A 72,089-nucleotide genomic window follows, 5' to 3' on the forward strand; every position below is an offset into this window, starting at 1 on the left:
GCCCCTCCCCTGCTTGCATGCTCTCAAAAATGAGTAAACATTAAGAACTATGTCTTCCCGGGGCACCTGGGTGGCTCGGTCGGTTAAGCATCCGACTTTGGCTCAGGTCACGATCTCGCGGTCCATGGGTTCGAGCCCCGTGTCGGGCTCTGTGCTGACAGCTCAGAGCCTGGAGCCTGTTTCAGATTCTGTGTCTCCCTCTCTCTCTGCCACTCCCCTGCTCACTTGCTCTCTTCTCTCTCAAAAATAAATAAACATTAAAAAAAAATACATCTTCCCCCATCACCCCCCCATCTACCCCAATCCAAGCCTCTCGTCACTCTAGAGTTACAGTAATAGTTTCCACATCAGTGGCCTTCCTGTCCCTGGTGTCTGTGAATACATCCTTTATAATACCTCAGGATTAATCTAATTAAAACACCGCATCTATCTGTCCCTCTACCATTTGAGGATTTTTTTTATATAATAAAAAAAGAACGGAAGAACGAAAGAAATAAAGAACAAAAGAGAAAGAAAGAAAGAAAGAAAGAAAGAAAGAAAGAAAGAAAGAAAGAAAGATAGAAAAAAGAAAACAGCAGGGGGAGGGGCAGGAAGGAGAGAGAATCCTTTTATTTTTTTAAAGTTTATTTATCTATTTTGAGAGAGAGTGAGAGGGCATGTGAGCAAGCACATGGGAGGGGCAAGAGAGAGAGAGAATCCCAAGCACGCTCTGCCCTGTCAGTGTAGAGCCCTATGCGGAGCTTGAACCCATGAATCTCGAGATTATGACCTAAGCCCAAGTCAGACACTTAACCAACTGAGCCACCCAGGAGCCCCAGGGATAGAGAGAATTGCAAGAGAACTCCCCGATTAGGGCAGAGCTTGATGTGGGGCGCAATCCCACGACCCGAACCAAAGTCAAGAGTCAGACATTCAATGGACTGAGCCACCCAGACTCCCTCAAGGAGTTTTAATAATACTAACTGCTCCTCTAAGAAACACTTTATATCGTTTGGACTAACTTTCAAATTCCTGCTTCCATTCAGTCAACATATTTTAATTGAATGGTCACTAGGTTCCAGATGCAGTTTTAGGCGCCGGAGACTCCGTGAGGAAAAGGGACAACGTACCGTCCCATTTCGTGGAGTTTTAGATACGTTAGCCACATCATCACGGAGGTGGAAACCGACAATAAACCCATAACTACTTTTGAGCTTTTGTTCATTTTTTTTTCTTCCCACCTCCCTTTTAATACTTTCAAATCCATCGATATCCTGGGAGCCCCGGGACATTGCAGACATTTTAGCAGGGCGTGGGAAAGCGAGCGACGTGGTCTCTGCCCCCACAGAGCGAGCGGCCGCTCACAGGGACTCCTTGCCCCCAACAGGACTCGCCTGCCAGGACCAAAACAAGTGTGAATCTTCTGGCTTATGCACTTCGTTCCTTTTTCTTACTGGGTTTACTGCTCATTTTAGTAAGCAGGGTCACCTCTCAGTGTCATCGCTTCACTAGAGGAGAGAAGCCTTGGCCCACAACAGTATATGGACACAGCCAGGCTTATTTCCAGCTCCCTCCAGCACCTAAACCAGCGTCGTCTGGCATATGGTGTGTGGTCAACAGATATTTGTGGAACAGAGGGGGAAATGGATGAATGCACTGCCATTCTCAAATGGTACCACTCTAAATGTGTAACTATGGGGGGAAAAAATACAATCATGTAATTAGGTATGGGAAACCATCCTAACACTAGATATCATGAATAAATACCAGATACAGTGGAAGACAAATTTTATACTGTTTCTGTTCCCAGGAACTTTGGGGCTTTATTTGATAATGCCTATACGTCATGATGACAGCTCATATTTAAGGCATTCTTACTAAACACTAGCTATTGTTCTAAGCATATTACCTGCATGATCTGATCCTTACGACTGTCCCGATGTAGGTATTGTTGTACCCATTTTACAGAAGAGAATGCGGAGGCGCAGAGCAATGTGCTGAATCCCAGATCAGTTACTAATTAGAACCGCCTGTATTGAAGCTGCTTCAATGGCAGGGGACCACGGCCATAACCATCGGTCCCTCCTTTAGCCCCAAATCACTTCTCAAACGTAGGATATGTTAGCACTTGATAGGCTGAATGAATCAGACTGCCTGCTTTAAAGGATATCCCTTCCTCGTGAGGAAGACAAGATTTTTGTTCAATGAAAAGTAGGCTAATGAAGTCATGACTGCAGAGGTCTGAGAGCCCGGGCTACAAGACACATCAGCCACCACCTGAGAGGTCAGAAGGCTCTGGAAGAAAAGCCACATTTAGGGGCGCCTGGGTGGCTCACTCAGGTGGTAGTCCAACTCTTGATTTTGTTAATTCAAGCCCCACATAGGGCTCCGCACTAACAGTGTGGAGCCTGCTTGGAATTCTCTCTCCCTCTCTCTGTGCCCCTCTACTCACGCTGTTTCGGCCTCTCTCAAAAAAAACAAGTGTTTTTTGTTTTTTTTTTCTAATGTTGGTTTATTTTTGGAAGAGCTAGACCGAGTGCGAGCAGGGGAGGGGCAGAGAGAGAAAGAGACAGAGAATCCAAAGCAGGATCCGAGCTCAGAGCTTTGAGCTGTCAGCCCAGAGCCTGATGCGGGGCTCGAATTCATGAACCATGAGATCGTGACCCGAGCCAAAGTCAGATGCTTAACCAACTGAGCCACTCAGGCACCCCCCAAAAAAAAAAAAAAAGAAAGAAAGAAAGAAAGAAAGAAAGAAAGAAAGAAAGAAAAAGAAAACTTAAAAAAATTTTTTGAAAAGCCGTATTTAGGCTGCATTGGGGGAGGCAGAGAGAGTATAGCACATCGCGTAGTTGACCGGGGGTTAGACCTCCTAGGCCACGGGGACAGCATTTGCAAAGGCCAGCAGCCACAGGAGCATGGACGTTTTAGAAATTTTAGAAGATGTGCTACTTGTTTCGTATGGCTTGAGCAGAGACATCCATGTGCAGGGATTAACCTATAACGAAAGCCAATGTTTACCACACGGACATCTTTGTAGGTCATGGGAAGGATGGGGACTTTGTCTTGATGGGCTTTACACAGGAGAGGGATGTTGCCAGAGATGCCTGGTGGGAGGTGAATGGGAAGAATGGAACTCCCGAAGCCAGCGAGCACCGAGAAGGACGCCCAGGTGAACAGGGCACACCAGACGTAGGCTTGGGAAGACAGGCTATGAATAAACTCATTAAGGAGGATGAATCCTCCGACCCACGGACCCAATTAAATGCCCGGCCAAAAAGGCAGGCAGAAGAGCCCTGAAACCTTGTTTGAATTCTGAGTGTTTGAACGAGCGAGCATTCTTTCCGTCATCGGAAAATACCTTCTTGGGGGTGCCGAAAGGAATTCAAGGCCATTTTTGAAGGGTTATTGTCTACATGCTGATGGCCTTTAGACAGGTATGCAGACTCCATCTGGAGTTTTTACAGGCGACTCTTGAAATCGAGATCCAGATTTGACGTCATCAGCATCTAGGCGGTCGTTTGTGGGTCCAGCATTGGCCCCTGTGCAGAGAATACGAAGAACTTCAAAGCAGTGGCAGAGCATCAGGAGAAGCTCAGAGTGCTTCTGAGACCGGGGCCCCACGTGATGGGACAGATCGTATCCTCACAAAGCCAACCCCGGCGGGGACAGAGGTGGACACAACACAGAGATGTGGAGAACGCTCAAGGAGTGGGACACGGCATGGTACATGAGAGGGAACGGCAGTGAACTTGAGTGCAGACAATCAAGAAGCATGAAGTCACGTGTTGGCAGACATCTTTCGGGTCTTAAATAGGAGGCTTTTCTCCCTTGAGATTTAGTCAGAACCTGCATTCGATTATGAAGTTTATTGAATTCCAAGTCAGAACAGGTATCAGACCCGTTATCCGAGCCTCCCAAGAGAGTTAAGTCATTTGTCCTAGAACGAAAGCTAGTCTATGTGGCAAACCGGATGCGGATTCTCACCATGCGGTCACGTCTGCTCACTGCCAGTGAGGACCCAGGCCAGCAGACTGGTTCCCAAAGGCCCCAGGCAAGGCATTAAGGATTTGGAGGATTTAACCACTGTCCAAGGTCTGGCCCTCAGCTTTACAAGCATCTACTCGGGGGCAGAAGCACATTTTCCAAGCTCATTAAACTAATATAAAGCAAGAATGCCAATTTAATAATTTCAGAGAAATAAAAGTACCACACACACTCAACATGCCCAGCACATTCTGCCCCTACGGTGAAGCTATAGGAAAAACCAAGTCATGATTGGGGACCCCTTCTTTGAGATCCCGAGACTTGCTGCACGGGGACCTGAGAGTATTGCATGGAGCTTGTTCTAGGTCATAAGTCAACTCACTCATTAGCTGGAAGAATTTACCACCGCAGAAACCAGAATCCTGGCAGACCCACCAAGAGGAAGCCAGACTCCAGTCAGAATGTTCTTTGGGAGCAGACTCAGAACCAAGGGGTTAAGAGAATTGGGGATTTTAACAGCATCTGGCAAGGAGGCACCAAGATGCCCACTCACAGAAGAGAGCGTTTCTGGCATCGGGCCCACAACATGGGAGGCCACTTGGCTAATAAATTCACTTTTATCAGCAGGACCCCTCCCCGTGGAAGGGTCTCTTCCCTAGAGGGAGGCTATCAATACATGCTTGTGAGACTGTCAGAGTCCGTCACAGACCTCTGTCGTCCATCAGTCAGAGCTGGCTGTCTAACAAACACTTTCCTCCAGTTATGGAAAGGAGTCTAACTGGGGTTAGAGGGGTCCAGGCCCAGAAGCCATGTGGGTTCTTTGGACGGTCATTCTGCACATCCACACTGGGCTTTATCTGAATGTTCGACTATAAGGCCACCACTGAAGTGTATTTCCTTCCCTTTTAAGGGAAGGTGGTGGGGGGGGGGGGTATCCTTACTGTATCCTTTGGGACTTAAGGAACTCTGTGCAGGAATTGAGACTCAGCCTCCCGGGCTGAATCCCAGCCTGTGTTCTTCCCTCTGCCGTCGCTCATTTGCTCCACCAACTGGCTCAAAGGTTTTACACAATTGGATCTTCCACCTCTCCCGGTCTCTGGCTCTGGAGGGTTCTCTGAGCAGGGGGGGCTGTAGGATTACGGGGAAGGAAACTAAAAGGAGATTCTACTCCTAAGGACTTAGTTTTAGATCTGCATCCTTAAGTTCTGATTTAGATTTGAACCCAGCTGCTGGCGTTTGTGAATCTTAAGTTGCATTAAAAGTAGACATGACATTCAAAGAGTGAGGAGTAGCTAGTCTTTCTGTCTCTCTTCCTGCCCGCCCCCAACCCCAGTGATTTTTGGAGTGGGATCTCTGGACCAGCAGCAGGATCACCCAGGAACTCGCTAGAAATGCAGAGTCTCCCCCCTCTCCCCCTCAATCAGACGCCAGCGCCGGCTTTAACAAGGCAAGAAGCCCTCCGCGGCATTCTGTGCACCCTTGCATTTGAAAACCGGTGCTCTGGCCTTTGCACACTTTACTAACCATTAACATTTTAATAAGACTAAAATGAGGGCAGTTATAGTAAATTGGCTCGGAGATGAAGTTGTGGTTATCTTTGTATCAATTAGGTCATAGTTGGTTAAGAATTTAACCAAGATAATCTGCTTGTTTTCACTTAGCTAAGGAATCCCTGACCCACAGTATCTTAGAATAGCCTAGAGAAGAAGTCAGCTGACACTATTTGGAAAGGCTCAGAACCTTTTGACAGGCAGAGGAGGTCAATGGGTTTAAAAGAAACCTGGCTAGATTGATCAAAAGAGATCATTTAATGTCCTCTGGTGCCACTTTTCAACATCCTTTCTCTCAAACCCTTAAGTAAATACATTGATCTCCATAGCTTTATGTAAAAGTCAAGCTCCAAGTAAATGCTACAAGGTTTCCTTTTCTCAGTGACAATTGCACACTTCACAGATAGGAAGACAAAAGGTCCTCAGAAAGTAAAAAAATGTGAATGACATAAAAAGGAGTAATTTAATATCATGTTAACTCATTCTATATGATACAAGGTAATGCTGCCTCATGGCAAAGACACGGTGCAAAGTACTCCCATATGATTTCAGAACCATTAATAGGAGAATTCCATATTTTATAACATCAACAAACCAGATGAACCTCATCCACTTAAAGTAGAGAACAGTGAAAAGAACAAATGTCTTGTGAAGAGTGGAAATGAGAACAACGTGTGTGAGGTTAAACAGTGGAAATAAGTTGCGGATGCGATGCATGAAATAATTCTTTCTGCGATGCCATTTCTGCATTGAGTTTATAAGCATGTCAGGGTGTGCAATCCAGGCATATTTCAAAAAAAGAAATACCAATCCATACGACGGGTGGAGAAAGTTGCCGCATATAAAGCGCCATAAAAGACTCATTAAAACGAACTTTGAAACGCCTCTCTGACCAGAGTATCGGTATGGAAGATGCGCCTGGAACGTATTTAGACCTGCTCGAGCTTTTATCATTTTTCCCAACTGTCTGACCTAAAGAGGTGGAGAAAGGAGCTTAAAAACAAAAGAAAGCTAATAACAAAATTTTAAATTGCTACCACAAACAGTAAATGTGCTTTGGTTTACCTAGGCTGGTTTCTCATGTTCTGGATGTTTATCATCTAGATAGGTATTGCATTAGATGCTGTGTTAAAGAGACCACCCTGATTTGCACATGTGCATACACACACACACACACACACACACACACAGAGAGTTTCTGAAACAAGGAGCAATGGTGTAGAGCATTCTTAGGTACTCCATCATACAGAGAAAATGTAAGAACTTCATAAAAGTGCAACAAGTCTAAGATCTGTCTGATAGCATGACAAATTAAGGAACTGTTGGCTCAGGAAGGTAAAGGGACTTCTTCAAGGTCACAGAGCCAGGGATGGTTAGATCCAGGACTTGGCACTCAACCTAGTGAACTTAATTTTTTTTTTAATGTTTATTTATTTTTGAGAGAGAGATAGAGACAGAGCACAAGCAGGGGAGAGGCAGAGAGAGAGGGAGACACAGAATCCGAAGCGGGCTCCAGGCTCCGAGCCGTCAGCACAGAGCCTGACACAGGGCTTGAACTCACAACCTGTGAGATCGTGACATGAGCTGAAGCCGGACGCTCAACCGACTGAGCCACCCAGGCGCCCCTCAACCTAGTGAATTTATGGAGAAGCCCGTGCTATCCCCTTCAAAGTGGCCACTTAGGACAGCACTAATGGGACAGCTGGGGATGGGTTCCCTGCAGGCTGGCCTCCTGGAGAGCCCCAGGCAGGTCAATCGAGACCAGCACTAGGCATTCAGTCAGGTCCAGGGCTGAGCCAGCAGCTCAAACCAGGTTCTGCCACAAACCCTACACTCAGGTCCTCTGGTTGTACCAGTGGAAGGACTGGAACATCCCCCATTATCTCCTATAACATTGGGGTCTCTCTTCCAGCATCCCTGTGCCAAGGTCTCATGTTGGCCATGCTAGGTGCCTGGGCACTGGCCTAGAATGCACTGGAGTCCCACCCCGTCCGTTACCCCAGTCTCACTCCCTGAGTGTTGAGAAAGGAAAAAAAAAAAAAAAAAAAAACCCTCCCCAGATCCCACCCCCCAGTAGGTCTGGCAAGTGGGACGCATGCACATTCACACATGGGGCTTCATGACTCGATCATCCCTGTCCTACTGCCATTACTAAAAGCTCTACCATATTTGAATTTCCCTTTTGAGTCATCACCTAAGCCTTTCTTTGGAATACTATCAGTAATGGACAATCTTCACGCTTTGGGTTTTATTTCTGGAAGGGGGGAAAAAAAAGACCACGGTTGTTCAGAGCCAAGTTTTGTGAATAAAGGGGAGTAACGGAGCTGTGTGATGCTAGTTGGTTGAACTAAGTGATGTACTCTGGAAGAACTACGTGGATTATGTTGTTTGGTTCATAAATGGACTCTGAAAGCTATTCTAAGACCAGATCTGAGTAACAGCCGGCATCAAATTCTAAATCTTCTAAAGAAGGGTATTTGAAGGACAGTCTTCATCTGCATGGGGAAGTTTTGAAAATGCTTAGGACTCAATAGATTCTATCCACATTGCAGAGACGGAACACCTATTAACTATTTCCTACCTAGGAGAAGCTCCACACACCCATCTGCTTCACAGAAAAATGTGGCCCCTTGAAACATTAAACTAGTACTCCCTATGGAATCGTATGATATCTCCATGCACAATGAGATACAGCAGAAATATCGCTTTTATCAAGAGTTAGATACCCAAGTTTTGGGACAAGTCTAAGTAACGCTTTCTGAATCGGTGCTTCCATAGATCCAAGCACGAACACGTGACAACCCAGTCATTGTTTAAGAATTTCCCATTCTCTATTTAAGCTACACCTCACACAGAGGTTGGTAGAGCCAGCTGGGCAACCCGTTGCCTCCCAATTGCTAAGAGAACATGCCAACCTGCTGTCTCACACAGATCCCTAAGTCCCTAAGTCCGAGCCCCAGAAAGCAGATGAGGCAGCTTCACCCCCAGCTGCCACCAAGTTCTCCGTTGCATTTTCCCTTCTCTGGTTTTCCAGGAATCTGAACCCGGAGGAGCTGGTGAGAAGAGAATCAAAGGGTACAAAGGTCAATTAAAATCGAGTTTAAAATATTAAAAGTCACATGAACCGGAAATGGTACCAACAGAAGTGGCTAAGTATCAGACCTCGACCACTCAATATTAACTCAATATTAACATCCCCTTTCTGAGGAAAAGGATTCCAGTGGAGAAAACTCTATGGACTCCGCCTCCATATCCTCCGAGGCCCTAAACTATTCGATAGGCAATGTTGCCTTCCTCAGGCTGGTCTTCTAGTCTCTTCGCTTCTGTTTACTTCAGCCTTCCAGCTTTATTGTGCAGATTTCAAAACCACTTATCATTTAGCTTGCAGTGGAAGGCCTTCTCCTTGGTCTTTAATGATACCCCTTTATTCGTATAGATTACATAGGACTTATCTGGTTATAAACTTAATAGTTTTAGTCCAACACTAATGTTACTGCTACTTCTTATACTCACCCAGCAAATGATAGGCATCTATGTGGATCCAGAAGGGAAGCCAAAATACAATTCTGACATTATTGTCGAAGTAGAAAGGAAATTTACATTTAGAACAAGCAACTACCACTCTCCACTCCCAAAGAAGTAATATAAATCCTAGAATAGGCTTTACTCTTCTATGCACAGACTTCAAAGAATTTACACTCAAATACCCTTTTTAACTAAAAGAATCAACTTTTGACCAAACCAACCTTAGAGCAAAGGATTTTTCTTTGTTGGTTTTCTGCATATAAAAGGGTCTATTTTTTCATAAGCTTTTAATTTCGTGCAGGATTCATCTTAAAGATTCACTCAGGCGTCATTGTGATATTGAAGACTGGGTGCTCTCCATCTTTATTTCTACTTGGTCATCCTTCAAGTTTATTATTATTTTTTTTAATGTTTATTTTTGAGACAGAGAGAGACAGAGAGAATGAATGGGGGAGGGTCAGAGAGAGAGGGAGACACAGAATCCGAAGCAGGTTCCAGGCTCCGAGCTGTCAGCACAGAGCCCGACGCGGGGCTCGAACTCACGGGCCGTGAGATCACGACCTGAGCTGAAGTCGGACGCTCAACCGACGGAGCCACCCAGGCGCCCCATCCTTCAAGTTTATAATAACCATTTCCAAAGGGATTCCTGTTTTAAACCCGTACACTCCTAGGATTATTTAGGAAACCCAAGAATTTACATTTTTAAAGATTATCCTGAGGCTGACTGAAATTAGATCTGCAGTTAAGACAAAAATGCTTCAAAGATCTTAAAACTATCTGGACAGGCAAACCTGAATGATCTGCGCGGGTTTAACTTCAACATAATTTGGTAGTCCGTGTAGTTCTAAGAAGTGGAGTGCCGTTCGCGTGTCAAATTCTGATGTGCACACCCTCCACGTTCTAGTCTGGAGACCTCAATTCTACCTTAATGATTAATGTGGACTAAAAAAAACTTTGACAGCCTCAACTTTTTGTGTGCCTACAAGAAAAAGGACTTTAGTGAAAAGAGAGCAGTCAAGAGTATATTAAGAAAGGGAAAAACATGGAGGACAGAGTGAATTGGGAGGCTCAGGTTAGTCTGTGGGATGGACCTAGAGGAACAGAGTCATGGGACTGACACCGTAGTTCTTGCCCCATGTGACAAAGAGATACAAAGCCCCCCGTGAAGAGTTTTCCTTAGGGTCAGATGGAATCGGGGATCTAACTCTCTAGGACCGTGTCAGCCTGAATGAATTTCAGGTTTAAGTGATGCTCTTAGGAAGCAGAAGCTTAAGGGGACGGTACACAGGACAGGCACCTTTTTGATGGGCAGGCAAAACAGGAAATCTTTGGATCTTAGGTCCAGTGGGGAGAGGGAAAGCAATTAGGTGAGGAGGGACAGTTGCTCAGAGGGTCAAATACAAGTTTCATGTGATGGCCCTCAGTCCTAAGACCGACCAAAGACAGGATTCAGCGGAGGGAATGAGCCTGGAAAAGATCTACAGAAAGTGGGAATCTCCCTCAGGTGCCTATTCCAGTACGTTGGTTTCTTCGGCCACGCTTTCCATTTGTTGTTTGCCTGTGCCTTCCTTTTCTTCCCTTAACGTACTTCTAGGACAAACCAAAACAGGGAATTGGTTCAGTCAAATCAGTGTTCGAAGAGGGAAAGTATGAAGAAACTCATTCTGGGAAATAGCGGAGATCCTTTTGAAATTCTTCAGGGTTGGCCCAAACATGTCAACTGAAAGGTTTCTCTGGAAGAAGCCAGTTACCACGTGGGCAGCAGACTTACTTACCCAGCTCCTTCAATTGATAACCAATTCCTAGCTACAGCCACTGAAAGCCACCATTCCTGCCCACCTGTTCCTAGTTCTACACATTAGAAAGACCCGGGGCTGGGGGAGGAATTGAAAGCCAGCAGGAAAAAGGAAGCAGAGAAAAGGTCAGCTGAGTGGGTGTGCCAGGGGAGCAGTCTACACCTGCTCAAAAAAAAAGATGGTAGACGTCACCAAACACGCGTCTGGAAGGCCGCCTTTATTTCTCCCCTTCCTTCTAAATGCCAAAGCCACGCAGAGAACACAGACCCAAAGTATTTCCATTTTCCCTCCCCGCCAGGGAATTTTTCAAAAATAGAACTCTCTGCTGTCATAATCCAAGTGAGCAGCAATCATTTTATCCGGTGACTAAAGTCTTAAACGGTCTTAAGGAGAGAACCCCCTCTCCTGTCTTGGATCAGGGGAAAAGCAACGAGGCTCTCGGCTCCAGAAAAATGGAGAGGAGGAAGGGGTTTCCGCTCTCTTCAGCTTCTCTTCTGTGTTTCCAGGAACGGTTGCTGGGACAAGACGTTTGAAAGGGTAAGATGGACCATCCCAACCTTTTCTCGAGCAGATGTCTGCTGCATGCACCAATACTCATTTGCAATGCGTCAAGCGCTCCAATAATATTTACAAAGTCTCAGTGAGAGAAGCCAAAGAGACTACGGGTTTTCGGCAACTGGTTTTTGCTGTTGTTGTCTTTAAACGGAGCAGTTATTTAGATCTCTATAGCCCATCTCCCTCACAACTCTTTAAACCATATCCAAGCCACATAAAAGAATAGATTCCACCAGGCTTTACTTCCTTCCTTCAACACCTTCACTAAATTACAGTCAGAAACTGAAGAATCCCAGATTTCTTTTCTGTATCCTAGGCAAAATTCCAGTTTTGACTCATACATGTAGGATGCTTAGCATCGTGAGTCTTCAGATGATTTTCTGACCTAACTTCCTTGAAAATTAGAGGCGGAAGAAACATACTGTCCATTCACCCTACGTGAAATGCCTTCCAGACATCTAAAGGGGAGGCTCTATCTGCTGTTGGCGGGGAGGAATCCTCCTTAATTGTGCTCATTTGCCTCTAGACTCATGGCTTCATAAACTGAATCCTATATTTGTTTGCACGTCCGATAAATGCTTTTCTCATTTGTTCGAGCCTTGGAATGGTGAATGTCGAGAACGGTTCAAACCGGTTTGTAAAACAGGAGCAGGATCCTGATATACAAGACTGCCTACAAAAAATTGGTCAAAACACTTTTAGATGACCTCTTTTTAGGAGGAGGATACAAAGATGAATTTTAATAGAGAACGGAACTGGGAAACACAGGAGAAGCTTTAGGAGAAAAGTAGGACAAATGAGTATACAGAGCTGAATGCAGAATCGGATGGTTTGTGTCATGAAAACAAGCTACTGAAGGTGCTTATTCCGCCCCCCACCCCCCCCCACACACACACACATTTGCTCAGAAGGATATGCTCTCCCATTCCCCCCTCCAACTGCTAAAACAGAATGTGTAGGACCTCAGGAAAATGCTTTTATAGTCAGAATAAGCCTACAATGGACAGTCTCCTAGCTTTAAGCCTCTCACTTGTGCCTTGTTTTCAGGCAGAAAGCACATAATAGCTATCAACCTTTGAAGGAAATAGGAGATTTGGGACGACATGGGCATTTGAATCTCAATTTCTACATCGCTGGACTTGGATCCAGTTAAATAATGCCTCCCACTGTAGTCCCCCCCAAGCCCGGTGCAAAGTCAAGCCCCAAATGGCTGAATGAAGATCTGAAGGCTTGGAGCAAATAAATGAACTGCCTGCTTTTCATTACGCTCCAGTCTCAAGACGGGGATACATCTGGTTTTCTGATTACACTTTCCCGTAGTAAAGAAAATTCTAGCCTAGCAGGTCAAACCAGCTGATGACTAGCCAGCTCCAATTACTGACCTGACCTGCTTCTAACCTCAAAGGGGAAAAAAGAAAACCCTTTTTACTCATTCTTAGAAACCGAAATATGGGTGTAGAGGGTTGTTGGGTTTTTTCCTTGATTAATTAAAGTTGCTTATTCAAATTGTGCTTTAGTACAGAGTCTTTAATTATAAACAAAATAATGCCTGACTTCCTCTATAAACCTCCACTCAAAGGCAAAGAGAAAGAAAGACCAGACTCTTTTATTCTTATAATAAACAACAAAAGCACACTAATTTCAATATGGCATTTGGAACTTGATTTGTTCTATTTAATGAATAAAAGAATAGTTCTCAAAAGAGACTGTCTACTAAGATAAGGGTTGGTTGGTTTTTTTAATGGACACTCTAAAAGCCATTCCTAACTTTCAAATAAACTTCAGCATGGGTTTACTCTGCTGAACAATGCCCATGGCTTTGCTTGTGTATTCTAAAGTGTTAACCTGATCCAACTTTAGTCTACTCAAAAAAAAAAAAAAAAAAATATATATATATATATAGACCCATCGCTCCCCAATTTGTAGAGGGATTACACAATTTAAATTTCTGCCAAGGATTTTATAGCAGTAAAAAAAAAAAATTCTGCATGTTGAAAGGATGCTTTTTGGCCAGTGGCTTACAGGAGAACACACACATCCCCACCATTTCTGTTAGCATATTACAATTCAAAATGCCAGTTGCTTACGGGACTGTAGCTTCTGTGTCCGATGGAACAAGATGAAATTGTTAATCCTCGGCTTTGGACCTAGAAGCAGCATTCAAAAGGTTCGATTTGAGTTGTAAAAAGCTATTGAATGCAATGGATTCATTAAGTTCAACAGATCTAGTTCTTTTTAGTCTATGACCATAGGTGGCTTTTGAATTATTCTCCATCTGAAGAGGAGGAGTTACCATGTTTCTCCACTATCCATCTGCAAAAAACCATGGTCTCCGTGGTCTTCCAAAAACACTTTGGAAAATAAAGCTAAATCCTTCCCCCAAAGGAAGCCCATGAATGCTCACTTTGATTTACATTTTGTATCATCCCTGTCAACCAGATCGTGTTTGGACACTATCTTTCTAGATCTAGATCTTTCTAGATCTCCATTCTAGAGAGGAACCAGTTAAGGAGAAGTTCTAAATCAAACAAGAGAGTTACTCTTTGAATCTGGCCTGGAGTCCACACCTACAGTCTGAACTTACGATCTCCTTTGGAGAATTTAAATCATGCCCAATAAATGAATGCTGAAGCTTGTAATGACAATAGATCTGAAAAAGTACATAGATGCTTGCTTACTCACTGGCAGGAGTTCAATCATACCAGTAAAAATACCAGATGTGTACTTTTTTTTTTAAATCGTACCTGGATTGCTTCTCCCCTTTTGTAGTCTGCATTTTGGTGAGTATATTTCAGTTCAATTTCAAATGTCTGTTGCCTGCCTACAGGTATCCAGCACCTCACTGAATGAGGCTAGGTATGAAAAGTTCCCGAGAAATGGAACACAGCTCATTAGTTAGAACCTAAAAAGTCAGTGGAAGAATACTAGCAAAGACTGATGAAAAAAAATAAACAGAATATCATAGGAACTACGTGGGACTAGATCACAGAATAGCCATATACCGAGCAGCTGGTCACAGAAGCCTACAGCCATCTCCCCATCTCATTTCAGTTGACGATGCTTCGGGAGAATCTCCCATCAGACAGCATTCCCACAGCCAGACACACACTGACAATGAAGTCTTCAACATGCCAAGCAGGAAGTTATTCTCTGGTCTGGGCTTGTTATTCCGACAGCACTTTCCAATAGCACTTTCCAACCTGCTGCCTGCTACAGTTCAGTTTACCCCTTTTTCCTTCTGCATCCCTCCACCCCAACACAAACCAGGAGGAACAAACTATACCCACACTTCTCTCGGCCTCTAGTCTTTGACCATGAGCTACTTTCCTACCGAGGTCCATCTGATCTAAAAGGAACATCCCTTTTGTTGTAAGTAAAAGGAAATGGTGAATGGTTTCGATAGAGTCTATATCCTTTGGTGCCCTTGGTATTATGTCTAGCAGAGGTTGATGGTTCCGTAATCATAGGAGCAATTTGTAATCTCTTAAAAATAGCAATGTCAACAACCATTTTTAAAAAAACAGATACTAAAACACTGCTGGCCTTGCATCTCCCCAGATAAACATGCCCCTTCAACTCCAGCCTTAAGCACGATTTCCCCTCTAGCACTCTTTCCGTCCTCAGCCAAGTCTTCTCAAAGTGCACTGCATGGTCTCCCGTTCCCCACCTTCCCTAGGTCCTCCCTATCCCATTGTAATTGGGCACGTCCCATCACCATTGCCCTCCTACTAGATGACAAGCGACCTCTATGGTGCCCAACTCAATGGGCTCTAAGCAAATGAACTTCTATCTTCTTAGACACCTAAACACACCATCCCTGAAACTGTCCTAAGTGGCCTCCCTTACTTTCTTAGTCCATTCAGGCTGCCATAACAATACCATAGACTGGGTGGCTTGTCAACAAATTTTGCACAGTTCTTTCTGGAGCCTGGAAGTCGAGGACCATGGCACCGACGGTGTCTATTGAGGACCTCCTTCCTGGATCACAGTGGGCCAACTTCTCCTTGTGTCCTCACATGGCCGAGGGGGTTAGACAGCTCACTGAGGTATCTTTCTTAAAGGCACTAGTCCCATTCATGAGGGCTCTGCCCGCAGGACTTCATCACCTACCAAAGGCCCCATCCTCAAGTATTACCACATTGGGGATGAAGTTCAACACATGAATTTCATAGGAAAAGAAACATTCAGTCTATAGTGTTGACAATACTGATTCCTCTCTACTTCTGGTCAATCCTTTGTTTCCTTCATGGACCCACCATGGCTGCCTTGCCTCTTGAGGCTCAGTGTTCCTAAGATTCCAGTCACTGAATCCCTCTCCTTCTAAAGAGACACAGAGCACTCAGAAACCACTGTTCTCTCCCATACCTTTTTATTCCTGACCAGATGACCCACTGGTAGCAGCACTAAGTCCCAACTGGAGTTTACCATCTTTCTCAGTACAGATTTATTTCAGGTAGTGATACCAGTATCCACTCAACATCTTAAGCCAAAAGCTTCAGGGACCTTTCTGACTCCCCTCCTTGCTCTTCTGTGAGTTTGTTACAAAGGTCTGCTCTTCCCAATTTCCTAAATATCTTCAAAGACTCTTCATCCAGTCCACGTCTCTCATTTACTTTAGACAATTAACTGGTGCCAACAGTCAGTACCAAGCCATGTTTTAGAAAGCTGTCGAGAGGACCTAAGACTCCACATAAGCAGGTCACGGCACTGCCTATCCTTCAATGGTCCTCCACTAATCTGGACTAGATAGTCTCCATCTGACCCCAAAGCTTTGGTTCCGGTCACGTTCACATGGATCTAAGCTCCAGCAATCCAAAGTACTAACTACACCATTCCCCAGTCATCTTAGACTACCTCTTAGCTTCTAGCACCTTCCACAGAAGGTTTCTCGCACTAGAAAACGCACCTATCTTCCTCCTCAAGCAAACTCCTACTCAGCATTCAAGCCTTCACGAAGATGACACAGATTAGGGAGGCTTCCACACAACCCACCACCTCCTACCATTGTCAAGATCAGACACCGCCTGCTGGGAGCTGTGAGAGCACATTAGACAAGATAGCTCCATTTTAGCACTTGTCTTATTTCACTGTAGCTGTTACAGGCTCCTTCAAGATCCAGGTTTCTCAATCTTAGCACCACAGGCATGTTGGACTGGATAATCCTGTTGCAGCTGAGAGGTTTCGTAGCATCCCTGACCTCTACTCGCTAGAGGTCTACCCTGGTCGTGACAGTCAAAAAACACCCACAGACATTGCTAAATACTCCCCGGGGACCATCGTCCCCAGTGGACAACTAGTCCTCTAGATGGTGGGTTTTCACTTAGGCGAAGTGCTCACCTTGATCCCCAGCATCAAACACATGATGTAGCCCTGCACGTGTTTAATGCAGGGCTATTGAATGAAGTTTATTGAACAGATGAGGCCTGGAGCCTTATGAATCAGCTACTTGAAAACAAATCCCAAAATGACACTTTAAGGTAACTAAGAACAGGTCATCCTTTACGTCTAAGATTGTATCTTAGTTGATTTGCAAAGGATGACTCCATTTCTTCTCTAAAGAGCACAACTCAAACACTACTTTATAAAAGTAGGTTATTTTAGTAAGAAAACAGACAATTAGAACCAGGATATTTCGGTGTGTGATTTCTGTTTTCACACAAAGAAAAAGAACACCTTAGCTGAATGTACTGTGTTTTGATGGATATTTTCCCTTGTATTAAATTAGATCTGGCTACAGTAAGGAACTCCAGAGACAAGGTAACACTTGCAATACGTTCTCTGAGCTGTGTTACAACCAATCATTGGCAGTGACCCTTATGCTTTGTCAGATCTGTGCTTGATTAAAACTCACATTTTAAACCTTAAATGAGGCCCACCAATTTTAAATCTCTTTCCTTCTCATCCAAACCACACAACCAATTACATATGTATTTTCCTTCAAAAGCTTCATCTCTCAAAAGGATTCTGCTTGCCTTCATTCAAGGATTATGATGAGGCAAAAAAAAAAAAAAAAAAAAAAAAACAAAAACAAACCATGAGCCCGAGTCTCTTCTGAGAGAACTACTAAGTAATTAAAAGTTTCACAAGTGAAGAATCTGTCCATTAGTTTAGGACAAAGTTTGGCTTCAAGCAAAGAACCAAATTAAACGAAAACCTAAAAGTAATTGATTGTAAGTATGTATTATTGAATCTTACCCCTGGCCTTTATGTTCTATAATCAACAATCACTTTTTTTTTTTTTTTAGGTCCTCTGAAATGGGTTAACCAAGTAAACTAAGCCTACCTCACTTCTCCCTTCCCCAGTTGCCCACCAGGAAGTTTGAGGAAATAAAGTTCTACATGGCCTGGTGGGACCAAACAGGAAGATCCGAAATTAGTGGAATGCCATTTAGAAACCAGAGCATCGCTCCGAGGCTGACACAGTATGCCTAATTGTCAAAGGTCACAGACAGCTTCAAGTTTGAGGCACATCCACCTCTTTTTAAAGTCTGCATTTCTCTGTTTTTAGCATTTGTGATAACACGGTCATAAGAAGTGCTTTACAGGAGGTGCTGAGTTTTATTCAACTAAGGATCCTTGAAGACCAAAAGATCCCTTAGACTGAGAAATCCTTCCACAATAAGGGTGCAACACAAACACTAATATGCTTGAGGCCTTAGAACATGTAGCAATCCAGAAGCCAGGACATGTAGCCAACTGCAGAGAGGATCTGAAGAAAACCTGAAACAAAACTGGTTCGTAAAAACAGTGCCTGATGGAATGTTTTTCATTTTAACTCTATTTCAGGGTCGTAACAGATCCGTGAAAACCTCAAAGTCAAATGCATTCTGCAAGGATGGCTCTGCTCAGTCGTGGGCTCCTTGGGCTTCCTTTTCGGACCTTGCTCCCTTCCACAGGACACCTGGACCGTGTGATGCCCTGTGAGTTCCCGGGACACCTTCTGCCTGTAGGATACCATCCAACACCCTGCAGCATCCAGAATACAGACCTGAATGGTCTCCTCCAAACGCAAGCTCAGCTGAAGGAGCCCAGTCTCTAAATACCACCTTCTACTTTCACGGCTCTAATCACGGTATTGACCACCCATTACGTTCGACCTGTAAACCCCCAATCTCCCCACTTTTTCATTCTCACGTAGCCCCATTGCTTCCTCACTTCCCTCCTTCCTCAGCTTCAATTCTAGCTCCTTCATCACAGGCACTGCTTGAGTGAACCCCGAACTCCCTCCCCACCTCCTTCACATTTGTTGGCCAAACCCCAGTCCTGGTTCCATCTGAGTGGCCATTCTTTGCCAGGATAGCTGAAGGCAAGTGAACAGAACATGAGTAAGGTGACTGATTGTGGTCTTCAAAGACGTCCACTAAAGTCATGGGACCCCTCAGTGCCACCAGTAACCACCTAGGTTTCCTTTTTTTTTTTTTTTTTTTTTTTCCATTTTTTTAATGTCTATCTATTTTTGAGAAAGAGAGAGAGACAGAGTGAGAGCAGGGGATGGGCAGAGAGAGGAAAAGACACAGAATCTGAAGCAACTCCAGGCACTGAGCTGTCAGCACCGAGCCCGATGTGGGGCTGGAACCCACCAACCTGGAGACCATGACCCGAGCCAAAGTCGGACACTTCACCAACTGAGCCACCAAGGTGCCCCAACCCCCTAGGCTCTCTTGACCCATCTCTTTTGCTACCTCCAGAAAGAACCACCTCGCTCCTCAGACATGTAGCATTTCATCTCCTCTCCCCTCACAGTCAGGGAGTCTTTGATTTCTAGGAGAAACACTTAAGACAGAGAAAAAGGCCACTCACTCTCAACCATATGTATGGCCCAACTTTATCAACAGCCCATCTTTGCCTTCCTACCTATAATAATGGCAGAACTTCCCTCTTCAGAAGGCTGAGGCTTCCACACTGGTCGTAGATCCCATCCTTTCTCACCTACTCAAGGGATTCTCTCCAGGAATTCTTTCCTCTCTCCTGCATCCTCCCCTGGTCAATCTGAGGTTGTGATCCCCTTTCCTCTCTCCTGCATCATCCCCTGGTCACTCTGAGGTAGAGAAACACTGGGAGGATTCCAAGGTAGGATAAAGAACCCTGGTATCCCCACAAACATTATTTCTATGCTCATTTTCATATTGATCTTTCTTTGGGTCCTTTACTTTTCTTCCACATCTCCCAGATCACTGGAGGTCAGGAACCCCCAAATTCTTGTCCAGTTACTCATTTCACATTCTCAAGGGTTCGACAGCCAAGTCAAGTTTCACATGCCAAACTGAACTCCCAATTTCTCCCACCTCCAGAAGTAGCTCCCGCTGTCCTTTCACATAGCCCTGCTATCAAGTGAGTAGCAAGTACATCTTGGGAGTTGCTTCAACAAAATACATAAACATATACATAAATACATACATAAGTTATTCTTTGAGAACATCCCCATTAGGAAATATGCCGATATATTTAGGAGTGAAGAACCATGTAACTATTCTCAGATGATTCAAGATAATTGCATACATGTACACACACACACACACACACACACACACACACACCAAAAGGGGGAGGAGGAGAAGCGAAGCAAATGGGGTAAAATGTTAACAGGTGAGTCTAGGTAAAGGGTATGACTGGTGTTCCTTGAACTAGTCTCCCAGCTTTTCATAAGTGTGAATTTTTTAGCCAAGGTTTTCAAATGGAACTAATGCTGACTCTTCCCTCCTTCACCGCCTCCAACCCAGGCCAACAGAAAATTCTGTTGCCACTACTTTCCGATAATGCCCAAGATATGGCCCCTTGTCACCATCTGCAACATCGGCACCCCAGTCCAGCCCCCACGGTGGCCATGTTCTCTGCTCTGCCCCCCTCCTGCCCTGCCCCTCCCCCACCGCCTTCTGTAAGAGCAGACAAAGGCTGTTCCTGCTCTGCTCACAATCTGCCTGTGGTTCCCATGTCCCTTCAGTAAGGGCTGTCATCAAGGCCTCATGGGCGCCACGTAGCATTCCCCTCCCTCCATGCAGCTGCAGGTACTCTGAGCCAAACTCAATCCCTCAGGGCTTCCACACATTCTGCCTAGAATATTCTTCCTCCCAGTGTCTACGGGTCTCGCTCCAGCAATTCTTTAGGTCTGTGCTCAAATGTGGTCTCGTCAACATGGGTTCCTCTGAGTGACCTCTCTCGGAAGAGGCCCTCTTCTCTCCCCTAGGGCTCACCACTTCCTCATCTGATTTTCTATCAGAGTTTAGCAAAATTTTCCTTAAAGGGCCAGGGCAAGTATTTTTGGCCATAGGGTCTCTGCAGATGTTTTTTCAACTCTTATTGTAGCACAGAAGCAGCCATAGACCATAAACAGATGGGTAAGACTTACATAAGGTGGCTGGCCAGATTTGGCCAATATGCCCTCATTCCAGACCCCTGTTCTGGATCAAGGCTACTATAGATCTTGGGTTTCTTCATCTCCCATTATTGACTTGCAAGCTCTGTGAGAGAAGGTACGTGCTTTTGTCCACTCCTGGACCTTCGGTGCCAAGAGCAGGTGGCACAGACTCCAATGTTCACTGGATAACAGAAATCCATCCATGCAACACCTTCTAGTCCTGCTACATCTATTTCCTTCCTCCAGTGGAGGAAGTGCTCCTTCTGATCCAACTGTCCCCTCAGTATTGTTTCCTTGTATTTTACTTCAACTAGACTCTACCCTCCTTTATAGCAGAGGTGGGTTTCTTCCACCTGGAAGTCCAATGTGCTTCAGAATACTTAACCAAATAGGCTCTATAGATCTGTATCGAAAGAAGAAATCGATCACGATAAGAAGGGAGGTAAGAATAGAGAAGGCTAAGCGGAGATGGAAGAGAAGCTTACAGGAAAAAGAGGGTCGTAGGAGTGAGTGCTAGCAATTTCCTCTGAGGACAGAAAATGGGGAGGATGCTCTGCTCTACATTTTGCCAGCCAAACAATACCTGGAGGGCTTTGTTCTAATGCTGGTGCCCATACTTTAAGAGGGAACTTTGTGTGGTGCTTCAAGAGAAATACAGCCAAGGTAGTGAAAGGAAATTTGACATTTGAAGAACCATTGAAAAAGCTGGTGACTGAAACACGGAGATGGCTTAGCCTGGGAAGGAAGAGATGGAGAGGTACAGGATCACAGACTTCAAATACTTAGACCGGTCAGATTTGAGAAGGATTAAATGCTTGGTGTTGGTCCAGAAATCCTACCGTGAGAATTACTGAAGTTGATGTTAGTTCAATAGAAGAACTTTCTAGAAGCTAGAGCGTCTGAAAACAAAGGATCAAATCACCAGAAGACATGCAGTTCCCATCACACAAAGGATTATTCAACCACTGCTCAGGAAGAACCTGGAAGGATCTGGGTGTGAGGTCAAGATCTTTGCCCAGATGACTAGGGTTCCTTCCAACTTGGAGACTAGAATTTTACCAAAGCTGTGAAGGGTATCCAAATGCAGAACCGAGGGACCAACATGCCAGCTGTTGCCTCAGCTGGTTGTTGAGCTCATCTGACAGTGCCCCAAACATGTTCAGTAGACAACATTCCCAAGAGGAAGTTAGTTCAATGTCTCTTAATGGTCTTAGAAGAACATTTTTAAGTCTCCTAAGTATTAGTTGTATAGATAAATGGAAAAAAATGAAGATCTGCATCCCTACTTTGTATCACAGAAGGAGAAACTCATGAAAAAGGTCATCTTCTAATAGGCCCAGGACCGAGCCTCAGAACAGGACCACGGAGGAAGCTACCAGAATCAGGTCCCTGTTGCAGGTAGTCAACCAGGGCTCGCCCAGGAATCCAGTCCAAACTTAAAAGCCCTGCTGGCCAGTCATCCCCTCTATTTTCCTCTTTGTGTAGATCTTTAAACTTCTCAGGGGCACCTGGGAGGCTCAGTGGATTAAGTGTCCAACTCCTGATTTCAACTCAGGTCATGCTCTTATAATTCAGGAGTTTGAGCCCCCCATCAGACTCTGCAGTGCACAGCCTGCTTGGGATTCTGTCTCCCTCTCTGCCTTTCTCCTCACTCACACTCTCAAAAACAAGCATTTAAAAAAAAAAATGAACTTCTCAAACCTTACTTCACATTCAAACATTAAAATACCTTGCTTCGGGGGCGCTGAGGTGGCTCAGTTGGCTCCGCTTCGGACTCTTGGTTTCGGCTCAGGTCACGAGATCACAGAACCATGAGTTGAAGCCCCACATGCGGCTCCATGCTGTTAGGGTAGAGCCTGCTTGGGATGCGCTCTCTCCGCCTCCCTCTGCCCCTCCTCTGCTTGTGCTCTCTCTCCAAATAAACTTTAACAAATTGAAATCAAATCTCTGGTTTCAACCATACACTCTTCCCCAACAGCTCGGTCATGCTATCACCTCCCCAGGGAAGACTCATAAACGACCTGCCTCTAGCTTCTCATCTGCCGCCGTTCACTGTGCGGACAGGATTTTACCACACCCTTTACCGAGCCTCTGGTGTTGAACCCTCTGGAGGCTTCACAGGTGCAGCCTTGACGTGAAGTTCTGAGAGCGCTGGGTACTGCTGGGCTTTCCCCGCTCCAACGTGCTCTTTTGCTTCTGCGATAACTCATCGCTCTTTGGGGCTGTGGGTGTCGGGCACGGAGCTGGCACTTGAAGACAACTCTGAAGAGGACGAATGTGGTTTCTGCTCGGTTTACGACTTTGTTCGGAATCGTACAAGTGTCATGGACTGAACTGCACCTCACTAAAGGTCCATTCGAGTTCCAAACCTTAGCACCGAGGAGTGGGACCTTATTTGGGAACAGGGTCCTCACCGACGTGGGTACGATGCAAGTTACAGTGAGGCCATACTGTGGGGAGGGGGGATGATCCAACAACTGGAGTCCTTACAAGCGGATTTGGACACCAGACACAGGAGATGGTCCTGTGAAAACCCATATTCGGACACAGACAGAAGAGGTGAAGACAGAGGAAAATGCCACAGGAAGATGGAGGCAGAGGGTGGAGGGACAGACCTACAAGCCAAGGAACAGAAGGAGCATGGTCACCAGAAGCTAAGGCAGAAGCATGCGACAGATTCTCCCCCATCGAGCCTTCAGGGAGAGCAGGACGTTGCCAACATTTTGATTTGGGACTTCTAGACTCCATAACAGAGAAGAAGTTTTGGTTTTAAAAGCTCCAATTCTTGGGGCGCCTGGATGGCTCAGTCGGTCAAGCATCCGACTTCTGCGCAGGTCATGATCTCACGGTTCATGAGTTCGAGCCCCACATCAGACTCTGTGCTGATAGTGTGGAGCCTGCTTGGGATTCTCTCTCTCTCTCTCTCTCTCTCTCTCTCTCTCTCTCTCTCGCTCTCTCTCTCTCTGCCCTTCTCCTGCTCACACTCCCTCCCTCTCTTAAAAGTAAACATTTTAAAAAAAGACCCCAAAACCTTCAATTCTTGGTCCTTTAAGGCAGCCCTGGGAACCTAACGAGAGCAGCAATTGGGCAGTTAATGGTAAAGCAGGTGCTGTAATGAATTACAAGAAGCTGCTGGTGAAAACTAGGTTAGTGAGAAGCATTTTGCTTGCGAGGGACAGGAGCGAGACCTCAACGGAATCAAGCAAATACCACAGAATAGACGAGTACCCAAGGGTTGAAACACCTATGTCGGGACCCTCCCCCCTGTTCCGTCCTTTCTCAGGCAGGCTGCCCCCCGCCAAAGGCAAGCAGAACCCCAGCAGGTACAGGCTGCCCTGGTCCCCGCAGCCTCCCTCCAGGGATAGGGGCTCAGACTCTCAGCATCCATGGGAGTTCTTGAAGCAACACGCCCACTGACAGCCGAGGCCACAGGTCTGACTTTACCTGGAAAAGGGGGCCTTTATGATTCACACCCCCACGCGGTGTAGAGGAACAGGGGTGGAGAGGAAAAGAACTTTCCAGGTATCAGGAGAGGGAGAACGTGGTGCGAGCGAGGCAAGACTAGCAAGGGTCTGCAACACTGCCTAAGTGTTCGGGGAAGGCTTAGAGACACAAAGACCCACCTGGTTAGGACCTTAAGGAAGCTGGTAACTGGTCAGGCTGAGGGTAGGAGGGAACCGGTTCCAGGCAGAAGGAATGAAGTGTCCAGAAGCCCAGCGCTGGGTCCTCACGACCCCCTGTATCTGTGTTCACTAGGAGCAGAAATCCTAACTCCTGTCCCAAGGGGGGAGGGGGGATCAGCTTTGTTCTTTCCTAGAATTCTCACTGGCCAGCCTCCTTCCCAGGCATCTCTACCTCCTGCTTTCAGGGTTAGGAGGACATTGGAGGTGACAGTTCCACTTCCGATCACCTCTGCTGCCGGGTCCTCAGGGAGCCTCCCGCCCTCCCCCCACCCAGCACCCTGCCAAACACCAGGACTGTCCTCCTGGGACCCTGGCCCCTCCCCCCACGCCCCAGCACTCCGCGCCTCCCCCACTTCCCAGACTGGCTCCTAGTTGTTGCACGGCCTCCGCCAGCTGCTTGCTCTACCTGGAATACGGTCTCCTTGTGCACTGGCTGGCTGGTTATGACGTAACAAGCCACCACAATCCCACCAAGTGGCTCAAAACAGCGACACAGAGCTCTTGCCTCACCCTACTGGGGTCACAAGGCCCACACAAGACTCACCGAGCCAAAGTCAAGGTGTTGGGTGGGCTGCACCCCCATCTAGGGGCGGCTCTACTCCCTTACCTCTTCCAGCTCCTAGAGGTCCCCCACATCCACGGTGCCTGGCCGCTTCCTCCAGCTTCCGACCCGACAGCAAAACGAGCCCCTCTGGAATCTCCCTGCTCTGACTCCCTTCTGCCTCACATGTCCACCCTTAACAAGGACGCTTGTGATCGCATGGGGCCCGCCTGCAGAACTCTGCCGACCCTCCCAGAAGTCAGCTCATTAGCAACCTTCACGGCACCTGCAACCTTAAACCCCCACCCCCACCCCCCCACCGGGCCAACGTCATCTGCCGTTGTCGCGAGGCTCCCGGGTGGCCATTCTTCCGCCAGTCGCGCAATTCCTATCCGTCTTGCCACCCCATGAACATTCGTGCTTTTGTCCACTCTGGGTGACATCGCCGGCTGTTCCCTGCGCCGGGGGCACAGGTCTCTCTTACACAATCCCCCACTCCGCCCCTACGGCTCTCCAGAATCCGCCACCTCCTCTGGCGAGGCCCTCCCAGCACGCTGGAGTGGGGGATGGGGGTCTACCTAGCGTGGGACGATGTGGTCCCATCGCTGGATCCCAATGAGCTCCCTGTGTTCATGTTTCCCACAGCAACTGCAGTGGCCACACCGCCCCTGATTGTTTTCTCTGTGAGGACTCTCTATCTCCCGCCTGGCTAGTAGCAGGCCCCCAACGCTTTGCCGCGGACCCAGCCACCCAGAGTCAGTCCAGGCTGGAGTATTTAACCCACAGCTTCAGCTGGAAGGCCGAGGCCTCGCGCCATTCATCCAAAAGCTCTTTTGGTCTTTGTCCCCAAACAACTTCTCACTGGTTTCCCTTCTCTGCTTTTCACATAAGCATATGCGTGTCTAGCAAGGATTTCCTTCCTTAGGCTTCAAGTGACTTCCCTTAAAAAAAAGAAGCCGAGGTCACGTATCCTCAGTAGATTCTTAGCCCTAACCTACAGACCAAGAGGATGATCGCTTCACGATGCCAACATTTATTTAGGTCCAAATTTTGCTGGGGGCGCTCGCATCCGAGGCTCTATTCATAAGCACTCCAGTAACAGCCCACAAAGAGTGACAACGATTACAACGTGTTATTTGTACACACCAATACACGCGTTTATAATTATTGCATTTGTGGCGAGTTTTGTTATTTGCCCAAAGATGGCTATCACGTAAATAAGGTCATGTTACCAAATTTCAGAATACCGGGTAACCCGTGAGATTATGTGTGGCATCATTCTTTTCCCTCCCCTCCCCAATATTGTAAAAAGGCCACAGATCTCAACTGACGAGCAACGTATGAACAAACCTCGAGGAATGTAAATCATTAACATTAATCATGTGTTCGTTACAGTCCTCAAAACAGAAATATTCTGCACCGCATGCCTCACGAAATCAAGCACAGAGTGCAAAGTTATGATAAAGCTCTATGTCAGCAAGTGTAAACTCTTACAATACAATCCAGGAACTAAATGCGATTACCAGTGTCACTGCTTACAGTAAACACATAACGTGCGTATAATGAAGAAAAGCAGGAGTCAGATTAAAATAGAATTACATCTAGAAAATTTTCTTTAGGGAATAAAGCTTCTTCTGGGGTTGATCTGGGCTATGATGTTATTTATTGACCAGGAAAATACAGGGAACTAACTCCAGGTGAGAAGTGTGTGTCTACAAAGATGGAAAATACACAAAAGCACAAGGGGTTCAGGGAAGGACGGGCAGACTGAGAAAATCTCTTGGGAAATGTGAACAGATATTATCAGAGAGGAAAAAAGGGAGAACAGTAAAGAATTCTTAAGAGGCCTGTAGTTTAGATAAAGTATTTAATCTTTGCATAAATGTTTGTTTGCCACCTACTAATTGCCAGCCCCTGTGCGACTTGTCAGCTTTTTTTTTTTTTTTTAATGTTTATTTTTGAGAGAGACAGAGCATGAGCAGGGGAGGGGCAGAGAGAGAGGGAGACAGAGAATCCAAAGCAGGCTCCAGGCTCTGAGCTGTCAGCACAGAGCCCTATGTGGGGCTCGAACTCATGAACCATGAGATCGTGACCTGAGCTGAAGTTGGATGCTTAACGGACTGAGCCACCAAGGCGCCCCCCACTTTTTTAATGTTTATTTTTGAGAGAGAGAGAGAGAGAGTGTGTGTGTGTGTGTGTGTGTGTGTGTAAGCAGGGGAGGGGCAGAGAGAGGAGAACAGAGGAAGCAGGCTCTGTGCTGACAGCAGTGAGACCCAGTGTGGGATGTGAACTCACGAACCTTGAGATCACGACCCGAGCAGAAGTTGGACGCTCAACCGATTGAGCCACGAAGGCGCCCCTGTCAACTTCTTTTGACGTAAGGCCTTTGTCATCAGATGAGGCCGTTCTCCTTATCTGATACCTATAGCATTGACCTCATGGGATACACAGTGATGAGAGACTATAGTGTGTAACTAATTGTCAACAGTTGAGTTACAAGACATTACCCTCGATGCCATTACATTTCATCTTTCAGTTTCTCGTCTGTGGTTTCGCCTATTCACATATTGATCCAGCCTCCTGATAAGGCCATCCACAGTATTAGTTCCTGCCAGCTTTGTGCAACCCACAAAGCAGAGGCTTCTCTGGTTTAATTCAAATCATTAACAAGAACATGAAATTGCACCTGACTTCAAGCGTGGGCTCTAATCAAGAATGAGAAACACGCAAGTCCAATGGTCTCCACTGACAGGGCAAGTCCTTAAAGACAAACAGCTGCCTATTGTGCCAAAGCAAACAAAGGAGCGCCCAGAGAGGAGAAGGCTCGCCCAGTAAAGGAAAGAGCCTCCCTATTCCACCTCCGAGCCCCCGATCTGCTTCTAAGAGACAACACCAGTCTACCCTTTCCTTTAGGGGGGAAGGTTCCCTTCTGCTGGAATGATGTTCGCTAGATCGATACGATTAAGGTCAATACTAACATGTTCCTTGCACCTGGCCTGACATTCCTACGTAGTTACGCATATCTCTTCCAATATGGGAGGAGAAGCCTAGGATTGTGTTCTTTAGGAACCATAACTTTTCTCCACGCCAGGAAGCTCAGAACTCTGCACAATTAATAAAGCTTCTAACTTTATCACCCTGAAATTCCTCAGCCTAACACTGGCTAAAAAACGGACCCCAGAACCAAGACGTGCTGTAGGACTCACGCTTGGAGGGATTTCTGAATTTCCTCGTTTCTCAACTGTAGATTGAATGCCTTGTCTGAAGGTCCCGCTCTTCGAAAGGTCTAGAACGGACTTGTTTTTCCTTCCAGCCCCTCTACGCAGGAGAGCTGTGGGGTAGCTCATGTCTAAATTATGACCAGCTGTTCAAAGAGAAGCCACAAAGAGCCACAGTGCTTTAACTCCGTCCATACATATTCATTTTGCCCCAATGAGTATCTTAAGGGCTTTCTCAAAGATCTCCTGAAATCCCTAATATGCAAATTCAACACATTAAAAATATCCTCTGCCTTCAGGCGAGACAACACCTAAACCATTATTAGAGACCTCCAGAGAAGACTTCACCATCTCCTTCAATAACTGGTTTCAGCATTTAATAACCCTTTCCATCAGCCAGCTCTTAAATCTAACTTAAATCCTGCTTCCTGGTGCTTAAGTTGGGGAATATCCTTCTATGAAAGAATTTTAAAGTTAGAAAATTACTCATCAGCCTGGGTATTACCGCCAGCAATTAACCACACATGGAAATATCTGAAGCCTGATGCTTTTGAAAATAGAATTCCATTATTCACACTTTCTGCAGCCAAAGACAGAGTCACAAGATAGTATTGTAACCTATTTAGGAAGGCAGTCTGGCTCTCGGATCCAACCGTGAGAACGAGCTCCAAACTCCCCACTAATCTCAGTCCAGCCAGGCGTGATTCATGGAAGCAATCCCTACGTAATAATATAGAACACTGGGTGGTTGGCGGGGGGAGGGGTGCCTGGGTGGCTCAGTGGGTTAAGCGTCCGACTTCAACTCAGGTCATGATCTCACGGTTCATGGGTTCGAGCCCCGTGACAGGCTCTGTGCCTGACAGCTCGGAGCCTGGGGCCTGCTTCGGGTTGTGTGTCTCCCTTTCTCTCTGCCCCTCCCCTACTCATGCGCCGTCTCTCTCCATCTCTAAAAAATGAATAAACGTTACGAAAAATTTATGACATAGAACACTGGGATCATTACTGTCCCCTTTGGTTCCCTCCCTGTGGTAGCAAGATGCTTACACATCTTTTCAGAGTTCCCTTCCATCATTCCCTTTCTCTACATGACTCTGTGCAAAGAATATCATTCTGTTTGCTTTAACGTCCCCTGGTGTAGACCGGGCTAGCATCACCCAATGGTTGCTTCTCATGGTGAGAAAATCATTATCCTATGCTCTTCACGAAATTCTGAGACACCTGTCTATGCAACAATGACAGTGTCACTCAGCAGTTAGAAGGGCGAATAATGTCCGTAAAGTTTGGTATTATTACAGCCGTAATAACATAGGGCGTTTTTATATAAATCCTTTTAAAAGGGAGCCTGTACATATTTCCATGCACCCCGGCAAGGGAGAAAATTGAACAAATCCTTTCAGTAGGTGTTAAATACCATCAACATGTGAATCATCTTTAAATCATTTCCTTAACAATAGGTCCATTTTGAATGGTACAAATTACTTGGCTAAAAGAGACAAGGTGAATGCCAGCATACTGATAAACTAGCAAACGCAAATGAAGTCAGTGTGACTGTCACTTCGTATATGCTCTGCCCGGGGCACGGTGGAGAGGCCGCAGAAATGCTTACAATTTTGTCTTGTGAAACATGACAGACCTCCCTTGACAGGACTTCTCCCTAAGCAGGCCTGCGGAAACCGGAGGACGCTATGTGACTCTGTATGAACACTGTCTTGTTAAAGTGGCCCCACCACCCCCACTGCTCGTCATCATCGACGTGGTAGACAGTGTTCCCCCAAAGATGCCCTCGTCCCCAGAACCTGTGAATATAGGACCTTCCATGACCAAAGGATCTTTGCAGATGTAATCACATCAAGGATCCTGGAAGGCGGAGATGATCCCGGATGATCCAGGTGGGACCAATGTCATCACAAGGGTTTTTATAAGAGAGAGGCGGAGGGTGACCGTCAGAGGGGATGTGGCTGTAAAGGTAGAGGCCGAGGCCGGACTGCTGAGAAGAGAAGCCGATGAGCCGGGGGAGGTGAGCAGCCTGCGATGCTAGAAACAGTAAGGAAGTGGTCTGTTCTTTTGAGCCTCTGGAAAGAACACAGCCCCATAGACACATTGATTTTAGCCCACTGAGGCTTCTGACATCCAGAACTATAGGAGAGTAAAATTACATTAAAAAAAAATTTTTTTTAATCTTTATTTATTTTTGCAAGAGAGACAGAGTGTGAGCAGGGGAGGGACAGAGAGAGAGGGAGTCACAGAGTCCAAAGCAGGCTCCAAGCTCCGAGCTGTCAGCACAGAGCCCAATGTAGGGCTTGAACTCACAGACTGTGAGATCATGACCTGAGCCGAAGTCGGACGCTCAACCGACTGAGCCACCCGGGCGCCCCTAAAGTTACATTTTTGAAGCCACTAAGCTGGTGGTAGTTTGTTACAGTGGCTGATACAAGGGAGTAATGTACTGCTCACAGAATGAAAACATAAACCAGAGATTTATACAGACAGGGACTTAAATGTTTCCTTTTTTAGGCAGTTAAAGTTTATCGCGTGACCTAGTGTTCGGGATGTGCGTTTGAACTACACTTCTTGTGTTCAGGTACTCGATGTTCTGAGGTCTTACATCTGCTAGCATTGTCTAAGATGACCATTACCCCATCTCCCTGCACTTCTGTAAACAGCAGGTGCTAAAATGAAATTATATTCAAAGGCATTTAATCGAACCCTCGAAAGGAACCAGTTAGCTAAAATCCTGCACTTCCCCAATAACTTCAAACTAACTTCAAAAAGAGAGCAGACATAGTTTAGAGCAGACTTTGGCAAACTAGCATACAGGTCACATCCACCTGTTTTTGTAAATAAGGTTTTATTAGAACACAGCCACGTTTTTAGTTTATGTATTATAAGTGACCTGCTCTCATGCTACAACCTCAGAGATGAGTGGTTTTCGCAGACCATACACTACACGAGTATCTATATACCACCCTTGACCTTGTCTTTCAGCCTACAAAGCCTAAAATACTTACCACCTGGCTTTTTTTTTTTTTTAATGTTTATCTATTTTTGAGACTGAGAGAGTGCAAGCAAGGGAGGGGCAGTGAGAGAGAGACGCACACAGAATCAGAAGCAGACTCCAGGCTCTGAGCTATCAGCACAGAGCCCGACGTGGGGCTTGAACTCATGAACCGTGAGATCATGACCTGAGCCGAAGTCGGACTTTCAACCAAAGGAGCCACCCAGGCGCCCCTCCACCTGACTCTTCACAGAAAAAATTGGCTGACCCCTGGATTAAAGGACTCTCTTTGGAGTCAGACAGACTTAAGTTCTAATGGTGACTCAACCACTTAAGAGCTATGTCATTTGAGGCAAAGCATTTAATCTCAGGGAGCCTCATTTTTCTTTATTTGTAGAGGAGACAGATATCCACACCTACCTTAGAGGAGACTGAAGCCTAGAATACAGTGCATAGGACATTTGTCAAAGGGAGCGTGTATTAATAATATTATATATTAATTATTTTGCAATTCTATAAAATATTAAACACCTCAAAAATTAACGTACAAAGTAATAGCTAAATAAGCAATAGATGCTTCTAACAATAACATTGCTCTTTAGCAGATGCTCTGTAAGTATTTTTGAATGAATGAGTAATCTGGATTTCCAAGTCATGAGACGGCATCATGCTAAGACTGAATTATGTTGGGACATTAGAAGGCGTCCTCCCCAAGTCTTTACCTACTGAACTGATCACAGCAATACGAAGCAACTCCTCTGGTACCAGGAAGGAACCATCTCCAGGGAAGGGTAGCAGGCTGCAGTAGACGTCAAGGGCAAGGAAGCTTTAGGGGGATCATCTGAGAACAATCGCAGGAGTAGGGAAAACGTTAAGTGCCCGCTTCACACCAGTGACCTCCTCATGACTTACTTGTATCAGTTCAAGAAAGCACAAAGAGATTCCGAGTGGAGAGACAAATTGTACCACCATTATATGGGGAAGCAACCATTCTAATTCACTGTCATTTCATGGATTTTTCCAATCCTAAAATTTGGCATGATTAGGGAAGCCTTTGTATTCTTTCTAACTCAGGAAAATGAATTCTTTAAGTTGACTAAGCCTTGACCATGACTCTTTCCAATGCTTTATCACAATGTTATCACTTTCTAGACACACCCTTGGCGATTATCAGTGAAAACAGTTGACTGGGCTTGGAATCACAACATCCTGGTCCGGATTCAGCTCTGTAACTTTTCCTACTATCGTCACCTTAAGTAAGTTCCTAATTTTCCCTACTTTTCTACTTTTTCATCCATCAAAATGGAGCTAAAAATATTTAAATCGTGGATTTGTTCTAAATATTAAATGAGATAACTTACATAAAAACATGCACCAAAAGCACTATTTTGCAGGTTTATTATTAGCTAATTACATGGTAGAAATTAGATGCAAACATGCTCTAAATGCTGAAGGGCAATGTAAACATCAGCCATTTGTATACAGCAATAAATAGACTAAAATGGATTACATTTTAATGTAACTGAAAAAGTCATATTAGGGGCGCCTGGGTGGCTCAGTAGGTTAAGCGTCCGACTTCGGCTCAGGTCATGATCTCGCGGTCCGTGGGTTCGAGCCCCGCGTCGGGCTCTGTGCTGACAGCTCAGAGCCTGGAGCCTGCTTCAGATTCTGTGTCTCCCTCTCTCTCTGCCCCTCCCCTGTTCATGCTCTGTCTCAAAAATAAATAAACATCAAAAAAAAAATTTTTTTTTAAATCATATTAAAGCCATGGAACTATCATAGTTTATAGCAGTATTTCTCACGTTGGACAAAAACTGGACACACAAATGTTCGTCAACTGGCAAATGGATGGATAATTGTGGTGTATTCCTCCTATGGAATACAACTATACAATATAAAGTGTTAATACATGCAATAGCATGGGTAAATCTCGTAAACCTTATGCTTGAGCAAATGAAAGCAAACACAAGAAGCCATGTGACAGTTAATTTTACATATCCATTTGGTTAGGTTGTGGTACCCAATTGTTTTTGTGAAACACCATCAACTTGGTGCTGTGAATGCATTTTTTAGATGTGATTAACACTGAAGTCAGTAGACTTTGAATAAAGCAGATCCCCCTCCATAATATGGGTGGGCCTCGTTCAATCAGTTGAAGGTCTTAAGAGAAAAGACTGAGCTTCCTTAAAAAAAAAAAAAAAAAAAAAAAAAAAAAAAGAACTGCCTCCGGGCTGCCTTTGGACTTAAAAGGCATCAACTCTTCAACCTTTGGGAGAACGTCCAGGCTCCTGGCCTGCGTTCCAAATTTCAGACTTGCCAAACCCCTGCAACCAAATGACTCAGTTCCTTCAAATAACAGAAATATTTCTCTCTTCTCTTCTCTCTCCATATGTATACATTGCATAGACATTAAATATATTTCATAGATACGTGTGTGTGATCGCCTGTTTCTCGGGAGGACCCCGACAAATACAGGCTGCGTATCACATAATTCCATTTCCATGAAATTACGGAAAAATGAAAACAGTAGTGACAGGAAGCACATCAGTGCAGATGAGTAGTTCCGTGAGGCTGGGAGAATGCGAAACTTCTTAGGAAACTCTTCAGGATAATGGAAACGTTTTACACATTTGCACCTAAATGTACAAGTGGCTGCATGATTGCACTGATTACCAAAATGTCTCAAACTGTGTATGTGTACTTAAAATGGGTGAATGTTACTGTATTTAAAATATATCTCAACAGAACCTGGAGGGAAAACTCAGACTGCAAACCACGTAACAGGCTGCAATATTCTCCTGTACATCACGAGCAAACTTAATGAAAAATTATTTTGTGTTATTTTTTCATGAATATAAAAATACCAGGATTTGTTGAATTGCCGTTATTGCCTAACGCACTAAACACGTTCAAGGGGAGAAAATGCTAATATATGTCAGGCAGGATCGTGGGTAATTCACATACGCATTATTATGAACAAGTTAATTAAAGTCATAATACTAATAAATTACATCCACTAAAGCCATTGTTTTATTCACTTCTGATTTATGTACAGTCCCTCTCTTGAGTAAATGGAAATTTTGATGTGACAGTAAAAGCTGAATAACTAATATATCAATCCATAGTAAACATCATCCAAAGGCAACTGTGATCAAATTAAGTCCTCCTTACAGTATCTGGGAAGAGAAACTGTATTAAAAATAAAGGTGTTTATAACTTCAAAGGTACCAGCAGCATCACCAGTTCTGACACAGCGACTTTGATCTCTGGCTCCGAAGCCATTTTACAGCAGTTCCCGAGTTATCAGGAAGTCACCGGCTCAGTTCAGAGCAATGGACGAAGACAGGAGAGCCTCAAATAAACAGCTCAAAGCCTTTGCGGAGAATTTCCACCTTTGCTCTCTCAACTGCCCTTCTGGACAAACAGTTCCATGACAAACAAATTGGTCTGCCCTCGATTTGCTACCACATTTCCTAGATACGGGTTACCCAGCAGCGTCTCTTGACTGCAACCATGAATAATGATTCCCCCTATGAATCAAGACACTCGCTTCCTCATGCTACCCATGCAGCTGAGCCCATCCATAGCTTTTAAATGCTTTATTGTCACTATGGAGGTTGATTGGGAACATTACAAACTGTCAGAAATGGAGAACTCTGTCTAAAAATACCTCGCCATGTAGTTTATGGCATCAAGTCCATTTTATCATTTGGTAACAGATTTTAGAAGCACACTTGGATTTGATCAGCAATTCCAACACTTTGAGCCTGAGACGAACTATCGACCTCTCTGAAACTCAGACTCAAAATTGGGAAAATAAGAGTAATTATGCCAACCATGCCTGCCTGTTTAAAGGCTCAAATAATGTTTGTAAAGCCTCTACTTTCAAGGCCCAGCCCTCGTAAGATCTCAATAAAAGCGGGGCATACCGCCAGGCTTATTCCTTAAAAGAACTGAATGGGGAGGGGTGGGCTTGTATTTAATTCCTGAGACAATTGTCATCTCCTGTAAAACCCTGGTCCTGGGATGCCTGGCTGGCTCAGTCAGTTAAGCGTCCAACTTCAGCTCAGGTCATGATCTCACAGTTCGGGAGTTCGAACCCCACGTTACGCTCTCTGCTGTTGGCACGGATCCTGCTTTGGATCCTCTGTCCCCCCTGTCTGTGCCCCACTTTGCTCATTCTCTCTCTCAAAATAAATAAATAAACTTTAAAAAAAAAAAAAAAAAAAAACCATGGTCCTAAACATCACTGATTCTAGTAGGTTGCAGTTAAACTAGCAAAAGCCAACCTTATGTGGACATGTGTCAAATAATGCCCTCCCCTCCTGAAGGAGATCGACGCTCACGTCCTGAAGAGCAGGGCTTTCTTTCGAGGGTAGAACCAGCCATCTCCTATGCCCCTCAACACTGATCCCCCGATATACCAGTCTAAACTTTCATTTTCAAAGACACAAAATCAATAGACGCCCACTAAGCTTGTAACTGAACTTACTCCTAAAAGAAAATGTGAAAGGGTTGACAGCTGTCAATACGTGCTGATTGATTTTTAGGAGACATATTAAAAAATGAGGGTGCCAATTTATTTTCTCTGCTGATGACCGATAACGGTTTCGGTCACCTTAAAATACAACCCCGTCCCTTTCAGACACCATTTTGATTGTCCAAGATTTCTGTGCCCCTCTCTTTTTCTGTCCTTTTTTCTCCATCTAATACCTCGTTACTCGCCGATCGATAGCAGTTATGTCTTTATCATTCACGCTGAAGCCCGATTTTGTCACCACCACCTCACCATGAGCACCACGGGAAACTCCGACGTCCACACCGGTGACTTAGCTGACAACGTCCGCTGCAGCAACTGTAAAAGCAAATCGTGACACCAAAAGTCTTCTTTGCAAAGATACGGGACCATTTGATACCTAGAAGTATGCAGAGTAGTGAGTACATCAATATGACGTGTCCTAGCACTAGAAGCTCTTTCAGGGGGCATGTATTATCTTTCTCTGGGTTTCTAGCCCTAGAAAATTACTTGGCACAGAGTAAATGCTCAATAAATACTCGAGGAAAGAGTAAACAAGCCATGTCTCACAAAACACGCCGAAGCGCGACAGAGACAGAAATAACTTTTTTTTTTTTCTGTCCAAGGGAAATTTTTTGAAGAATGTGCAGTGGAGGAATTCGAGAGGTCCCCCCTCCCTTCATACCAGCCTAATTTCTCTGAAGAACCCCGCAGCACTAAAGCCCGTCTGTATCTCAGGTCACTAAATGAAGGGGTCTTACATACGGAGAAACCAAAAAATAACACTGGAGAAAGGAACGGGGAACTTCTTTCCTGCTTTCTTTGGGACCATGGAAAACAGCCAGTTCCGTCTTTGGCATGGCTGATAGTCATGATTCCTATTCAAGAAATTATTCGGGTAAGTCTTTTATAAATTATTTGTGCAGTGAAATGCATAGGCACTGAAGTAATATGGAACGAAGGCACAATCCTTTCCTTTGTGGAAGACAAATCGCACCATGTTGGAAAGGTCTTATGTTGGGGGCGCCTGGGTGGCTCAGTCGGTTAAGTGTTGGACTCTTGATTTTGGCTCAGGTGATGATCTCACAGTTCGTGAGTTCGAACCCCGAATTAGGCTCTGCGCTGATAGCGAGGAGCCTGCTTGGGATTCTCTTTCCCCTCTCTCTGTCCCTCCCCTGCTCACACTCTCTCGTGCTGTAGCTCTCTCTCTCTCAAAATAAATAAATGAACATTTTTTTAAAAAGGTCTTAGGTTCCAACAGTTCGAGCTTGGATTGGTTTTCAGAATGACTTGGATATAATTAGATGTATTTTTCTAAAAAAACATTTTATTCATTTTTGAGAGAGAGACCGAGCGTGAGGGCGGGGGCAGAGAGAGAAGGAGACACAGCATTTGACTCAGGCTCCAGGTTCTGAGCCATTAGCACAGAGCCCTACAGAGGGCTTGAACTCAGGAGCTGTGAGATCATGACCCGAGCCGAAGTTGCATGCTTAACCAACTGAGCCACCCGGGGGCCCCAGATGTACTTATATAGTGCTGTTTTAATTTGCCCCATATGCACTCACTGAGATGTCTTAGACTGGACGTCACATAAACACATCTAGTAAAGGTTGGCTCAACTGGAGAGAAAAAGAAATCCATGATATCCCACCAGGATGGAAAACCTTTCGTCCCATGTCTTAGCCAGTTATTTTCCTGTTGCCAAATTAAACGATCCTGACAAATACGGGTCACGCACCCACGGACAGGTAAAATTAAAATGGCAACCTCTTGTGTCTGAGATCTTCATTTTTCATAATTTCACCTGAAGAGCTAAGCACAACTTTAAGTGCTAATAATGAACAAAATTCTCCTTATTTTTATTTCCTGACACCCCACTTCCAGTTGTGGGTTTTATACATCTGTCCAACAAAAACTTGCAGACTAATCGCAAAAACATTTATAAACACGGAGAAGTTCGGCCTGTATGCGGAATATGAATTTGAAAATGTTTACCTATGCAAATATTTGGGAACTAGAATTTCATTCTTGGCAAAGAAACTGAAGGGTTTTTTGCTAAGCATGTTGCTGCAGAAAACACAGCCAGGAATGACTGTTTTTCCTCGGAAGAGGCTCCAAGAATGAGAATTATACCAGCATTTATTAATGTTGATCAAATGCTATTTAAAAAAAAAAATTTAATGTTTATTTATTTTTGAGAGGTGGGAGAGAGAGAGAGAGCACACGTGAGTGGGGAGGGGCTGAGAGAGGGAGACACAGAATCCAAAACAGGCTCCAGGCTCTGAGCTGTCAGCACAGAGCCCGACTAGGGGCTCAAACCCACAAACTGAACCTTGAGATCATGACCTGAGCGGAAGCCGGATGCTTAACGGACTGAGCCACCCAAGTGTCCCATCAAATGCTATTTTTACGTTAAAAGGAGCTGAGGAATTTGTCTTAAACTTTGACCTAACTGTCCTTTTTTTCCTCATGTTCATAATCAAAGCTATTATTTCAGAGGTGGGTTATTCTGTCTCTCTCAATTTCACTGACGTCCATCAAGACTAAACAGCACGAAGCTGCATACTCACTTGGGTCATTAAAAAAATAAACCGTGTAATTTCAGTGTTTAGTCAACAAATGAATTCAGTAAGATTCACATGGTAATTTTTGAGTCTTTTTTTTTTTTTTTTTTTTAAGAAAAATAGAGCCACAACTTCAAGTCCTGTGGGCCACAGGTAGGGGTCAAGGTTGTGGCCAAGCAGGTGACTTTAGTGGTGCAGATGCAGGGGGTGGGCTCCAGTCTGAGCAGCGCGTCTGTCCCCAGATTCCCAGCAGGGGGCGGGGGGGGGATGCTGGCTTCCTTGCCTTGACTGATCGTGAAATGGCTGAGGTCTTTATGTTTTATTCTCAAACACCAATTCCATGCCATCTTTGAGTGTTCAAAAAAAGAAATGGAAAAGTTTGCTGGTCACATATTTAATATTTACCTGTTCATAGGTGAAAATAAATACCTGGCATTCCATCCGCAAGCTAGTTTGCTTTGGTCTCTGCTCTGGAGGAAAACTTGGAAAACCGGTTTTACCAAATCCTTAGAAGAATGTTTTGTTACACAAAGAGAGCATTGTTCCTCCGGACAAGATAGGTAATTAGGAGATAATGGATAAGTTTGTCTTTCGTGGAGAACTTAACAGAAAATAGAAATAAAGTAGAGTGATTACTGATTACAGGAGTTCTCTTACCTACCCTGGAACTTGTAAGAAAAACAGAGGAAGTTCGCTTTCCAAAGGGGCATTCAGAAAATGCTCAGTTGGTAACCCAAGCTAATGAAAACAAGGAAATGTGTAGTTAAGGCTGACTTCCAATGCCTCGCACAACACGGTGTCTTCCTAACTACTTCCCTTAGATGTCCTTTGAGTCCATCGAGGAAGGTCAGCTTAAACTGTGAATTTCCTCATGATTAGTTTCTGTCATGACCCTGGTGTTCTCCGAGCGACTTTCTGGTTAGTACATTTAATTTCCTCTCTTTAACAACATCGTATGACCCTGAGAGGGTAAGCCACCACAACTGAGAGTCAATTATCGCCAAGTGGAGGGATTGTTCTAGTTTGAGTCCCCAAACGAGGTAGGTTTTGCTTTATGACCAGATCCCACAGATCGCCACAAACAGGCTTTTGGGGAGGCCCCATCTTCATAAAACGTTTTTGGAATATTAGCATACAATTTATTTCCTGATGTTAATACAATTTTGTATCTAAATGCTTTTTAACTTGTGTTTTGTGGTTTCAAAAACATGATCAAGAAATCTACCTTCTAGGGGGCCTGGGTGGCCGAGTCAGTTAAGCGTCCTACTCTAGCTTTCGGCTCAGGTCACGATCTCAGGGTTGGTGGCACGGAACCCCGCTCAGGCCCTGCCCTAACCACTCGTGGCCTGCTTGGGATTCTCTCTCCCTCCCTCTCTGTCTGCCCCTCCCCCACTCGTTTGCACTGGTGCGTGCGTGCACGCACACTCGCTCTTTCTCTCTCTCTCTCTCAAAATAAATGGATAATCGTTTAAAAAAAAAAAAGGAAATCTACCTTCTGTGTAAAATTACTACCGTGATTTACAAGAACGCATCCATAGCCATCATTGGTGGGTTGAAAGGGAAGGATTCCATTGGACCTGAGAAAACGATGCTCACTTTTTCAGACTGCCCTTTCCTTTCGAAACCCTTCGCTGTGGACACTGAGCCAATCGTTGGCGTCTCAAGTAGGTCACCTGATGTTCGTGATCGTTCTCAGGTAAGGAAAGTTCTGCAGTTATTCTAATATAAAAATAGTCTAATTTCAGTCATGTAAATGTCTACACCAGTGTACCTGCCAAAGTTCTGAATTTGGTTTAGAGGTAGTTTGTCTCCCCCACACCGTGGGCCTACTTGCAGGGGCCTGGAATGGAAAAGGGGTTGGCTTCTCCATCTCAACACCTTCTCCTTTTCTTGTCCTACCCTTGCCCACTAGGCTGCCTTCTGGCTCTTCCTGGGCTGGAGTGAGCCAGGGGGAGGAAGGAGAGGTAAGAAGGCACAAAAGGTGCTGATCACTGGTATTCTCAGGATGGCTGAGTCTTCAAAGCTAACTCTTTATGTCTTGAATATATCTGTGAGTTCTTTGGAGACCCCATTCCAAAGAAAGATCTCTCCTTCTAGTTCCCTTCATGGGATAAAAATGAATTCTCTGGCTGTTACTCAAGGTACCCCTCAGCTTCTGTGGCAACCCTCCAAGCTTTTGCTGTTGGCAGTAAGTGCTCCCTGATGGGGTCGCTGTAACAAGCTGGGTCCTTCCCCGGGGCTTACTTCTGGTCTTCTAGCTCCCAGGGTAGCTGTGGCCCCTCACAGGACCGGCTACATAATTACAGGGCCCAGTGTGAGAGGAAGCTGCAGGGTCTCTTGTTCAAAAATGGAGAATTTCAAGATGGCGACAACAGAACGTTAGGCCAACTGTGAGTCCCTCTGAGTGTGGGAGGACTGCACCGGTGTCTGGCCCAGCTCCTCACTTACCTCCAGAACAATAGCATTCATACCTGCTTTCCTCAAGTCTTCAACACCACTCCACCATACTTCCCTGAGTTTCACAGCAGAAAGTCGGGGAGAAACCCTGTGTCCCTGTCTTTGGCACAGAGGAGGCCAACACCAAGTACTAACCTCCTCTAAGGAAAATTTCTTGATTTCCTGAGCTTCATTCCTTGCTACCCTGGAGATGCGCTCAGTCAGGGGTTGACAAAGATCTCCTTTCCAGGGATGTGCCCTAGTGAACACCCAACAAAGTCTTCCAGTAATTGTGCCAGATTTTTCTCTAGACCTCCATCCTCTCCACTACCTTCAGTCTACTTGCTAGAAGATTATTGAGGAGGGTGTGGCCAGGCCTGAACCGTGAATACGTCACCTTCCACTCAGCAGAGGCCATGACAGACAATGGGAGCTGTGAGTGAGGTGCTGAGGAGACTTGCTCGTCCCCCTCAGGAAGAGACCGGCAGAGCATGACATGGTGTGCAGTCTGCTGGCTGCCATCCTGTGACCACAGAAGTGAAATCCGGATGGAGGTGGAAAAAGGCAAAAGCCTAATTATACCCTCTGAGCCCCCACATCCAGCTAATACTGTGATGTTGAGTTAAACGAGGCCGTGGATCGATCCCCTTCTGGCTTAAGCCAGGTCGAATTAGGTTTTCTGTAATGTACAACCCAGAGGCTTAACTGTTAAATTTATCAATATTAACCTTTTATAGCTCATCAGTTCAGTTTTATTCCTAAGTAATAATTATTATGAATATGCACTTTAAACAGGGTGCCTGGGTGGCTCAGTTGGTTAAGCATCCGACTCTTGATTTCAGGTCAGGTTATTATCTCATGGTTTGTTGGTTTGAGCCTCCATCGGGCTCTGTGCTCACAGCACGGAGTCTGCTTGGGGTTCTCTCTCTCTCCCTCTCACTCTTTGCCCCTCCCTTGCTCGCTCGCTCTCAAAATAAATAAATAAACATTTCAAAAATAATATAAACTTTAAAGAGTGCTAAAATGCCATGTACGTTTACCATGATTTCCCATATATCTTCCAACTATTTTGTTATTTTTCAAGGGCTGGTGACCACGTTACTCCTTCATACTCGGGTAAAAAGTAACGAACATTATGGATAAAAGTACACGACTGATGACACAGGCCGCATGTGGGAAGTATAGCAGTTTGCAGATGATGGTAACAAAGTGTATAAGGCATTTTTGCACCCCTCGGAGACATGTCCTGCGAAATACCAATGAATTAACCTGAACAGTAATCGCGATTCCTAATTGATGCTGGCAAACGAAATAGAATGTCATCACTTACATCACTTACGAAAGTTTCCATATAATCTATGTGACTTTTTTTTTTTTTTTAAAGATGGTTCTCACTTTTTTTCAGGTTGTTGCTCTGGCATTAATAACACTGTCATTTTTGAAACAAGTAAAAGATAAAAGAAGAGGAAATTATTAGCAAGAACAACCCCAAGAATGTTTTAAAACTTGACTTTTCATGGGGCGTCTGGGTGGTTCAGTCGGTTAAGCGTCCGACTTCGGCTCCGGTCATGATCTCGTGGGTTGTGAGTTCGAGCCCCGCGTCGGGCTCTGTGCTGACAGCTCGGAGCCTGGAGCCTGCTTCGGATTCTGTGTCTCCCTCTCTCTGACCCTTCCTCGTTCACGCTCTCTCTCTGTCTCAAAAATAAATAAACAGTAAAAAAATTATTTAAAAAAAAAAAAAAAACTTGACCTTTCATTTCCTCCCTACTCAGTGAAACTCATCTGTTAAAGGGAATCAATCTATAACTTATTCCACATTCTCTGTCCCCCAAAGACACTGCCATTTATAAATCTTCTCCTCCCCAACACGAACACTTCCCTGAACGACAGCAACGTCAAACCTCACAAATACCATCGAGAAGCAAGAAGGATGTTTCTTCTTGGAAGAAGACACAAGGCTTAGGTGGTCTTCTGTTCTAGAAACGCTACCACGCTCCCTGCTCACAGCCACGGGTTTACCTTCGACTCCTCCTGCTTTAAAGACAAAACTGGGGCAAGACCACAATGGTGGGGATCATATTTTAAATTCTCCGCAGCTGCATTCGTGGGCTGCACTCTCTTTGAAGTATAAAATTAATGGTTAAACTGGACACCCCAAACAAGGCCCCAGAAGGTGACCATGGCGTGCCATCTCTGCGATTTTCAAATGTGAACATTTCCAGAGGTGGGCATATGTGTGTGCTGATAACATCTCCATCTGGGGCCTATTCCTCCTGCCAGCTATTTGCAAGCCATCTTCTTTGAAGTCTGAGGAATCCTTGAGGGGAGATGCGGAGAGATGTTGCCAGGATAATGGGCCAGGGACACTCCTGACAAATCGCGCTAGAAACAAAAAACAAAAACCAAAAGATCCTGAGCCACCACTGTGTTGGGATTTCAATGCAGCGTCCCCCGCCACCCCACCCCCGCCAAAAAAAAACCTCTAAAAGCCTCTATATATGCCCCCATCAGAAGAACAATCACCATAACAAAGATAATCATTTCGAAAGCATTTCTTGAAAGGATCCAGGGGCAAAACCTAAGTGCTATATAGGCTGAGTGCAGTTTGATGGAGACAGAAAAAAAACGGGATATTTCAATGACAATGACAGGATTAATTATCAAGTGTGCTGGGGCCTCCAGATCTCTACCTACCAGGCCCCCCTCCGCAGACACAAGCTACCCAGAGGCTAGCTGGCTCATGGGTAAGTCTGAGCCCTCAGTCTCTCACCTGAAGCCCCACATCAGCTCCCCTCTGCCGGCCCAGGAGGCGACATCTTTAGGGTGGTGTGCAAAATCTATTCAAGGTCGCGCCCTGCCTCTCTCCAATCTCACCCCCGCCCCCCGCCATAGCCCTCCCCGTGCTACACATGCGCACCTCTCTACCACCACACGCTCACTCTCACACACTCACACGCACGTGCACACACTCACGCTCCCACACATCCCCCACACCCTGGCCAAGCTGAAAGTCTTGAGGATAGGGCTTTGCACATGCTGTGGCACCTAACTCAGGGGTCAGCAAATTTTTTTTTTTTTTTTTTTTTTTTTGTAAAGGGGCCAACGGTGAACACTTTCAGCTTTTGAAATAGAACCATAGTTGCAACCGATTCTGCCATTGGCCGTAAGGGAATGGGCATGGTGTGTCCCAATAAAATGTGATTTACAGACACTAACATTTGAATTTCATATAATTTATATGTGTCATAAGATATAATGTTTCCATTGTCCCCTACCATCTAAATATATATATATATATATATATATATATATATATATATATATAGGGACACCTGGGTGGCTCAGCCGGTTGGGCGTCCGACTTCGGCTCAGGTCATGATCTCAAAGTCAGTGAGTTCGAGCCCCACGTCAGGCTCTGTGCCGACAGCTCAGAGCCTGGAGCCTGCTTCGGGTTCTGTGTCTCCTCCTCTGTCTGCCCTTCCCATGCTCATGCTCTGTCTCACTCTGCCAATAATAAATAAATATTAAAAAATAAAAATAAAAATAAATAAATAAATATATAAAAAAAAATCTCTAGCTCCGAGGCCACACAAAAACGGGCAGTGGGCCAGATTTGGCCCCCAGGCCACAGTTGGTGAGCCCTGCTCTAGGTATATGGCCTGAGTCTACTTATGTGCCAAACTAACTCTTTCAGACAGTTCTGGAACCTTCCACACCCAGGCAAAGGGCTGCCGTGGTCATAGTAATACAGCTCTCTGAAACTGCTTTTTCAATATTTTAAATGTTTCCTACCTTTCCTCCTAACCAGGCTCTGAGCTCTTTATAAGCAGCAAAAACTCTTAAAGCAATTTTGTTTCCCACCAAGCCCTCAACCTGTGCCAAATTAATAGTTACATAAAGCGAGGAGACTCATTTTCAGACTCCTTTCTCTCCTCCTGCAAAATATTTTTTTTCTTAATGTTTGCTTGCTTGTTTGTTTATTTTGAGTGACACACACACACACACACACACACACACACAGAGTGTGAGCGGCAGAGGAGCAGAAAGAGAGGGAGACACAGAATCCGAAGCAGGCTCTAGGCACCGAGCCTAATGCGGGGCTCAAACCCAGGAACCATGAGATCATGACCTGAGCTGAAGTCGGACACTTAACCGACTGAGCCACCCGGGTGCCCCTCCTCCTGCAAAATATTTCTGACGTGTCATTTGTCTGGGAATAAAAGGCACTAGGTACAGTGGGACCAGGAGACAGTCTGCCTGGGAAATCAGAGTCCTGCCAGAGCCAGATCCCGGTTCTCTGTGGGGATAATTGCTAATATGACCTGGGTTAGGGTGTGGTGGACACTCACCCTTCCCACAAACATTCCACTGCTCCTGGGTGTTAGGGCTGTAGCTGGGAACAGGACAAAGATACTCCTTGCCCTGAGGGACTTACAGACTGGTCAGGAAGAAAGACTGCAAAAGCTCGTCTGATGAGAAAGTCCAGAGCGCCAGGAGCGCTGAGCAGAGGAAGCCAGTCCTCCAGGGAAGGGAGAGGCTCCAGGAGGACCTTGAGGAGGTGAGGTACACACTCGGACTGAAGGAGAAAGGTGGATTTGGCTGGGTGAAAAGAGAGGGAAGGGTGTCTAAGTAGAAGGAACAGTCTGCATGAAGGCTCAGAGGTCAGAGAACCAGAGACAGGTTGTCCAACCATCCCAGTAGGGCAGGAGACGGCCGAGGTCACCGAGGGGATGGATGGAGCCCGGGGAGAGAAGAGGTGGGAGGACTGAGTCCTGAGCCCTCCAACCTGAGAGCGATTTATTGTCGTTGCAGAGGTAATGGATTCACTGGCTGACTCCAGTGATACAATTGTCCAAGTGATGCATCAGAACCATCTGCCCTAAACTCCTTTATGTTCTAGCAAATAATATTGCACAGAAGTGAGAATATGGTTTTGTCATTTTGGGTTTTTTTTAAGGATTTCTTCAACTTATTTATTTTGAGAGCAACAGAGAGAGAGCCTGTGCACGCGAGCCAGGGAGGGACAGAGAGAGGGAGAAAGAGAATCCCAAGCAGTCTCTGTGCCGTCAGCGTGCAGAGCCCAACGCGGGGCTCGACCCAACAAACCCACGAGATCATGACGTGAGCCGAAACCAAGAGTCAGTGCTCACCCGACTGAGCCACCCAGGCACTCCTCGGCATTTCATACTGGCAAAAAAATATACATACAACTATCTTTCACACAAAGTGAAAATTGCGCACACACCCACTTCATAAGGGAAATAGTGCAGAAAACACTACTCGGTAACTCCAACTCAGAGCCTAGCTGCAAAACGGGAACACGATACGCAGGGACAAAAATAAAAACTGGCCGAGTGTGGTGGGACACGGCAGTTCACGTGTCTTCTCCCTGCCGGTGAGGGTTTCGGAGCCCGGAGCAGTGTTGGCGCTGTGCCTCCCCAGGGGAAGACCTTTCTGAAACTGATTTGATTTTGATGAACTCGGGAAAGCAGGGGAGCAGGAGAAGATCAAAGCTCCCCCGCCCAGCCCAGCAGCAGCCCCCCTCTCTTTTCTCCAGGTCCGCACTTAACCGGCAGATCTCGCAGGAATCCCAACATCCCTAACGTCAGGGAAAACGCATGTTAAAACCAATCTTTGAGCTATTGGGCGGGGGGGGGGGGGGGGGGGGGGGGGGGCATCTTGCTTGCTCCAAGAAGTCAAGTCCTAGAGCAACGCCACAACAGTGAGCAGGACCCACTGCCAAAACGTGAGACTTTCAGCCCATTATCCAGAGGGCGCATCACTGCAGAACGGCAGGGAGCACAAGGGCCGCAGCCCGGGGCGTCCCCTCTGAGCTCAGCTTCCTGCCTCTCCGCCCCTGGCAAGAAAGCAGAGCTGAGGGGAAGCGCCCCCCCACCCCCCTCCCCTGTCTCCGGGGGGCCTGAGCTCTCCGTGCACTTAGGGAAAATTGCAGCATTTCAGCAGAAATCTCTGAGCTGCACTCAAAGATATCAAAGCAATCCGTCCTACTAGGACCCTAAACATTTTGAAGGAAGGTGGCCTTACTTTTTCTCTCCCCTTCCTTCCTTCCTTTCTTTCTTTTTCTTTTTCTTTCTTTTTTCTTTTTGAATGACAAGCCCTTCAATTTACTGGAGCTGAAGAAGGCCCTCTCTTCCTGACAGGGTAAGTTGGCTTTCTTCCCCCCAGAGGAATGGCCTGTTGCAAGAATAAGGCACCAGATGCTAAATTCTTGGGCTCTGCCCCTGGTTCCGGCTGTAGTGATGGCGAAGCTGTGTCTGGGAGCCTGTACGTATGCGGCATAAATATGTCAATTCTGTGTTCACTCCATAGAAACGCCTCGATCTCTTAGCAGGGTCACATCACCATCATTACAGGGCATATAAGCCAGGTGTGGTTGTAAAATTAAAACAGCAACAACAAAAGGTAGTTGGGAGGAGGGTCCCCCGAGTGGTAGAAATTTCGTTCACCCTGTGAACCACCCTGTGGTTTAGACCACGTTCAGTCGGGTCCGGGACCTGCCATGATCAATTTCAGAGAGTTCCATATTGTTTCACTAGGGGAAAAATGAGCAAAACTTTCTGTTTTTCTTATACCGATGGTTATTGATTTATGAAATGAAAATGATTCATGAATGGGGGGAAATGGAATTATTCTTCCATGCTTCTGTCCTTAATATGAGATTTTAATGCTCTGTGTGCCTTCTTTCCACTTTGGACTCAGGGACAAAGGAGTAACCAACAGATTTCACTCTGCTTCCTTATTTAAATGAAATGCAACAGTCTCAAAAAAAGTTCTTGAAATCAACTGGCGGTTAGCATGTCTTCTTGAAAATCTGTTTTTGTGTATCAACCTCATCCTCTTCTCAGCCTGTTTTCTTTTGTCTTGACAAATATTATTTTCCTGGGTAAGTGACGTACACGTGTCCGGACGCATATGCACTGAGCAGAGAGGCACACACTGGGGTTTCTTTGTTCCTCAGAAGGCTGACCCGGAGCCCGGGACGTAGCCCCAGAGATGGAGTGGATTCTCCTGGGCTCCCTTACTCATTAACTGCAGGAAATTCCCAGAGGCTGTTCCTGAAGGTTGAGTCCAGTCTAGCTTAAAATGACTCAGGTATGTAGGAGTTCTCCAGAGTTCCGCGTCACAGACGTACCCCACCCTGCTTGCTGGAATCACAAGCCACGTTTTCTTCTCTAAGATACGCAGTAAAACTCAAAATTTTAAAGGAACTGAATAAATTCCTAGTGAAGTCCCTTCCCACATAATTTGCAAGCAGAACTGAGACACTGACTTTATTGAATTCCTTGCACACTGAATAATTAACAGATGCTTTTTTAAACACATTTTGCACAAGTGTGGTATATGCAGCGTAAATGCTGGAAACAATTAGATCTGAAACACATAAACCACTCTGGGCATCTCTATTTGTAACTTTAATCCCTTTAGTATAAAATATCCTGTTCCTGACTCTTTTCAGTAGTGTATTCACCAAATCACTTGACATATAAATATCAACGACTCCTTTTGTACCTGTGTGTGTGTGTGTGTGTGTGTGTGTTGCTTTCAATATCTTCTCGTTTGTTTTTGAACAAAGAGAAATTGCCAGAGTCACAGGCACGGCCTTTAATTTTAAAGGAATTTTCTTTTCTTGCAAATCTGCTCTCGCTGTAATCCTAGAAGTACAAAAGACAGCTAAATTATCTATCCCACGTTCTGACCAGAGCAGCTTCTAACGTTTACCTTTGATTCGGGTTAAACAGCACCCTGGCAAGAGATTTCGAGAAGATCCTTCAGAAGGTTGGTACCTAGTAGCACACACAGCTGCTTCCTGAAGTTTAAAGGGCAGGGCTGAGGCGTAACGCAGGGTTGCCACAAAGAACAGTAAATAACGATTATAAAATGCTTGGTAAATGCTTCTAATGTGACACATAAATGCTCTATAATACAAGAATGTTCCAGCGAGGGACAGGGGACCCTGTGCAGGTGGAGGCGTTGGCCTTCAGATGAGTAATAACCGTGATTAGCAAAAACCTCAGCGCTCCTCCGAGAGAGAGAGCTATTATGCCAGCTTCCCAGATTTGTTCTCTCCAAATATGGGAATGTTCTTCCTCATGTCCCCTTCCAAAGTGTGACTTCTGGTTGAGAGCACAGAGGTGCCAACACTTGCTCCCGGACACCGCGGGAGTGAGTCACGGCCGTAGAAATCACAGGAGTGAAGGCAGCGGATGGTCTCTTGGGTTGGGTTAGGACTGGAGGCATGGTCAACACCCCGTCTGGTTCGCCAGCTGCTCCGTGGGCCCCTTCCACGGAGTCTCCTCCTCTGTTTATTCTGTGCTCGTTCACTTGATATTCACGTACGTATTGCTCGGTTTCGACACGAGCCCATTCTCCTGAATCTCACGAACTAGCTTCCTTTTATGACACGTGGCGTCCCTGAAACCAGGCAGGCAGACGTCCTCCAGCCCACGAACGGCACTCTCAGGCGCTGACATTTCATTCGAGAAACACTTCCTTTAATCAATCAGGTTAATCCCTTCTCCCTACCCAAATCACCTCTTGTTAATTTTACGCGGCCGACCTTCCAACTAAGTTTTGCTTAACCATCTGACTGTCATCCCACTGGGACAGGTGTTCAAAAAGACGTTGTTTCTGCAGAGTTATCAGAATTCATATAGAAACCGCTGTCCTTTGTCTTGTGACATATTGCACATGCTAGTGAGGATATCGGTCATAAAATTTAAATAAATAGTCAATGCACCCATTTCCCTAATGATGTTTCTACCTCATGTCCCCTGTTTTTATTGCCTAAAATTTCTCCGTAAAAATCTGTTTATCCAGCAGGGAGTGTTTTACCCAACCTCCCCCCTGCTTGGACCAGTCTGTGGTTAAGATTCTCACGTAGGGACTGGAGAGGCGAGGAGAGCCATGAAAGAAAGAATAGAGGACATGCTTCCCTGTGAGGCAGAGTATATTTACCTTCTGGGGTCCTGTTTTTCTTTTTTTTTTTTTTTAAGTTTATTATTTTGAGAGAGAGAGAACGTAAGAGCAGGGAGAGGCAAAGAGAGAGGGAGAGAGAGAATCCGAAGCAGGCTCCAGGCTCTGAACTGTCAGCACAGAGCCCGATGCAGGGCTCGAACTCATGAACTGTGAGATCATGACCTGAGCCGAAGTAGGACACTTACTCCACTGAGCCACCCAGGCGCCCCTGGGGTCCTGTTTCTTTTTTTTCTTTTTTTTTTTTTCTTTTTACTTTTTCTTTCTATTTTTTCTTTTTATTTTTTCTTTTTCTTTTTTATTTTTTTTTTATTTTTTTTTACCTGGGGTCCTGTTTCAAACACATGAATGCACCACAGAGATTCCGATATGCTCCCCTTTTGACTTGTTAATTCAGCTAATATTTGTTTAGCATCTTCTATAACCCAGGCTCCGCCCTCTGTGCGGGAGGAAACCCCCGGCAGAAATGGGACCTTTTTCTCATCAGAGATGAGCGGCGCAGAATCAGGAGGACTCGTCGGGAAGTGGAGTCCCGTAAGCACCAGTCACTTTGACTTCAGTGTTTCTTGGCCAATGGTTCAACGTCTCTGAAACTTATCTTCCTAGAAGAAGGCTGGCTTCCTGCGAGATCCTGGGTAAGTCATTTAAACACTCTGCATTTTAGTTTTCTGTCTCTAGAGCCAAGCCATTGACTTGTGGGAAAACGTTCACATGTGGACGACAATAGAATGTTGTTTGCCAAATGCTTTTTTTTATACCAGGGAATCAGGCTGCATCACCGTCTCTAACACGCAACAGCTAAATCATCAACAGGCCCCAAATGCATGAAGACGGTAAAATCGCAGCTTCCCCGGGCGGAGGTGTTACTTCATCATCTTGGTAGAAGCTGTAATGCTTTCTCCTAGGGTCTGTCACACTTGCATTTCCATGTGTGGGGGAGGGGGAGTTCTGAACACTCACCTACTGTCTTATTTTTACTTGTACAGCCAGGGAAGGAGCTATATTTCAATTGGCTCTAGGAGAATTAAGAAGACTAAGACCGGGGCACCCGAGTGGCTCAGTCGGTTGAGAGTCTGACTCTCGGTTTCGGCTCAGGTCATGATCTCAGGGTCGTGGGTTCAAGCCCTGCCTCGGGCTCTGTGCTGACAGTGCGGAGGCTGCTTGGGATTCTCTCTTCCTCTTTCTCTCTCTCTCTGCCCCTCCCCTCTTCATGCTCTGGCTCTCTCAAAATTAAAAACAAAACAAACAAAAAAAAAAGACTAAGACCATCGAGTACTCAGAAGAATTTATGGAAACAGAATCCCCCATTGGATTTAGGAGGATTATAGATGTCACAACGACTTTGGGGTGACAAGTGGAAACGTGCGTGTCCCATGAACCAGTGCAATCCCATGTCTGGGGAGACCCTCATATGTGCATGGAGAGGCAAATCCAAGGATGCTTGCAATGGCATGACTGGAATAAAAAGGGAATAGCCCAAATCAGAATCGAACCTTCAGACGAGAAGGGGACTGTCTGGGTAAAGTGTGGTAGGCGCACACAATGCATTAGGCACGATGGTTAAACTTGATGCAGTCCATGACTGTATGCATGTCTCATCGCAGCACGCGATGGCAATGAAGAAAGCAAGCGTCAGGCTGACCCATAAAATAGGACAGGGACACACAGGAAAAGCAATCGATAGGTGGGAAAGATATTGGAAGGATTCTCACCTGACTCAAGCTGGCTGTTGTTTTGTTTCTGAAGAGGGATACAGACTGAGGAGATGGGGTCAAGGTGGTCAAAGAGGTGCTGAGGTTATGTCTACAGGATGCACTGTCTTTCTTTTCGCTCCCTTCTTAAGAGAATTAATGCATTCTTTCTTTTTACTTTTTGTTGCCCATCTCCCCATACCAAGAAAATTAACACCTACCTTTCCTGTGTGATTTTTTTCAAAAACAATTGTTTTTATTTATTTTTGAGAGACAGAGCACGAGCAGGGGAGGGGCAGAGAGAGAGGGAAGCCACAGAATCGGAAGCAGGCTCCAGGCTCCGAGCTGTCAGCACAGAGCCCAACACAGGGCTCGAACCCACGAACCGGGGGATCATGACCTGAGCCAAAGTCGGATGCTTAACCGACTGAGCCACCCGAGTGCCCTTCCTGTGTGATTTTAAATAATATAGATAGAGGGGCACCCGGGTGGCTCAGTCGGTTAAGCATCTGACTCTTAATTTTGGCTCAAGTCCTGATCTCATGGTTCGGGAGTTAACACCCTGCGTCGGGCTCTGTGCTGACAGTACAGAGCCTGCCTGGGATTCTGTCTCTCTCTGCCCCTCCCTCTCATGCATATGCAGGCTCTCTCTCGAAATAAATACACTTTAAAAAATTAAAAAATATAGATAGATAGCAAAAAAGACATAGGCAGCAAATAACACAAAATACTAGCCATCTTCAATGTGGATATTTTATCCTGAATTTTTAAATTTTCTTCAAATGAGAAAAAGTGAATTCTAGAAGGAGGCTACCAGTGTTTTCATTTCTCACATTCACACAGGCACGCACACCACAGAGCCCTCCACCGTTCGTTAGCTGTGAGATTCGGAGCACATCACTTAACCTCTCAAGACCTGAGGAGTCTCCCTTGGGGGGGGGGTGGGGACGGGGAATGACACCTGACCCCGCTGAGAGCCCAGGGCTGCACTAGATGGTCTCTGAGATTTTTTAGTTCTTAACACTGCCAGGTCAGCTCCCCCTGCCTCCTCGGAGACAAAAGTCACAGATCTCACTGCCCCTCCCCTACCTTCAGGTGCCACTGGACTCCTCTGCAGCCTGTCCCCTGCATCCGAGAGGGACAAGTGCAGTCCTGGTCCAAGCTGGCTCAGTGGCTTCTGCAGAGACCCCAAGGGAAGCTTTGCATGAGGACGGGGTGTGGCAGCAAGCTGGGGAGGCCTTGGGAAGTGGACAGAGACAGAGGGGAGTGAGCACCGGGGAGGGGGGGGAACCAGGGAGAGGGAAGGTTGAGGACACAGGACCAGCCTGGGGCGAGCAGAAGTGCAGACATCAGGAAGTGTCAGGGACAGGCCAGAGAAAACACAGCATTCTAGGCTGACTTTCCAGCAAGCACGTCATCTGGGTATGAACTTGACGGATGGCCCAGAGAGGACCCTGACTTCTCATGTCAGAGCAGAAGAGATAAGGACTGTCCAAAAGGCACGGCTCTCCGCTCACTGGCACGGATCCTCACAGACGCAAACAGCCACCCGCTGCGCGTGTCTCGACACGGTGGTGTTACCCGCTCACCAGGTGAACACGAACCCATCTGGGAGGCGTCACGTGTGAAGAGGCTTACCCAGGTGCCCACGCCAGGGTTCCATGCAACTGAGCAATTTGTTCCTCCAGGTCTCATGAACAGCTCTGGATTGTTTTCCTGGGCGGGGGCGGGGGGAGACAGAATTATCTTTTCCCGTTGCAAGTTACCTAAATCCCCCGTTCGTACGAAAATGAAAAATTGCAATTTCTTAGAGCACCAGCCTGCCCCCACCCCACCCACACAGGCGTGTGGGTCTCAATGGCTGTTAGGTCAGGATGCATTTCTGATCACCTAGAAGGAACTATTAGCCTAAGTGAATATCCAAAGAGGTGTTTCTCAGCCGGTTACCCCAAGCTCTCTTTAGCAGCCAAGAGTATGCAGATAGTACATTGTCACAGTAAGAACTAGACAGGAGTTATTTCAACAAATCCCAGGTGACTGGCCTCCAGTCAGTTTTAAGTGGGATTTCACAAACATGGGAACTTAGCTCTGTGGATTGACTTTTCTACACTGGTTTAAAAATCCTTTCACCAGATGTAGGTTTCAACTACACGTAGATACGCCATGTCCATATATATAATTTTTCCCTGAGTTCTCAAATTCCATCATAAAAATGGGCAGAGTGATACAGACAGTGCTTCTCTATTCGGAATTTAATATGTAAGATAGAGGGCTTTTTTTTTTTTTTTTCTTTCTGGAAAAATGTGAATCCACATTGTTCCAACAGTTGGAAAATTATTCCTCTCGTGCCAAACCTATAATAGAGCAATAAAATGTTTAGCAGTTGGGTGGAGCTCCCCAGATTCCAGAAGTCTGTGAAATGCAGAGGCCCCCAAGTTTAAAAAATAAAATGTCTGTTTATTTTGTCCTTAACACATTTCTAATTTGTTTTTGCAGATTGTTCTTTATTAACAAGGGAAAGCTATTTTTGTATTGTTGCCAAGAGACTTCAGAAACCAACAGCCTGATCAAAATAATAACTTCCTGTAATGAACAGTCTTGCTGGTTCAAAGATATTTAATTCTATATTTTTTTTTCTGAAAATGTAAATTAAGGGCTTTTAAGCATTAGTGACATGACAGGGTAGCTTTGGAATCTTACACTAAATCAGCCTGTCCTACTTTCATTGCTATATTGGGCAAGGTAAAGAACAATGCTTTTTGCTCTTTGGAACACTCTAGCACTTTGAAAATACTGACAGAGTTATGTATTAGTTCTAAATGCTATTTGCTTAAGGTTTCTTTAAAAATGATAGGCTAACAAAAAACATAGCGCAAAAAGACCTGTGACACGTTGACAGCCTAACATGATTTAAATAAATCCTAAAATAAAGTTGGAAATGTAAATTCTGCTCTTTTTTTCCCCCTAAAACTTCACATACACGAGGTAGGAAATAAGTTGCCAGTGACATAAGCTACAATATCATAAATTCATCTCTGTCAAAAGAAGCTATAAATGCGTTTCTTTTTTATGGAAATATAATTGACATATAACATTATATTAGATGTAATAGAAAATATATTTCTTGTAAGTTTCCTGCACTAAGATTGCTAGATCTTCAGATAATGCACATTGGGGCCCCTGGGTGGCTCAGTTGGTTGAATGTCCGACTTCCGCTCAGGTCATGATCTCGTGGTTCATGGGTTCGAGCCCCACATCGAGCTCTGTGCTGACAGCTCAGAGCCTGGTGCTTTGGATTCTGTGTCTCCCTCTCTCTCTGCCCCTCCCCCCACTCGCCCTCTGCCTCTCTCCCTCTCTCTCAAAAATAAATAAACATTTAAAAAAATTTTAATTGTACACCAATGACCTTGTAAGATATAATCTTATCCTATCATCTATTGTAAGAGTAAATTGTATCATGCTACAATTCTGGTATTTATTACACATCTTCTCTGTAGTATTCACATGCGTTAAATTTGCGTGTTCTTCTACTCTATATCCCTCTACGTTTCTTTGAAATTTGCTCGTCAACGTCACTGAAAAGTCAGTGCTATGAGACAGAGGAAGGGCAAATTATAGCATAGACTTTTCAATGTCAAATATGTTAAACGGTCAGTACTTGAAAATACATAGTTTTGGGGGTGAAACAGCAACATGCAAGGATGCCAGTGAAGAAATTTTATAACCTCAGGTATCTTTAACTGGAATTACCGAAGGGTCAAAGAAGGAAACAAAGCAATACTTGTTTCTACACTGGACTATCCCTGCTCCCTGCCTCCCGTTGGTTGTGAAGTAAAAAGGAAAGTTCACCCAAATTATTTTTAAAATTATGGAAAAGTACCGTCATTAGAGCTTGAAGAAGCAATTAAATTTCTTTTTTGATCCAAGAATCCCTTTCACTCAGAAGGTCTTTATTCTATGAATTCAATGAAAATGAATCCTTGGAAACTCATACTCTTTTTTTTTTTTTTTATTCTTTTGTAAACTTATTTTATGAAAGCACTAACTTGACAGTCCAGATCAGGCTGTCCTCTCCAAATGTCTGTGGAGTCAGATCTGATGAGTAAATCTTCTCAACTCATTTTCTCCAAGAAAGCATTCCAGTCCTAATTCAAAAGGCCGTAGCACAACATCCTGGCAAATCATTGCTACTTAGGTGGGTAATGAGTGCCTGTGCTCTGGCCCAGCCTGGTAAGAATAGTGCTTTCCACGCTTGCCAGTGTGGCCCTGGCTCCCAAGCCAGCAAATCTGTACAAACAAGCTACAGGCATCGTGTTTGCTCATTTTGAAGACACTAAATAATACTTAAAAGAACAAACATTAACACAGGATGGCCTTCCTTAAAAAAAGTGTTAAAATAGGCATGTAAGCCAAAAGTCATGTAAAATAAAGGAAGCATCGAAGTCAGTGGAATTGGGGACACAGGCTCTTTGAAAACCAAGTACAGTGAGTTCCCTCGTTCTCATCATACACTACGATTAATTACAGATGAATTGGGAGTTTAACGTATGTGATGTATAAACAAAAACATAAAGAAGCTAGAAGACAGAATTTAGTTGTTTTTCCGACTTCTCATGCAGAGGAAGGAAACTTTCTAAGCACCAGGCTATGGTAGACATTGAAAACTTTCGATATTTTAAAGTAAACTCCAGATACAAAAAGAGATCACTAATGACATTAAAAGACAAGCCAATGAGAGACTATATTCACAGTAAACATACGTAAAATGGGTTAATAGCTTGAATTTATAAAGAACACTTCTCATTAAGGAGAGCACTAAGACCTCCAATGGAGAAAGAGGCTAAGTCACAAGCATGAAAGCTACAAGGCAGGAAATGCACAGGGGTGGTAAATCTATGTTAACAAAGGTTTGACTCACTAATAAGCAAATAAATGGGAATTAAATTGCAATAGACTTTTTATAGCTAGTAAATAAGCAGATTTTCGATAATAAAACTAGGTACCACTGGTGAGCATTTACTAAAATAAACGTTATGGCATTATTGGTCTACATATTAGTAGAGTCCAAGTCAATTAATACCAGCTTGGTATGGCCTGCCCAGTCAGAAAGGATTGAGGCCACAGATGTGGAGAGGGTCCTAGAGTTCACCCTGTGCCTTGGGAAAGTCTGAGGGCTCCCGGGAAGGGACTGGATGGCCAGGGAGGAGGGGCTCATACAGCAGCTATTTACGAACCAGCACATAGGTTGGCTGTACCAACGTGTTGTGACAGAAAATCGGTTCAAGTATTACTTTATTTAAAGAAATGAATTGCAAAAACTAAAAAGAAAAAAATGACGAGTTTATCCTTTGACCTAGTAATCCCAATGTTCTATCTCTCATTAAGAAAAGTTGAGGGGACGCCTGGGTGCCTCAGTCAGTGAAGCAACTGACTCTTGATATCAGCTCAGGTCATGAGATTGAGCCCCATGTCTGGCTCTGCACTGAGCATAGAGCCTGCTTGGGATTCTCTCTCTGCCTTTCTCTCCATCCCTCCACCACTCATAATCTCTCTCTCTCTCTCAAAATAAATAAATTTAAAAAAAGAAAAAAAGAAAAAAGTTCAGAACAATTTATGAACAGGTATTGATCATGAAATTAATATCAACATAACAATGATAGCTAAATGAATAACATGTTCACTATATGCCAACCATTCTAGGCGATAGATATAGATTATCTCATTTAGTACAATCGTGACACCTAGCTTTTTATCATCATCCTCATTTTATAGATGAGGAAACCGTGGTATGAAACCTAGTGTGCACAAGGTCACACAGTTACTAAGTGAACGAATCAGAATTCAAACTTTGCCCCCCCCCCCGTCTGCATTTACTCATTAGCAATGTGGTTAATAATGCAACTTTGTATGAATTAGCAGGCTTCGTAACAGCTTCTTAAGCAAAAAATAATGATTAGCCTATCTAATTATATTTAGGTCACTTATATTTTCATTTGCTAATGTTATCTCCTACTCCCTAACCAGCTATTCTCCATAAGATAACCTTATACTTTAGCTGCAAATCGTCGTGTGGTTATGATTCAAACGATCTGCCTGAAAGGACTCATTTCTCTTCATCCCCCCATAAAGTGGTAAATGTGTTTCGATTAGAACTCATCATTAAAGCCATCGGAAACAACATTCCGCTCAAAGCAAAAGCGTAGGCATGCCTTGATTGGCCGGCCTCGCTGGGCCCCACTTGTGTTGGGCGCCTGGCCCCCCCAACCACCTGCTGCCACTGGAGTCTGGGTTTGGAGCCAGAACCAAATCAAAAACACACTATCTCTGTCATTAGATTACATCATACAGCACAGTTCGTGGTTTTACGAGACAGTAAGGTGTATCTTCACAAAGACCTTTCAGTAATGAACCATTTCTTTTTAAATCTTGGAAAAAAAAATTATCTAAAAATAATTACTTTTTCTCCCCTAAATTTTAAACCAAAGTTGCCCTCCACAATGGAAATCTTAAAGCAGTTTTTCTAAACTTGTGTGATTATGGAAAATTTGCAACAAACACGCCTCTTCAAGTGAATCCTACTTTATTCTTTGCCTCCTCTATGGCTGTAGCCGCTAATCACGTACAACATAAAGAGATCCCCTGTGGGGAGTGGGTTCCAGGCTTAGCTTTCTGTGTAAAAAATGCAGTTCACCAAGAGTGCCTCATCTGAAATCCGTCACGGGAATTTCCCTCATGAGCACTATCTCGTCCCGCTAATACACCCTCGAGAAGATGATACCAGAAACTCACGTCAGTCTCATTCTCCAGATTTTTACAGAAAGTTCTGCAGGCTGCTTGTGTATTTGGAGATGAAAACCTCCGTGACACAAACTGGGCTTTTTTTTCATCCTTTGAGCCGATGAGCTCTGGATTTGCTCCTGAGCAGAGCGGGAACCGTGTTTAAATGTGAAGCCAGGGAGAGAGAGCTCACCTTGCCTAATCTCTGCCTCTTCCCATCTGCCTTCACTCAGCACCACCTAGAAGGTTTCCACGCCCAAAATCAAGCACTGAAGGCCGAGGGGGCCAGCAGGTGGGCAGAGTGAGCGCAGGCCCTACACCGGGTCTGTGCTGGGGCAGGGAGTTCAAGAACCAGGCGGGTCGTGTCTCTTCCCTCGAAGGCCAGGGTTGCACAAAAGGGAATAAAGCTTAGCGATTTACTCTGTGGAGAGGCGAGGACAGTAGCCATGAGCCGAGCTCACACTTGCCGACTGTTGACAGTGCATCAAACACGCACTGCTCCGGGTCGACGGGTCTCCCACCAGCCCTGTGAGGTGGGGCATCTCATTAGGTCCCTTGACAAATGAGGCGATGTAGGCAGAAGTCGCTAGGAAACATGCTCAGATTGGAAAAGGACAGAAGCGAGGTTTAAACCCAGGCGTCCGGGATCCGGAGCCCAGGTTCCTAACCGGTCAGGGAGTATGGGCTCTTACCAGGGAGTATCGGCTGCAGTGCTGACTGAGGAGCTCCGGCTCAGGTCGATTAAACTACATGATTCTTCAAGGGCATTCTGTTTCCTCCCAGGTAGGCTGATTGAGCCAAAAATGCCCCTGTGTGCTTGCTGTTGCAACACGAAACGGCTCATAGCAACATCCTGATGCGCCTCGCAAGCAGGTTCAAAATCGGCTTTGCTTTATCCTAAATGCCCCTGCTTCTTGCACTAAAAGAGAAAATAAAGGGCACCCGGGTGGCTCAGTCGGTTAAGCATCCGACTTCGGCTCAGGTCATGATCTCGTGGTTTGTGAGTTCACGCCCACCTCGGGTTCTGTACTGACAGGCGAAGAGCCTCCTTGTGATTCTCTCTCTCCTTGTCTCATCTGCCCCTCCCCCACTTGTTCCTTTTCTCTCTCTCTGTCTCAAAAATAAATGAGTTAACAAAGTTTTGGAGATGGTTCCAGAAAGAGAGAGCAGTCATAGAGACAAGGGAGGGCGTGGCTTTCTCTCAGTGGCTCCATACGGTGCAAGAGTAGACCTCAAGAAGCCCAGAACCCACAGGAGAAAATGGTGGATGGCTGCCCAATGGGGAGCCAAGCATCGTGACCTTCCTGGAGGCCCCAGGGGAGTCGCTGAAGATTTTCTCATTCAAAATATTCAGATTTGGTGTGCAGCAAGCACACTGACGGTGGCAAGGACAAACAAAGACGGGAGCGGTGAGATTGGAGACTGGGCGCTATCAGGACGCGACGAAAGTAGAGGTCATTTTTGTTTGTTTGTTTGTTTGTTTGTTTTAATTTTTTTTTAACGTTTATTTATTTTTGAGACAGAGAGAGACAGAGCATGAACGGGGGAGGGGCAGAGAGAGAGGGAGACACAGAATCGGAAGCAGGCTCCAGGCTCTGAGCAGTCAGCCCAGAGCCCAACGCGGGGCTCGAACTCACAGACCGCGAGATCGTGACCTGAGTTGAAGTCGGAGCCTAACGGACTGAGCCACCCAGGCGCCCCAGTAGAGGTCATTTTTGAACGAATGCGGGCAGAACAGAACGCAGGGTAACAAATATTTCTCCCACGCGCAGCAGGAAGCGAGAACCACTACCTCGATCCTAACCGTTGGTAACTTCAAGCGTTTGAATTCCACAAGTGTTTTCAGGTTCCCCCTCACCCGCCGCCAACTCCCCCATAGAAGCTTCTCACCCACGAAATATGGTGCTGGAAAAATGTCCACGGCGCTCCTATTCGGTCTTCCGAACCCTTTTTGAGCTCGGGCACCGGGATATGGCAGCCTGCAAATCCCGCCAGAAACAAGTAGGCCAACTGTAATCGTTCTAAATGAGAAAGTTTCAAGGTGGCTTCCACACGCGCAAAGGATAGCTTTTAGATGTGTCGTGATCCCTAGTACTCAAAGTCCACGCGGGGTTCTCAGGAGTGGGTAGAGGTCTGGGCTTCCAGATAGCCCTGGAATGTACTGCAGCCCAGTGTTTTCCTGTCCTTTAGGAGAGCAGACTGCAAACCGTTCATTGATGACAAGCACCAGAAATTTAGGTTGTTGGCCAGGAATTTGTACTTGTTGCAATTTCAGAGACGCGGTGTTTTTCTGTACTTTCTGCCAGAGACTCATTTTTAATATCTTCCTACCAAAGAGGAAAAGACAAGAGACCTGAAATAATAGATTCATGGGGAACTGCTCCGTCAGCAACCACAGCCCTTCCTACAATTCCTATCAGCAGATGGGCAGTGACCGATCTGTTTTCCCCCCTCCCTAGACCAGCTCGAAAGGTGGTTCGTGCTCACTCCTTGTGGGGGTGCAGGTACATGCTTCCCTTTGTGGACACTGAGGTTTGGGGAACAGATTTAATCTTTCCCCAAAAGATTTCCAGTAACTTTCCCCAAAGACTCCCACCTTCTGCCCACTTCAGAACATTCCCATCGTGCCCAGCAGGTAGAGTCCACAAATGTCTAATTTCCCCGCCAAGAGCAAAAGTATTTGTATGATGTTGCTTTTAAGATTCTCATCTTTCCCGCACTTGATCTTAATCCGGAAAACTGTAGATCATTTACACTAAGAATTTCAACATAAAACCAGAGATGCAGCAAGTAAGAATTCGGCTTTTGCTTTTGCTTTTTTTGTCTTTCCGTTCAGAGACTTAAAACAACTTTACAATTTTTATTAAATAAAAGCAATGTAATCACTTCAGAGGACGTAACATAATAGACATCAAAGATACACACAAATAAGATACGGATTGCTGTAGTTGAGCGACATAAAAGTATGCGTACTTGCATTTGGATTTTGTTTTACATGCACAGGCTATATACGACAGATTTGCTTATTCGAGTCAGATGTGGCTTTTGGCAAACAACCCCTTCATTTTAGGTGGCCCGTTTAAAACATTTTTTTTTTGAAAGCTTTCACCTTATCTGCTGATTCCATTTGAATAAGGGTCAACTGTGTTGTTTTACTTCTCGTAAAAACATTCCCAGTCCCTTACAATGCCTGAAGCCCACTTTTATATAGATTTCGCACCTGTCTGCGAGGAGGGGGTTAAGCCTACTGACTCAGAACACTGGATGGTGGGGGGAAAGGCACAGTGCCCCTCTTTGCAAAGTACAGTTGTATCCAGATGGTAATGAACCTGGGGGTGGGAATGAGTTCACCCTATGCTCTGGAAGCTTCTTCAACCTCTGGCGTCATGGGCTACTCATCCCTAGAAGAGTGAAGTTTTGGAATAGCATCTTTGAAACATCCCGACATGCCGGCCTACCCCCTTGGAACAGGTACCACCTCATTATCAAATTTCCAGAACCCTTGAAGCTTGCATTCCAAGGCAGTGAGGCCGAACCAGAGCTCTGCCACAGCCGACAGCTTCCACGGGGACTAAAGATCAAAGCCAGGGGACACGGGCTAGGGCAGCAGGTGAACACGTTCCCCGGGGAACAGGGTGGGGGTGTTGCAGGAGACGAGGCCCGGAACCACCCTGCAGGCTGCCCAGCCAGAGTCAGAGAAAAACAGGTGTGGGCTGCAGGGTGGGATCAAAGGAGCGTTTGGGAATGGATTTGATGGAATGCGTTGGCCCATTTGTCAGAGTCCCACCGTAGTGCCTCAAAGCCATGACTTAATTATCATTTGCCGGGAATACCTTATTAGGGACGTAGGAGGCAAATGGGAGAGTTCTTAATTGCACCTTGTCTAACTCGAACCCGGAGACCGCGCCTCGTCTCACAGGCTGCATCTCCGAGATAACCCACCGGGGTTGACTCCGTTTTCCAGCTGAATGCTGCTTGTGAGGCTCCTAAACCTTTCACATCAGAGGGAAGGGGACAGAAGCCGGGAGAGGACCGGTCTGTTGAATGACGCCCAATCCTCCTGCCCATGTCTAAAAGAGAAAGGGTTACACAAGCAAAAAACTGTGGGCTGTTTCATGTTTCAGTGAAAGGAGAGGAGACCCAAGAATGCCACAGAGGACCCCGGGGTTCAGAATATTTAGAAACTTCCTTTACTCTCCAAACAAAACCAGAATGGCAAAGGGAGACGCAGAAATTAAAAACAGGCTTACGAGAGAATTGGCGGGCTCTGTGGCTCAACAAGCTGGTGATTTGGGCGCAAACAAGCAACGACTGGTTCAGTTCCCGTCTTCTCTGAGGTGCCTGAGCCTCAGAGAGGGAGCAATGTGTCCTGAGAGCATAAAACACAATTTATTACCTCCCGGGGTTGAAATACCCCCCCACACACGGTGCCGAGAGAGTGTTCCAGAAACCAGTGACGTTTCAGGAAGAAATCATTGTTTTGGTAAGGTGTTGGCCATGTCCCGTCCTCAGCTCGGTGCCAAACAGAAAGGAGGCAAATAAAACAAGATAAGAAGAGCTATGGAAGCATCTGAATGCTTGGTTCCAACAGTTAGACGGTTCCTCTCCAATCGGGCCTCTAGCGCCGCGCGTAATGGTTTCGGAGTCAGCAAGGATATGGCAGGTTGGAGCTCACGGCACAAGCGGCTCACACACACCCCTTTCCACATGAAGGGCCTGGAAAGTAGTAGGAAGGGTACCGAGGAGGAGGAAAGGTTAACAGTTCCCCGGGAGCTGATCTTGAAAGATGCACGAGAAAAAGAAAAGCCCCGTAGGCAGAGGAAATGGGACCCTTATGATTTTTTGTCCCCTATGCTTGGAATACTCTTCGCAGAGACTGGACAGTGCTCCTGTCTTGAAGATGCAGGTCTCTGCTCCCAGAGCCCCTCTTCCTGGAACCCTCTCTCGGCCCCCCTCGTCCACCCAGCTCCAGTCTTCACTCTGTTTCATTTTCTTCATGGTTATCACTCTAGGGATTTCAGATGACTTTTAATGATCCTATCTGCTATTTCCCCATTGTAGTTTCCATTGCACTATGGGCTCCAGGAGCGAGAGGGCTTTGGTTTTCTTGTTCGTCTTAGTGTCTCCAACATCTAGAGTGTGCGACCCAGCATCGCTGGTCAATAAGTATCCGTGCAACCAACAGAGACATCAGTGATACGACGACAGTGTGTTTTTAACAGGAGATTTGTTTTAATCGCTGAAAGAAAACAAGGCAAAATTACTTGCCAGTGTCATACAGGAGCGCTTTGATTTTAGCATTTCAAACGAGTATGATCACAGCCTTACATATGAAGCACGAACACCGTATCTGTTTTAAAATTTCACACCAACCTTAGAACGCAAATGGAGGGAGCTCGCTAACCCCCTTCACCCTCCTCCGCATGCTTTTGATAAAGAGCATTATAACTGGGCAATTTCGTTGATGTAAATTACTGTCTGAATAGCTTCATAGTAAATACTGTATTTCTATAACTTAATATTGTTTGGTGGGGGGAAAGAGTTTGTTTGTTTGTTTGTTTGTTTCTCACAGACTCCAGAAAGCTTACTGCATTCCAAGGTTTGGTTTTATTTTGAGCTCATCAGCTTAAGGATGAAAACCAAAAGATTGAGGTTCAAGTTCTGTCTTTATCATCATCTTCCATCTAATGCTGAGCGAGAGAGCGTCTCTCCTGTTGGTTTCCCTAGCTGCAAAATTAGGATAATAATAGCTTTCCTCCCCTATCTCAGCGAGATGTTGGGAGGATTAAAAAATATCACCTTTTTAATTAGTGTAGAAACTGCGATTTTAAGGAAGGTGTGACGTTCGCACAGGCTAGTGTTCAGTTTCCCGTCCTGCACTACTTTAATGGAAAGAACTGTTAGAAATCCAGCTGCTGAGAGAAAACACGAGCCAGAGAATCCTCTGTGTGATGGATGGGGTTGCGGAGAATCAATGATAATAGTATACACATTGGGCTTGGTGGGGATTTTCCTTCTAAAGACGTTAAGTATTTTATAAATATTATCTCTTTCATCCTTTTAAACTTCCTGTGATGTGGCATTTATTACTCTCAGCTTCCAGATGGACAACTAACCGCAGAGAAATGTATGATCTTCCCAAAGGCACATGATGGCTGAGTCTCAGTGCGCTCAGTTAAATGGCTTTGATGGACTGAGTCACTCATTCATTTGCTTATCCACTTGGTCACTCAACAGGAAATGTGGAGAATCCATTCTGTGTGAGGCACTGCACTCAGGACATGGGGGGAGGGGGGGCGGGCAGGGATGAGTAGAGCACCTTGACAGGCACTGAGGCGAGAAGACCAAAGAGGTGGGCACGAGATACTATGAGAAGGAGAAGACAGTGCTCTATTAAGGACGCGTACATTTTCTTGACGCACACGGCTGATGCTGTATATCTCCTCATGGAGACTCAAATATACCTTCAGTGACATAAAAGACACACAGCAAGTTCTGGTCAGTAAAACCTAGCTTAAAAACAAGTAAGAAGGGTGTGTGCTTGTCGTATGTCCTTCCGGTAAGTACATGTGAGCATCAATCTGTAGGCACCGGAAAATAAACAAGGAAGTGTTAAACTCTTAAGACGGTAGGTCCCTTCCTTTTTTGCACCTTCATGTATTTTCTGAACATTTTTGCAGTAAGCATGTACTGAGTTTTTAATGGAAACAGGTTCCTTTACTGATTTTAAAATAACATGTTTATTCGCAAATAGATCGAATAGTGTAAAATAGAAATGGTTCAAATAAGAAGCAAATGTTTCTTCTTAGTCTCAACTCTCAGAAATAACCACCAGCGTCGATGTGTTTTATAGAAATCCTCATTTTTTTATCCACATATATGTATATATTTTTAAAAGGAGATTATCACTGGAGTTCTGTCCCAAAATTATATACACCTTTCCAGGTTAATACATGTTGCTTTATTTTATTTCTTAATGGATGGACTGAAATATGTTTAACAGAATTCCTACTATTAGACCTTATATTCTTTCTCCCTCCTTCTTTCCTTCCTTCTTCTCTCCCTTCCTTCCTTCCTTCCTTCCTCTCCTCTTTGTGCCTTTCTTTCTTTCTCTCTTTCCTTCTTCTTTCTTTTAACTAGCAGGTTGACACTACAGACCCCCATGCACATATCTTTTGAAATTTGTCAGATGATTTCCTTAAGATAAAATCCTAGAGTGGCCAAAATGAACAAATCAGGAGACTATAGATGCTGGAGAGGATGTGGAGAAATGGGAACCCTCTTGCACTGTTGCTGGGAATGCAAACTGGTGCAGCCACTCTGGAAAACAGTGTGGAGGTTCCTCAGAAAACTAAAAATAGATCTCCCCTATGACCCAGCAATAACACTGCTGGGAATTTATCCAAGGGATACAGGAGTACTGATGCATAGGGGCACGTGTACCCCGATGTTTATAGCAGCACTTTCAACAATAGCCAAATTATGGGAAGAGCCTAAATGTCCATCAACTGATGAATAGATAAAGAAGTTGTGGTTTATATATACAATGGAATACTACCTGGCAATGAGAAAGAATGAAATCATGCCATTTGCAGCAACGTGGATGGAACTGGAAGGTATTATGCTAAGTGAAATAAGTCAGGCAGAGAAAGACAGATACCATATGTTTTCACTCATATGTGGATCATGAGAAACTTAACAGAAGATCGGGGGGGAGGGGAAGGGGGAAAAAAGTTACAAAGAGGGAAGGAGACAAATCATAAGAGACTCTTAAATACTGAGAACAAACTGAGGGTGGATGGGGGGTGGGGGGGAGGGGAAAGTGGGTGATGGGCATTGAGGAGGGCACCTGTTGGGACGAGCACTGGGTGTGTGGTCTGGAAACCAATCTGACAATAAATTATATAAAAAATAAACAAACAAATATTAAAAAGTAAAAAATAAGTTTTAAAAAAATTAAAAAGAAAAAATCCTCGAGGTGGAATTAACAAGTCAAAGAGCACTCACATCTTCAATATCAATATACATTACTGTCAAACAGTTTTCTGGAGGAAAGTTGCATTGAAATACACTTGGCCACCAACTGTGTAGAGACTTACCTGATCCCATACACCCTTGCTGTATCATGTCTCTCATTTTTGCCCACCTGTGTGAAAAAAGACAATTCATGGTTTAAGTTGGCATAAATTCATCATTTGATTTGGGCCTCCCTTCATAGGTTCATTTATTGGCTCTTTGTGTTTCTTCTGAAATGATTTGCCTATTCACGTCTTTGCCCCTTTGCTTCTGAAATGCTTTCTTAGTATTGATTTCCAGTAGAGTTTTATATATTAAGAATCGGAGCTATGTAACCATCCCACACGTTGCAAGCAATTCCTAATGCAGTGTTAATGAAAGAAACAAACAAAAACCTTCAAAATAAGGACAGCTGTCATTCTCAAATTTGGAAAGAAAAATCATAGGCAATTACTTTAAACAGAATACTACACAAAACAGGTGGATCAGTGTTCCAAGAAATTAAAAACATGACTTAAAATTTTTTTAAATGATTTGAGAAGCAGAGATACAAAATGAATCAAATAAATAAACCGAAGTGTATGGAATGGTGATTCTTCTAAAAGACATAGAAAATGTGAAATTATTTTTTAAGAGACAGGTTTAAAAAAAAGAATGGATCCAGTAGCTTAACCATACATTTAGGAGGTGTTCTGAAAAGGACAATGAGCAAAGAAAGGAGAAGAAATTGTTTTGAAGTTTAAAGAAAAGACAATTTCTCAGAACTTCAGAGAGAAAGAAATGTCTGAATAAAATATTATAAAAGCAAGCAAAGAAAAACAATGGAAAACAATTTTCTCTAAAAGTTATTTTACCAAATTCCATGTAAATCTAATAACAATCAGAATTTTAAAAACTTTTTATCATTTTCTTTTTATAAATTTTGACAACTAATTCTAAAATTTATCTGGGAGAATATCTTTTGATGAAGACCACTGGAAAGGAGGATTTATTTGAAATCAAATAAAATATGAATCAATAGAAGTTAAAACAATGTCTTATTTGTGCAAAAATAAGAAGTCAATGAAGCAAGACGGATGAATGAGAAACTAATTAACGTATGCCAAATATTCTATAATATGAAGATTAAAAAGTTTTAAAACTGATTACTGACAAATGGCGTCGCATAATTTGTTACTTATCTGAAAAAAACTACAGTTGGATTTCCACCTCAAACCATCTACTAAGATGAATTCCAAATGGTTAAAAGAGGTAGGGAGTAAAAAAGAGAATCCATGTGAAAAGATACAGGAGTGTTTCTCTTTAGGATTTCAGTGTATTCGTGGCTTCCTATGCAAAACACAAAATTCTGAAGCCACTAAAGAGAAAGGTGGAAAGTATGGTCTGAGATGAAGACACGTGGCAGATTGAAGGTAACCACACTTTATTGCACTTCTTCCACGGAAGGGTGAGTTCTATGATTCCTCCCCTTGAATCTAAGTGAGTATCCAGCCCAGTTCAGGTAACTCCAGTCCCTACTCCTGAGCTTAATGATTCTAAATGAAAACTACCCATCTGAGCCCCGGGCAACTCATAAAATTGTGAGAGATGATAATTACATGTGGTCATAAGGAACTACATTTTAACATTTTATGTAAAGCAGGAACAGAGCATTGGAACGCAATTTGGTGCTGCATATAGGGTGCTTCCATAAGTTCGAAGACCGGTGACAGTGGCTCTGGGACCCAACGGTGGAGAGAAGACAGATGAGTTTTGAAGATGCTGTTAGAGAAAGGTAGAATAGCCTTGAGACAACCATTAGTGGAGCTTGATGGGAGTGAAAATCATTGTACTGGGAGAAAAGGTGACCTGGTAGATAACACTGTCACCAACGGTAATGTGGAAAACAGAAAATATATTTAATGCACGGATGGATTTGGCTAAGGATGTTTCTCATCAGAATGTTAAATGTCCCAACTATTTTTTAATCATGTGCGAAAAAGATAGCTAACATTTTTTTTTAAAATAAGAACAGTTCGGGTTTCATGTTGAATTTCCAAAAACTAAATTGAAGGCGATACTTACTGAGATAGAAAATTAAGCTATTTCTCATCCTGAGTTGCTCCAGAGGTGTCAAAGCCTCAAAAAATGAGAACTGGCTTCAGGACAAATATAAAATCCAGAGCACTATCAGTGACCATGGCTTCAGAGTAATGACTTTAATAGTGTGCTAGCCAACCTTTTGGTGAGCCCTCAGAGTGTTTTAGGTGTGTACCCAGTAGGGCCTCAAATAATCCTCAGGTCACTACCCATGGATCTTCTCTCTCAGACAATAGGTACCATAAGAGTCCTAAGCGAACGTCTCAAAGACACGCCCGACGCGAAGCAAAAAGGCTTCCAAAAACCCTAAAGAGGTTGTTCCACAGCACCCTGACTCTTGGCTCAAATAAACAGCTTATGTCGGGAAAATGTGAGTATGGCTTTGGTCTAATGATGTATAATCTGATCTGCAAGGAATCTACAAACTTTTGAAGAGAATCCTATCAGTTTTGGCTGATGGGGTTGGGGGTAGTACAAAATGAAAAGGGCCTTTGGATACCCCCTCTGCAAACTACAATGGGCAGAAAGAAGGCAGAGGAAACGTTCAGATGTGAACAGTCTATGTTTTGTGGAAAAAGAAAGATGACGTGAAGGAAGAAACAAGAAACTAGGGCCCAAAGCCAAAAGCCGTGGAGAATCATTCCCAGGAAACAGAACAATTCAAAGAATCGGCAATATGTGCCCAGCTGGATTTCATAATTGCTATGGACCAATGACTGCCATGTGCCTCCTATTTTCCTCACTTTTGAATGAGAACGCCATTTGTGGTTTCCCTATGCCTGTCCAACATTGTACGTCTAGTGTGTGTGTGGATATAACTTGCCTCTTTGGTTCACAGGTCTTCAGATAGAGACGGCCCACACCCAAGGCACCTCATTCACACCTGGACCTGATTTAGATGATAAAAGCCTGAACTTTGAACTTGAACTTGAAGCCATCAGGGTATAAATGAGGCTGTAGGTGGGAGGAGGAGTGTTAGGAAGTAGAGGGGGGCAGCAGCATAAATTTTGCATGTGGGAAATATGTAAATATGGGAATAATTTTGGTAAAAGAGTGGAGCTTGGTGGTTTAAAGTAGTCACACAAAAAAAGTAGGTCACAACATTTTTTTAATATTCATCCTGTCCCCTCCTTTGAATTGGTGGGCTCTCTGACTGCCTTGACCCACAGATTAGAGCAAAAGTAATGCTTTGCCACTTTTCATGCGTAGGATTTAAGAGACTGGCCATTGCACATCTTGTCTCTTGGACCACTTGTGCTGGAAACAATCCACCATGCTGTGAGGGCCCCAAACACATGGACAGATGAAATTAAATGAAACTCGTGTGTAGACACATTAACTGACAGCCTCAACTGAGCCTCCAGCAGAGTTTCCAGGGACAGTAACAGCGACTACCACCTTGTGTGCGAGACTTCATGGGGTCAAGCCTTTAGACGATTCTCCTCTTAGTTGCTTCTTTATCATAACCACATGAAAGACTAAGCAAGAGATTCTCACTGTGGTGCCCAGTCAGCTCACAGAACTGTATGAGATGATATCTTGTTGGTTTAAGTTGTTAGATCACAAAAAATGAATGCCTGTAATATGTAGAGAGCTGCTGCAAGTCAATAAAAAAGAAAAAGAGCTCAATACAAAAAATGGGCAAGGAATATGAAAAGGCAATTCCCAGAAAAGAGTATAAATGATAAACAAGCCTGTAAAAAAATCTCATAAGGGGCACATGGGTAGTTCAGTCAGCTAAGCACTCGACTCTTGGTTTCAGCTCAGGTCATGATCTATGGTTTGTGAGGTCAAGACTGGCATCAGACTCCACACTGACAGCATGGAGCCTGCTTGGGATTCTCTCTCTCTCTCTCTCTCTCTCTCTCTCTCTTTCTCTCTCTCTCCCTCCTTTGCTTATACTCCCTCTCTCAAAGTAAATAAATTTTTAAAAAAAGACGCTCATAAGCTATGAGAGAAATACAAATTAAAGTAACAAGGAGACAACTTTTTTCTTCCATCTGATTGGCAAAAGTTAAAATGATGGGTAAACGTAGTTTCAGTGTCTGCCTTGGAAAATCGATACCTTTACGAACTAATATGACAGTGTGTATACTTTTATGGAAAGCAATTTGTGTCATTTTTAAATTTTATTTTATTTTATTTTTTAATTTAATTCACATACTGTTAACTTTACCATTTCTACTAGTAGGACTCTGGCCTGTGGGAAAAATATATACACATACGCACGTACATACACACACACACACACACACACACACACACACACATATATATAGGAACAGAGATGTTCATTGTGGCATGTTTTGCAATAATTAAAATGGAAAGTAATGTCAAAATTATCAATCAATAATTAATAAACAATAATACATCTATACTATATGAGAATTTAAAAGAATGAGGCGTATGTACATTATTGACAGGAAGGATATCCACAATGCATTTTTAAACAGAAAAGAGAGTTGCAGAACAACATATATAATATCATCTCATTTATGTTTTAAAAAGTGTGGGTATTCATGCACATTTGTAAGCATCTGCTTATATGTATGAAAGAAAACCTCTGGAAAGATTCACAACGAATATTAGCAACCATGGAAATGGAGTAGACGTCGTGTTGGCAGATGGAGGTGTGTGTGCGTCCACACAATTGGCATCTTTATAAGGAGCCGACAGGTGAAGGTTATCACTGACCTTTGAAAATGTCCCCATCCCACCGCCACCAAACAACACACACACACATACACACACAAAGACCAACTGACCGGGGAGGAAGAGTGCACAGCCATAAGAAGTTGTCGAAGAGGAAAATGGAATCCAGGGGAGAATTTTGCCATCAAGAGTCAAGGAAATCGTCTGAATGTTGAGCAGACACAGAGGATCCAGGGGGTGGTGAAGTTGCGGGGGTGGCTTCGATTGTCTCACAGAGCAAGAGGGAAAGGGGTCCAGGGCACAAGGGTGGGGTATGGGGGCTGTAGGCCGTGCCTGGGACCATGGGCTGGCCTCTGAAGGCTGCTGGCGGGAGAGGATCTTCCAGATGGAGTGGCCCAGCCAGCAGAAGCACGGCAGATGCAGAAAATGTCACAGACTCTGCTTCACTCATGAGTCTCCCACTTCCTCCAATACAACCAAGTATTCCAGGATAAGGGACTGTATTTATGCGTAAAATTTAGCCCAGATATAGCTTTTGCTGACTTACACAACACCTGATAACCAGAACACTTCCCTCTCATAGACCTCCTTTGTCCCCTTCCAGGCTATAGATGCACTCTATCACCCTGTCCCCTGCCCTCTTGCCCCCAACAGGCCTAGGTGGGACCATATGCACACCCAAGATTAGCTCCTGAAAGTCTCCCAATGAGAAGGTGATAAGCTTGAAGTTTAACTCACTTGAACTTTTCCTTGTACAACAAAAAGGAGCAGCGCATCTAGACTTAGATCCTTACCAGATGGTCTTCCCAGAAGATGACCTCCCCTCCACTCCTAACCCAGTTCTCTTGCTTTTAGATTTGACCCAGGACCAACCACATGCACTCCCGCTAATCTACCATGGAAACACCTCTTTCTGGAAAATATCATTCAGACCTGGGGGGTTTGCTGGTTGTTTTGGTTCTTTGCCCACGAGCAAGGGAGGACAGGGTACTCTCATTCCGGATCAGTCTTTCACCAGTGACAGCTGGGTGATTCCCTTACTTAATAACCTATTAGTTAAAGACATGTTAAAATCTGAAACCACGGAGACAGCATCATCTAAACCCACTTTGGGGAGAAAATGGAGTATTTCTGCTCCCATCAAAGCTCTGGCTTTCAAGGAATGATAAATTCCTCCTAGGAG

General features: G+C 44.8%; 1 long non-coding RNA gene across 1 annotated transcript; it reads right to left on the reverse strand.

Moving 5' to 3' along the window:
- Window positions 1-22,546: 22,546 nt before the first annotated feature.
- LOC122214895 lies at window positions 22,547-24,711 on the reverse strand. Its single transcript, XR_006200135.1, has 3 exons — window positions 24,368-24,711; window positions 22,829-23,006; window positions 22,547-22,585 (listed from the first exon to the last, which is right to left on the reverse strand). It is a non-coding gene; the product is annotated as an uncharacterized LOC122214895 (long non-coding RNA).
- Between the last annotated feature and the right edge of the window lie 47,378 nt (window positions 24,712-72,089).

The sequence above is a fragment of the Panthera leo genome, chromosome A1 (genome assembly GCF_018350215.1).
Source record: "Panthera leo isolate Ple1 chromosome A1, P.leo_Ple1_pat1.1, whole genome shotgun sequence".
Taxonomy (NCBI): domain Eukaryota; kingdom Metazoa; phylum Chordata; class Mammalia; order Carnivora; family Felidae; genus Panthera; species Panthera leo.